This window comes from Musa acuminata, chromosome BXJ2-6, assembly GCF_036884655.1.
Source record: "Musa acuminata AAA Group cultivar baxijiao chromosome BXJ2-6, Cavendish_Baxijiao_AAA, whole genome shotgun sequence".
Classification (NCBI taxonomy): Eukaryota; Viridiplantae; Streptophyta; class Magnoliopsida; order Zingiberales; family Musaceae; genus Musa; species Musa acuminata.
The window spans coordinates 1,514,625-1,566,468 of NC_088343.1; the positions used below are offsets into that span (position 1 = coordinate 1,514,625).

At 39.7% G+C, this 51,844-nt stretch overlaps 6 protein-coding genes across 9 annotated transcripts; 4 read left to right on the plus strand and 2 right to left on the minus strand.

Moving 5' to 3' along the window:
• The first annotated feature begins 3,850 nt into the window (after positions 1-3,850).
• On the plus strand, positions 3,851-6,796 carry LOC135614154 (cytochrome P450 734A6-like). Its single transcript, XM_065111194.1, has 5 exons — positions 3,851-4,179; positions 4,588-4,811; positions 4,900-5,135; positions 5,213-5,633; positions 5,726-6,796. Exons 1-5 carry the CDS (start codon positions 3,894-3,896, stop codon positions 6,170-6,172), a joined length of 1,614 nt encoding a protein of 537 aa, XP_064967266.1. The 5' UTR covers positions 3,851-3,893; the 3' UTR covers positions 6,173-6,796.
• A 3,970-nt stretch (positions 6,797-10,766) lies between these two features.
• Positions 10,767-14,699, plus strand: LOC135582102 (ras-related protein RABA5a-like). Of its 3 annotated transcripts, none has more exons than XM_065111195.1 (4): positions 10,767-11,894; positions 11,997-12,074; positions 13,509-13,903; positions 14,133-14,699. In XM_065111195.1, the coding sequence occupies exons 3-4, from the start codon at positions 13,564-13,566 to the stop codon at positions 14,450-14,452; spliced, it is 660 nt and encodes a 219-aa protein (XP_064967267.1). In that variant the 5' UTR covers positions 10,767-11,894; positions 11,997-12,074; positions 13,509-13,563; the 3' UTR covers positions 14,453-14,699. The 3 variants fall into 3 exon arrangements, with proteins under 3 accessions (XP_064967267.1, XP_064967268.1, XP_064967269.1); XM_065111196.1 differs by having other exon boundaries at positions 10,767-11,289; XM_065111197.1 differs by lacking the exon at positions 11,997-12,074 and having other exon boundaries at positions 10,767-11,289.
• Positions 14,700-15,162: 463 nt separating this feature from the next.
• On the plus strand, positions 15,163-18,907 carry LOC103986594 (protein PGR). The gene is made up of 5 exons (XM_009404625.3): positions 15,163-15,464; positions 15,548-15,661; positions 17,012-17,234; positions 18,032-18,280; positions 18,428-18,907. The coding sequence occupies exons 1-5, from the start codon at positions 15,316-15,318 to the stop codon at positions 18,557-18,559; spliced, it is 867 nt and encodes a 288-aa protein (XP_009402900.2). The 5' UTR covers positions 15,163-15,315; the 3' UTR covers positions 18,560-18,907.
• A 754-nt stretch (positions 18,908-19,661) lies between these two features.
• Positions 19,662-24,442, minus strand: LOC135614156 (palmitoyl-acyl carrier protein thioesterase, chloroplastic-like). 2 transcript variants are annotated; one of them, XM_065111198.1, is made up of 7 exons: positions 24,220-24,442; positions 22,426-22,967; positions 22,216-22,349; positions 21,114-21,227; positions 20,793-20,964; positions 20,619-20,687; positions 19,662-20,255 (listed from the first exon to the last, which is right to left on the minus strand). In XM_065111198.1, the coding sequence occupies exons 2-7, from the start codon at positions 22,933-22,935 to the stop codon at positions 20,022-20,024; spliced, it is 1,233 nt and encodes a 410-aa protein (XP_064967270.1). In that variant the 5' UTR covers positions 22,936-22,967; positions 24,220-24,442; the 3' UTR covers positions 19,662-20,021. The 2 variants fall into 2 exon arrangements, with proteins under 2 accessions (XP_064967270.1, XP_064967271.1); XM_065111199.1 differs by lacking the exon at positions 20,619-20,687.
• Positions 24,443-26,902: 2,460 nt separating this feature from the next.
• LOC135614157 (E3 ubiquitin-protein ligase At1g63170-like) lies at positions 26,903-34,946 on the plus strand. Its single transcript, XM_065111200.1, has 5 exons — positions 26,903-27,209; positions 28,013-28,934; positions 33,497-33,622; positions 33,700-33,994; positions 34,193-34,946. The coding sequence occupies exons 2-5, from the start codon at positions 28,273-28,275 to the stop codon at positions 34,349-34,351; spliced, it is 1,242 nt and encodes a 413-aa protein (XP_064967272.1). The 5' UTR covers positions 26,903-27,209; positions 28,013-28,272; the 3' UTR covers positions 34,352-34,946.
• Positions 34,947-37,303: 2,357 nt separating this feature from the next.
• Positions 37,304-47,119, minus strand: LOC135614158 (3-hydroxyisobutyryl-CoA hydrolase-like protein 3, mitochondrial). Its single transcript, XM_065111201.1, has 10 exons — positions 46,856-47,119; positions 46,118-46,219; positions 45,908-45,972; positions 44,140-44,274; positions 43,931-44,027; positions 42,297-42,426; positions 39,317-39,492; positions 38,612-38,739; positions 38,427-38,528; positions 37,304-37,649 (listed from the first exon to the last, which is right to left on the minus strand). Exons 1-10 carry the CDS (start codon positions 46,956-46,958, stop codon positions 37,551-37,553), a joined length of 1,137 nt encoding a protein of 378 aa, XP_064967273.1. The 5' UTR covers positions 46,959-47,119; the 3' UTR covers positions 37,304-37,550.
• Between the last annotated feature and the right edge of the window lie 4,725 nt (positions 47,120-51,844).

Consider the following 51,844-nt stretch of genomic DNA (forward strand, 5'->3'; position numbering starts at 1 on the left):
GCGGTCCTGCGTCGTCTTAAAGTAGTAAAGGTCCCCGCGAAACTTTCGGGACGAGGGAAGGATGAAAGAGGTCAAGACCTAAGACCCGATATAGCAGGAGTATGAGAAAAACCACCGATTTGAATGGTTTGCCTTCTGGCAGACCAACAAAGCTATTTTACGTAGTCACAATGCATCCAAAGCATTACCACCGCAAACAAGCAAACACAACCCGTAGCTAGCAAGACAGGAATCAGTAACTTACGTTAAATCTACTACCCAGAAAGAGCAAGGTTCCTCGGATGGAGATTTTGCTTTGTCTTGATCATCTGCTGAGCTCAAGGTGGGGTTGGATGGCTCCCGACACCGAACCCGATCACTGTGGTTGTGCCCGATCCGACACAGCAGGAGGACAAGGCCCCATCCCCTCTCCTGGTTTCATTAGGACACCAGGTTGAAGGAAGAAGATCAGGAGTGCGCAGTGTGACCATCTCCCGTCTCCCCAGGGTGGGTCACGCAAAGCGATGGGAAGGAGCGACATATCGGAGACGGACATCAGCTGTTTGTTGAAATGCCCCAGTTTAAATGGTGCCTTCCATCATCAACCTCTTGTTTCCCCTCCACACATTTGCCGGTACTTTTGGAGGGTGTTATCGGGTCGGATCCATCTACTCTGCGCATCCGAATCTAACAAGCTTGTTGATCCGTACCTAAAATTCCCGGCTAATAAAACCATATATATATATATATAAAGCTCATCATAGTGGTAAAAATATTAGATTTTTTTTTATTTTTATATGCTTTATTTTATTCAAATAAAATTACTGTTAATCATGGTGTTGTTAAAGTAGGTTTCTTGGATGGAAATTAATGATAATGTCATGCATTTGATAAAAAATGCTTAATGTTAAGAAGGATATATATTAAAATTTATTTCTAAAAACATATATATAATTAAAGATGCATCCTAAATCAGATAAGTTTATTGCAACGTTACCTAAATTGTCCTTTATCTCTATTTTATTTATACTGTAGCTATCAAACACAAACCATATACTCCTATATTAATTGTTAGAAAAAATTATCGACATCTTAATCAATGGAATTCAAACCCGAATGCGTAGGATTGTTTGAAATATTTCTGATGTGACTTCGAGATGGCTCTAAGGTGATAATATTATGCTCCCAAGATGTTAGATTGTTTGAAATATTTCTGATGTGATTTCGAGATAGCTCTAAGGTGATAGTATTATGCTCCCAACATGCCACATGCACGAAGACGAAGTCGACCGAGATTTCCCAATTTGATCTCTTTGACGTTTAAATTAGTAATTTGAAGTCTCCGGCTGAGTTCGAGAAAGGAGAGACCTTCCACTTAGTATATGTTTTTGTACCTTAATGAAAAGAAAGTTTGTGATGTCCTTCCATATTATAAAAGAAGAGAAGAGAGTTTATGATTGTCTTCTCGAGAGAAAGAAATTTAGGATTGTCTTTCTTATTATATAGAGAGAGAAGGAAGTTTGTGATTATCTTCCTTGCCATAATGAATGAGAAGAAAATTTATGTTTCTCTACTTTGAATCTTTGTATTACTGAGGATGACGTATGATAACTACATGTTAATTATTAATAAATTTTTTATCATTTATCTCCCTTGAAAGCGTACTTCGGGACTCTTACAAAAGGGATTTGAAGCACGTCGTTTGATTTTTTCTATCATGTGAATATTCGAGGATCTCGTTTTATGAGTTAGTTTTTTCGATTCAGGTGTCTCAGGGTCATTAGGCTCATGCTTCTGTTATAATAGTTTTTCCTTAGTGACAATTGGGTTTCTTGACTTACACACCTCGGATACATTTGACTTGTACCTCTATCGTGGTAGATCGATTGGGTTTCTTGGTTCACACATCTTGGGAGCATTCAACTTTCCACCTCTATCGTAATAGATTTATTTCAGTGTTGATTGGATTTTTTCGATTTATGCGTCTCAGGCATATTTAGCCTTGTGCATCCATCATAACATATTTATTTTAACATGGGTTGGGTCTCTTAACTTATGCATCTTAGGCACATTTGGCTTCACGCCTATATCATAGCAGATCTCAAGTTATTTCGTTGTGATGAGTTTCAAATCTTCTTTCCACCATGGTAGATTTTATGTCCCTTCTCCATTGTAGCAAATTTCGGATCTTCCTATTGTGGTGGGCTTCAAATATTCTTTTTGTCATAGCGGATTTTATGTCTTTTCTCCATTGTAACAGACCTTAAGTCTTCCCACCATGACAAACTTTAAATATTCTTTCTACCATAGCAGATTTCATGTCCCTTTTTCACTGTAACGAATCTCGGGTCTTCCCGCCATAGAGAGCTTCAAAACTTCTTTCGTTATGGTAGATTTCATGTCCCTTCTTCACTATAGAGAATTTTAGGTGTTCCCACTATGATAGGCTTCAAATCTTCTTTCTACCATGGTGGATTTCATGTCTCTTCTCCGTCATAGCGAATCTTGGGTCTTCTTGTTGTGGCATGCATCAAATCTTCTTTCTTCCATGGTGAATTTCATATTCTTTTTCCGTCTTAGCGGATCTCGGGTCTTTCCACCATGGTGGGCTTCAAAGCTTCTTTCCACCGTGATAGATTTCATGTCCCTTCTCCATCATAATGAATCTCGAGTGATTCTGAAATATTAGCATCATGTCTCTTAGGGGTTTTTTGACCAGTGATGGTGTCAATGACGATTGAGGCATTGTCCATGATTGAGATAGTGGCACCGTCTGTTGGGCAAGGTTCAAAAACACATCGACAAGAACGAGCAAGTGAATCAAGTTCATCCATAGGGGTGAGGGGCTTGAGTCGTTGAACAAACGCTAGTGTCTCATCGGCGTTTGTGCTAAGGTGGACGTATCCACATGTGGGAAGGATGACAATTGTCTCCATGAGTAAAAGTATTATGGGTTGGATGTGGGTCTTTTCATTAGAGTGTTTGTTGAGAGGGTTGGTATGTGAGTATTTCTGTAATATCATGCCCTCCTTCTAGTACCAAACTATTAAAGAAAAATGTTATTGATGTCTTGGTGACCCCAATGTGATCTGAACCTATATGCATAGGATTGTCTAAAGTGTCTCCGAAATAGCTCCAAGGTGAATTTGAGGCAATTTGAGGTAATTAAAAGGAAATCACAGTGAACGATAATAAAACTTATATTTGACTGATTTAGATCATGATTATTACGTGTCAAATATGTAAATTCCCCATCATTTGCTAGCTTATTTATTCTCTCTAACTGCCTTCTTTACCATTAATTTTCTATATTATCTCTATTCTTTTTCAAAATAACATTATCTGATTTACTGTTTGCCTATGATTTCCTTTTAATCTTTTAATCTGTCAAACCCTCTAGTGGGCACCAATTTCTTAACATGGACAAAACAAGTGCATTCTCTCTCCCTCACCTCTGGCTGCTCCCCGAGAACCACTGCTGCTGAGTAAGTGGCAGCTAATGCATGTGGACTTCGTGCCGAACTCCAATTTCTAACGCCACCTTTCTGGGACTCACTGCAGGCAATCATAATAAGCTCTGTGGTCTTCTGCTGCTGCTGCTGTTGCAGCATAAATGCCTTGTCTCCTCTTCTCCGTCTCCTCCATATTTGTACGAAGAGCAATAAGGTGGGCAAGCCGAGACAGCACAGCTCTGTGGACATTTTCGTCATTACACCAATGATTCCCCTCGTTGACCTTTATAACCCAACGGCGTTGACATTCTAACTTGACGGCGTACCCAACGCCGCCGGTACCCCTTCTCTCTCTTTCTCTACGTGTGTGTATATAAACGCAGCTTTGTCTCTGTTGTTGTTGTTGTTGTGATGGTTGGTGGTGTCTGGGGAAGAGGAGGAGGAGGAGGAGGACAAGAGGGCATGGAGTGGTGGTCATGGAAGTGGTGTTTGTCCCTGGGCGTCACAGGGGCATGCATGCTCGCGGCGCTGAAGGTGTTGCACTTGCTGTGGTGGTGGCCGAGGAAGCTGGAGGAGCACTTCGCAAGACAAGGGATACGAGGACCCCGGTACCGCTTCTTCACCGGCTGCGTCAAGGAGATGGTCGGCCTGATGCTGGAGGCCTCCTCCAAGCCGATGATGCCGCAGAACTCCCATAACATCCTCCCAAGAGTCCTCCCCTTCTACCACCATTGGAAGAAGATCTATGGTGCTCGCTTCATCCTCCTCCTCCTCCCTCCTCTATTCCTTTTGCTTTGGTTTCTCGGGGTTAGTTGTGGTTAGGAACTCTGATTTGAATTCTTGCACGTCTCCTCCTCGTTGGTCTTCTTCTCGGGGTTGCTTTTTGGTTTGATTGTTTCATGGATTACGACTTCAATGTCTTTTGTTATATCGGATACTGTGTCATGGTTTTTGGAGGTATTTGCTGTGGGAGACCCTTTCAGCTATTGCACAGGAAATGCATAGTAGTTATTGTGGTCGTCTTCTCTGTCCCACTACTGTTGCCTTCGTTCTTATCTGTTTCCCCAACAAGCGTTAACCTCAATGACTGTTCTTCTTGGTTTGATCCTTTTCTTCATGAGACAGAGCACTGGCTGAATCGGAGTCGTTTTTGCAGGCTCCACATTCCTGCTATGGTTCGGGCCGACGCCACGCCTCACCGTGGCCGATCCCGACCTCATCAGGGATGTCTTCTTGTCGCGATCGGACGCCTTCGAGCGGTATGAGGCCCACCCGCTGGTCCGGCGGCTTGAGGGCGAGGGGCTGGTTAGTCTCCGAGGGGAGAAGTGGGCTCGTCACAGGAAGGTCCTCACCCCAACCTTCCACATGGAGAATCTAAAGGTCAGCAGATCGTCTCTTTCGTGTTCGACTGCAGGTGCCACCCTTTCCTGTCCACATGCATTGATGGTGTTTTCATGGGCTGGATCAGCTTCTGATACCGTTTGTCGGGAAGACGGTGCTGGGCATGGTGGAGAAGCTGCCGTCCTCCGGCGAGGAGGTGGAGATCGATGTGTCGGAGTGGTTTCAGACGGTGACCGAGGACGCCATCACGCGGACCACATTCGGCAGGAGCTACGACGACGGCATGGCCGTCTTCCAGTTGCAGACGCAACAGATGGCCTTCGCGGCCGAGGCCTTCAGCAAGGTCTTCATCCCCGGCTACAGGTATCGGTCACCGCTCGTTTGTCACCCCGTCGCCCATGGAGGTCTGATTCCTATCACTAGCATTACACTTGCGGCAGGTTCATACCAACGAAGAAGAATAGCAACTCGTGGAAATTGGAGAAGGAGATCAAGAGGAGTCTGATCAGGCTAATAGGCCGGCGGAAGGAGCTCCTCGAGCAGGAGGAGGAGAAGGGGAAGCCCGATGGCGACGTGAAGGACCTGCTGGGCCTGATGATCGAGGCGAGCGGCTCGAAGCAGGGCACGGTCCCGGCGCCGGAGCGGCCTCCTCCGTCATCGATGTTCGCCGTGCGGGACATCGTAGAGGAGTGCAAGACCTTCTTCTTCGCAGGGAAGCAGACGACCACCAACCTGTTGACGTGGACGACGGTGCTCCTGGCCATGCACCCGGAGTGGCAGGAGCGCGCCCGGGCGGAGGTCCTCCGCGTGTGCGGCCCAATCGACCTCCCCTCTCGTCACCACCTCCCCAAGCTCAAGACGGTACTCCTCTCTCTCTCTCTCTCTCTCTCTCTCTCTCTCTCTCTCTCTTCGTCGATCCATATGGTTACGCGTTCTATGTAAACTTTGGGCAGTTGGGGATGATACTGAACGAGACGCTGCGGTTGTACCCGCCGGTGGTGGCTACGATCCGGCGGGCGGAGGCTGATGTGGAACTGGGCGGGTACCACATCCCGCAGGGGACGGAGCTGCTGATCCCCATCATGGGCGTCCACCACGACGCGGGGCTGTGGGGCACGGACGTGGCCGAGTTCAACCCGACCCGGTTTGCGGACGGCGCCAGCCGCGCCGCGCGCCACCCCACCGCCTTCATCCCCTTCGGCCTCGGCGCCCGGATGTGCATCGGCCAGAACCTGGCCGTCCTCGAGGCCAAGCTTACCGTCGCCATCCTCCTCCAGCGCCTCGCCTTCCGCCTCTCCCCTTCCTACGTCCACGCCCCCACCGTCCTCATGCTCCTCCACCCCCAATACGGTGCCCCCATCCTCTTCCGATCGCTTCCTCGGCCATCCCATCCCTCCTAACCTTCTCCTGACACAAATCTCTCCTCCTCCTTCCTTGTCCCTCGTATGTGTCCACCAAACACTCATCGTGGCCCTCCTCCTCTGGCATTGGCGTATGCACTGCTATCGTGTTGTATCCCTGTCATCAGCTTCTTCATCTCTCTGCTCTCCACAGCCAACATTTCTCTTTCAGCCTTATAGCTGTGGCCCGGATAGAATAGAACAGGATGCCCTCATATCAAATCGTGCATTTGACTCGACGATCATCGAAATGCAAGTATCTATTTTCTTGAGGTTGCATTCGGTCAGTTTCCCTTATACTCTGCCTGTCGATGATCTATGGGCAGATGGAACATCCATGAACATTCAGTATCAGATACCACCGACACCTTCAACAGCAGGGCACTTCACTCTCATAGCAGAGCTGCTACTCTGCAGCTTAGCATACTGCTGCATGGGTTGTTTTTACACACCTCTGCTTAACATACTGCTGCATCTGTTGTTTTTACACACCACTCTCTCTCTCTCTCTCTCTCTCTCTCTCTCTCTCTTATTCTTGTGGATGCTGTGTTGGAATTGTGAACAAGGGAAACTCAATATTCTTGCACAGGGATGATGACAAAACTAGTTCCCCACCTGCATGTATGAAGGCAGCAACTCCAATCGATGAGAAAACACCTAAACCTTTCAGGGTACTCAGAATTCAAAGTAACCTTGTGACCATGGAAGACTTGTTTTCCTGCCTGGACTAGATCTCACCTCACTCTCCTACTTCAAACAAAGAACAAAAAGAATTCATACGACTCTCTCATCATCCCTGTGCATGTGACACAAGTTATACTGAATGATTTAACTAAATTCCTTGTGCAAGAATAATATTCAAAGAACAAAAAGAATTCATATCACTATCTCATCATTCCTGTGCATGTGAAACATATTATACAAGTCGAAACATGTACATCATTTCCCCTCGTACTTGTCTTGTCACAAAACGCCACCTAATCTTTCATGCGAAGACCGAGATGACTTCATTTTTCTTTTTTTATCGACTAAATTAAGCATCTATTGTCACTTAATACCGAGACATACAGTATTAAACAAGCCTTGCAGCATCAGATACTACAAATATTGAGGTGGCATACCATCAGTTGGAAGCTACATTCAGAGTCCAGTGTGTCAACTTGGAAATGTCAACAGGAGTGGGAGATGACTCCAGCGAGTTTATGTGACTTTTAGAGAGCCTGAAATGGCACCTTGTGTTTCTCCACCCTTTGCCTCCGGGAACCGGTAGCTTGACTGACCCAATTCATTCACTTCATACAAGTTGTACCAAAAACCTGGAATGAACTAATTAGCCTGACTAATTTCACATGACCCGTTTATCTAAGTTTATACTATAGCTAAGATTATCTAAACACCTTTAAGTAAATGTTTCATATTATTTATTTTAAAGGATATCTACATCAATTTTGAGTTAGGATTAACTTAACCAGCTTGTTTAGGAACCCCACATTTGAGATACAATACAATACAATACAATACAAACAAACTTCAGATTTACCTTTGCACATTGGAGTTCCAAAATATGGTTGTGGCATGCATCCATTAGATACCTAAAGCATTTGCAATTTCTTACATTAATCAAATAGCAAAATTTTCTTTAAAAGATCAGCTGGTCTGCACTTGTTTGATGATAAACTAGCAGAAAATCATATGCTCGAGTAACACAAGGTTTGGTGATCCTTCGATCTATATAATACTTAAGAAACTCAAACAAAATTATTCCCTGATCTATATAATATTTCGATAACTAACTTTGCTACTTATAACAAGAACAGACAAGTCAAACGGATTAAATAGCTAGAAACATTTTCTTTGAGATTGTATTGATATCTTGCCAATGCAACGAAAATTTATAATTTTGATAGAAAAACTCAGCATAAATATTAGTCAATGCTTTACCACTTGTGATCAAGAAAAAGGGTAACGAAGCATCAACCTAGCGATTATAATGATGATAGTATAGTGCAAAGAATGGTGATGAAATATATTATTCACCAATCATGAAGAAAGCATGATGAAATAATACTTTGACAGGGATAGGTGTGAGTTCACTTCCATTGTGATCAATTTTTCCATTGAGTTCCCAGCATATTGATCTCTCACTAACTTTTGTTCCTTGGATTTCATATGTTCTATTTCAACTATGTCAGGTCATCCTGCAAAAGGAGGTATATTTATTGATAATCAGAGAGTAAGGTCGTACATGACAATGTCAAAATGATCTGTCGAGAAAAGTTTATGCAGTAAATGTTTGATCAAGCTAATTTCTGCCTGCACTAGCTTGTGTTGCAACAAATGAAGTTGCAGCTTTCCAGCAAATTTATATGCTTCACTATCATCCAGCGTACAAGTCTTCTCCACAGACCAATGCCCAAATTTTACCAGATCATTAGGATTTATGATGTTGCCTAAACTCCCCATCAAATCTATACTTAGATTTTTTCCTTGCATCTTCACGATATAGGTTAGAATTCTCATCATGATATAACGTTGTAAATGCCAAGCTGGTGTAATATTAGGACTACGAGAAAGAATAATTTTTAACAATAGTAAAAGAATATGATGTGATAAAAAAATTATGATGTAAAGTAGTATTTGTGAGTAAATTAAGTTATAGTAATACACTCATATAGAATTATCTTAATTTCATGCAAAAAAAAATCTAAAGAAAACACAAATTGCATATATAAGATAAGGGCAGTGCATTTACGAAAAAAGAAACAATTACATATCTTCCGATCTAGGTTTCAGATACCATTTGGTACTATTATTTTATTGTTTTTTCTCTGAGATTATTATGGGTGGTACGAGTAGACCGAGATCTAAGACATGGCTTCCAAGAATTTATCTTACATCATTGTGATACTTGTAGAATGTGTTCCATCTTGTCAGGACTTCAACATACAACCAGTAATGAAATCCATCCTACAAATCATCTAGCTTTTCTGGTTACAATCCTGACTGAGTCCTGTTTTAGCCCAAATTTATTATTTTAATGGTTGATAGAATGAGGAGATGTAGCTTGAGAAGGAGAGGATGTAACTAGTAAAGCATAATTGATATTGATGTGCTCCAAGTGGCCAATGAGTCATTCAATCGATCCAATTGAGTCAGCTCAGTTGAGTTTTAATTAAGTTAGTATAAAATTTTTAAAAACTAACTCAAATTAAAGTTCTAATTATAAGTAATCTAAGTTATTTGACACGTCATTTATTGAATCGAACTATCGGTGAATTTTCGATGAACTCCCGATAATTTTCTAATAAGCTTTCAATGAACTTTCGATGAACTCCCGATAAGCTTTTACTGTATCGTTCGATCCTTTGGTGTATCACCTGATTCATCCTACTCGATGCTCGATCATTGACTCTGATCCAACTTTGATTCTTTTTTAATCGTTTTACATTTCTCATAATCGTAATTAGTACTGTATTACTTATCTCAATACATGAATTAGATCATTAATTCAGATGTCATTATAAAAAATTCGAGATTTAACAACTATATCTCAAATTGTTACTCTCGAGTTACACTCAAATTATGCTCAGATTACACTGAAATTATACTTATTTACTGAACGTATTAAAAAATATATTTATTTTTTATAAAATTATCTTAGATTCGTCATGAAACTAAGAAATTCTAATTATCCTCAAAAATAATTATTTTTATATAAAAATTATCCTAAATTATCTAAAAAATAATTACACTCGAGTTAAAGGGCTACATTTGAGTTATACTAACATATTAAGAAATATATTATTTTTATATAAAATTATTTTAAATTTATCATAAACTAATTATAAAATTTTATATTTTATATTTTATTTTTTTTATATTGACTTAGTTACACTCAAAATTAAACTATGTTAAACTTGATCACCTAACCTATTTTAATTTTTTAAAAATAAGTTTAGGATAATTAATTATTAATACTTTGAGAAAATTTTATTAGAAATACGATTCTAACAAAAATTATACAAAGTTTTTATTTTATCATAAAATTAAAATAAATTTATATAAAATAATAATAATTTTTTAATAAGTTTTGTAAATGAGTCTAACTCAATTGTAATCCAAGTGCAACACAAATATAATAAGATTTTTCTAGATTAAACTGTGAGGAGGAGGAGGAGGAGTGGGAGGAGGCAGAGGTGATAGAGGGGTAGGGAGATAAAGAGGAGGCAAAGGTAGAGGAGGAAAAGGCCAAGAGAGAGGGGAAAAAAGTCAATGGAGGTTGAGTGGGAGAAGGAAAATGAAGTTACTGAGAAGGGTAAGAGGGTGAAGAGGAGGAAGTCTTTGAAGAGGGGGAGTAGGCAAAAGAGTGGGAAGAGGAGGAGGTGGTGGAGGTAAAGTGGGAGAAAAAGGGGAAAGAGGAAGCCAAGAGGGAGAGGAAGGATGCCGGGAGTGAGAGGAGGAGGAGGTGGTCGTAATAGAGGTGAAGTCGGAGGAGGAAGCTAAGGGGAAGAGAGAGGAGGAGGAAGTTGATAGGGAGGGAAAGGAGGCGGAGGCGGAAGCGGAGATGGAGAAAGAGACGGGGGAGAGAGATGATTCATGTGTTGGTGGAAAGGAATTGACTTGAGTCGATTTGACCCAAGTCAAGGCAATTTGAATGGATTGAAACGACTAGTGGATTAATTGGATTTGAAATAATTCGATTCATTATCAAAATTTTAAATAAAAAGAATGCCTCATAATAAAAACTAAAGGGCTCTATTACTAAAGTGTATAGAGGAGAGAAGGTGAATCGTGAAACCGCCATTGTTATACATACAACAGGTACAGAGGAGAGAAGGTGAAACGAGGGGTAGAGATGCAGACTCCACCTTCCCAGCTTTGAACAGCCACTGGTATGGTTCCCCTCACCGCCGTCTGTGTTCGGTTTCGTCACCGCCCTCGACTAAAAAGATGCAACCCCCTTCGACTTCTCAAGAAGAGCTCCTCTCCGATCCCTCTCCATTTCCTCCTCTTCCTGGAGATTTCTTCGTCGAGCGAACCGAGGGCTTCGAAAAGGGGAAAGAATAGACGACGGATCTTGGACCCAATACGTCGCCATTTCTCGCTATCCGGACTTGGTAAAATCGATTTCAGTTCTTAGGGTTGTATCTGTTACAGACTGACGGATCGCACTTTTAACTTAAGAGTAGTAGTTCTGTGTGTTTTAGGGTTTTTCTTAATTATCTGAAAAGCGATTTGTTTTGACGAATTTGGTCAAAAGCGTTAGGTCTTTTAGTTAGTTCCTTCTTGGAAATTCGATTTTTCGCTGTAGATTCTCTACCAGATTAGATCAGTGCGGTGCCCTTTTGACTTTTTATTGCTTCTCTTGTACTTTTTCGCTGTTCTGTAATGCAAAGTCGTGCCTTTTTGTGATGATTGGTATCATTACTTCCCTCAATTTATTCTCGTCGGTGTCTACTTTTTCCTGTGGTTTAGAATAAGTCAAACAACTTTTTTGATAACTTTACCAATTCTGATTAGTGTCTACTGTGCAAACAATTTTTGGCCTGAACTCATTGTATGTAATGAAGATTGTTCGCCTCGAGGCTACTTAACAAGTAGTTGCAAGTTTGAGCTCTTTAAGAATCCGCCTTCCTCGAAATTCCAGAATTCTTCTCATCTCGTCAGACATATTTTGCAGTAGATTTTTTTTGAATCGATGAAAGCTAGGTTGACTGCAAAGGCAATCCAAGATCTAGTTTCTCAACTACCTTCAGTTTGACAGACCAAGTTACACTTTCTTTTGTCATTTCTTCTTATTTTGTTTAATGTTTTTGGATTTCAGCTAGGCATGCAACTATAGATAAGAAATAACTGACACAAGACTGGAACGAAACTTCTCCTGGAACATCTTTAAGATGGTGTGAGTGCTTAGCTTAATGCTAATATAGATTAAGTACAGTAATTCTGTCTTTTCTTTTTGCATCGATTCAGGATATTTACATCAAGAGTTGTGTTTATCCATTATAGTGGAATTTGCTGTAATTAATTTCTTAGATGCTATTGCGGTTTGAATTTGTTGTGGTCGTTATAGCAGGCCATCAATCATTGCAGTGGCTGCTATGCTTTTAGCCTTAGCGACGCTTTAAGCCCCAACCCTTGTGATTGATAGGGAGGTTCATATAAATTGATAATCAGGATGAGGGCATAAATTGGAGGTTTATGTTCCATACATGTGTTCTTATGCTCAATGGGGAGGAAAATCTTCTAATTAGTGAATATGATGAATAAGAGCATTTTTATTTGACATATTTTTTTCTTTTATGTTTGTGTCATGGATAGGCTTTGTATCATATTTGTTTATTATAAATAGGACTATAATGAAAGTGAATCTTGATACAATTGCTCCTTTATGATCTAGGAGATTAGGGTTGAGTCATAAATTTAGTCTCTTTAAATATTAGAGGTTGGATTGCGTAGTCCTGTGTCAGCAGGAGCCTTGTACACTGAATTGGCCCTTCTATAGATGGTACTATGATATGTTGTGGATGATTTTGAGATTTTGCTATTTGATAATATTTGTGTTGTTGATGATCATGCAACATTTTGATATATTGATGTTGGATGGTATCTGTATTTTAGATTAAATTGTGTCATAAATTGTATTGTTGATGTTTTGGTTTTGATCTTTGCTACATGAAATTACTTGAATTCTTAATAGTATAAAATTGTGGTTTATATTAGTGATCCACTTTGTACTTATGGTGCCTTTTTCACCATGATAACCCTTTACCACTTCATGCCTTACCATAATGTTGCAAAGAGAAAAGGTTGAATTAGTTGCAAAATAGGTTTCCACCCTTGAGAGAAATCCATATAAAGCAGATTGTTGTCATCCCTGTTTTCCTGACTACAATTGTTCTTTAGTGATGATCCAAGCATTAACCTTCATTCCGAGTTGAATTAGTTGCAAAATAGGTTTCCACCCTTCACAGCTGATTTTCTAGTTGAAATAAGAAAAAGAATAGGAATAGAAGAAAAAAGAGGGAGAGGAAGAAAGTCAAGATTTAAATCTCAAAGTCTGTAGGTCTGGCAATGAGCTTAAAAGTGACACCTCACATGCCTCAAATGGACGTGTGCACTGCAGGTTGCCTTTATATGGCATTATTTGAATGGTATTATTTGAATTATGAAAATCATGCTGGAGTTCATGAGGTAATTTTGATTAGCTCTTTGTTGTATTAAACTGCTAAAATTAGAGACTCGTGATGGCTTACTTGATGAGGATTACATTTTCATTTTTTCTTTCTCCTATATTAAGATGGCTCACCCTGCATGTTTTCAACTGCTGTGTTAGCTATGGTTCTTCCATGAGCACTGCACTGGGAGTAGCAATTTAGGAGAGTTTAAAGATGGACAACAACGGGGATGAACAGCAGAACCAGGACTATCTTTTTAAAATTGTTATGATTGGTGACTCTGCAGTTGGAAAATCAAATTTGCTTGCGAGGTTTGCGCGGAAAGAATTTTATCCAAATTCCAAGTCAACTATAGGGGTTGAATTCCAAACTCAAAAGATGCAAATTGATGGGAAGGAAATTAAAGCTCAGATTTGGGATACTGCTGGTCAGGAACGTTTCAGGGCCGTGACATCTGCATATTACCGTGGTGCCGTAGGAGCTCTTGTGGTGTATGATATCTGCAGACGTCAGACTTTTGACAGCATCGGTCGTTGGCTGAATGAGCTACATAGTAAGCACCAAAAAATTGTTGAATGGTAACAGTGTTGGCATTCGATTATTTTAGTCTAATTGTTGGAATTGCCAGAAATCATGTCAATCATGGGTCCATAACTACTTGGTATGCTGTTGATTAGATATAGTTGCAAGTATCCTAGAACCAACATCTTGATCTATATGTTATCTATTGAAAGACTCTGAGCTAACGATGCTTCATTTGATGTATTTGATCGCTAAAACAGCACACTCTGATATGAACGTCGTGATCATTTTGGTCGGCAACAAGACGGATCTCAAGGATGCAAGGGAAGTTGGTACAGCAGAGGGCAAGGCTCTGGCTGAAGCTCAAGGTCTCTTCTTCATCGAAACATCTGCACTGGACGACTCCAATGTTGCAGCAGCCTTTCAGACCCTAGTGAAAGAGATCTACCACATCCTAAGCCGGAAAGTATTCCAATCTCAAGAACAGAAAAAAGAGCTGTCATCGCTAGGTAGTGGGAACCCTGTGGTCTTACAGGGGGATACAAATGGAGCCAGTACATTTAGTTGCTGCTCTTCTTGAAACCAGTTGTATTGCATTATACAGACTTCTCAATCCAAATTCACTTGATTTCATTTTTTTCCTTCATTGTATAGGGGTTATAGGGGCAAATTTCCTAGTAATTGGTATACTTGTGGAATGGCTATTGCCCATTCGCTATGTTGATTTGTTGTCGACATCCTTCTTAATTATGTAAATTGAGTTAAAGGTAATGTGGATTGGGCATTTGCTGCTGCTCCAGTCCATGATCTGGACCTCGACAGCTGTATCTCTACAAGTTTTCTTACACATGTTTCTCTTCACTTATTTTAATCTTTCATATATCATTTTCCTTAACATTCGTCTAATAAATTCAAATCAACTATCAATTATTAAATTGTAAATAAACCATACCTTTTGAAACTCAATTAAAATTTATCAAAATTTAATTTTTTAATGGTTGAATTGACAAAAAAAAAGAAGATATATTTATATTATATATATAAGTATTGAAATGCAATATGAATTTCATATTTGAATCAAAATCCAATTATGTAGATACCCAAATTTGAATGTAGTTTAGGTATTTATTTTCTTACACGAATCTATCGCGAGCTTAAATTTAATTGTGATTAAATTTCATTTTAACAATAGGAATGGAAAGAAAATAATCAATTTAAAATGTATATACAAATAAAATAATTGGCAAGAACATAACTATAAATAATAAAAAAAGTCTCATGCCGTTTACGTCGTCGCCCGCGCCAGGGAATCTGCTTAGCTGATCTCCCGACGCGTACTAACACTACGGCCTGCGGATTCCCCTCTTTGGTCCAAACCCTAATTTCCTCCCCCACGAAAACCTAATTGTCGATCTCGAATCCTACGGAGAGGCAACGAAGAGGATGATGGACGGCTTCCTGATCCGCCTTGGGTTCTCGTTGTTGCTCTCGTTCTCGGTCGCCGCCAGAGCGCTGAAACGCAAGTCTGTCGACTCCTCTGCTGTCCTCGTCGGGATCCCTATCATGGTGATCCACATGCTGGCCGGCTATAGGTGTGGATCCTCGTTCGGTTTTTTGTATGTGGAACTCTGGTGATCCGCCGTTTACTTCATCGTCTTTTTTGGGATCTTCGAAGGTTCGCGGCTCTGCTTCTGGTGTTCTTCTCGACGTCCTCGAAGGTCACGAGGCTTGGAGAGGCGAAGAAGAGGGCAACTGATGCGGAATTCAAAGAGGGAGGGCAGCGAAACTGGTGAGTTTTCTGAGCTCTTAAGCCGGTGATGCGAGAAAGAATCTCCGGAAGCTACCCTAAGCCCAGATAATTTCCTTTTCTTTTAGCGTTATGACGGAAAAAGAAGTGATTGTTGAAGATTACATCTATGGACCTTCGTTCCAAAGATTACATCTTCATCTTCGGAAATCTTTGAATCTTGTCTCAAGTTATCTCAAGATACAAGTATTATTAGTAGATGATTATGGAAATCAGGGTAATTTCAACTTTCGGGTATCATCGTTTGTTATATATGTGAAGCATATATAATGTGAGTTAAAAATCTAGCTGGATCCGTTTTACAATGATTTAACGAGATCCTGACATCTCTTATCAGTTAACACAGAAACCATCTGATCTATATTCGCTGGCTGATATGAGGAGAAGAATTCCAGTATAAGCTAATGAGCTATTAGATAATCACAAGCACAAATCTACCTAGGAAATCTCGTCATTGGAATCATGGACTTATTCCTGATGTCCTTTTTTCCTACATTTTAACATTCGCAGCATGTCCTACACTAGAAACTTAGCACAATGACCTCTAGCTTGGTGCTAGCTATCCGAAATTTGTATTTCCGTATTTTATTTCAGGTAGTGGCTATATGAGAACATTATGCTGTAATTGATTGAATAACTTTTGTCTTGTGAATTTCATCAAATTCATCAACTATTTCATATGCTATTTGAGTTGTTATCTGTTTCATCTCTGAATGAAGTTGGGTGGTTAATAAAAATGGAATGACTAATTAATATAAAGTTTCAGTGCATTAGATATGAGGACATCCTAAAAAAGGTTCTTTCGTGCATTAGATCGATGGTGAATTAAGGGACAGGAAGACTTAGTCAGAATCAATACGAAAGCCATGATGCTCTAATGAGATTTCCCTTTAACACAGTATATTAAGAACAGAATAATTGTCACCAATCCCCAAATTCCAGCACTAGTTTGAAAAACATGACACACTTAGATACCTTAATCATTTAGTAGCTTTTCATGAGAGACCATAATGCACATACTTATTCTGCATGATAATCGTCTATGTACCCTTTGTTTTTCAAGTTTACTGACCTCAAGAAGTGGATAAATTAGATTTTTTTCTCTTGTAAAACTTTAGAATTCAAATTTGAACTGACTCTTGCACTTAGGATTTTAGTTAATTAAGTGATATTAAGTCTGCAGAAGTCAGCAATTTCTATTTCGATATCACTGTTGGGCATATCTTGAATTATGGCACCAGACTGCAATTGTGTGATATTTGCATCAATGATCCATTCAGCAAATTTCTCGCCATGCTTTTTAATGCAGGTTTGGCTAATTCTACTTTACAGGATACAAGTTCTGTCAAATAGTATAATAGCAACTATTTTGGTGGTGATATTTGCTAGAATAACTCAAGGCCATGATAGGTGCTTGGATTCTAAAGATTCAACTGTAATAACTGCACTTTTGGGAGGTATTGTTGGGCATTATGCCTGTTGTAATGGGGATACTTGGTCTTCTGAACTTGGAATGCTTAGCAGTGCACAACCTCGACTAATCACAACCTTCAAGGTATCAATATATATTTTTTTATCATATTTTAATCACATCTTATGCAGTTATTTCCTAAAATGTATTTTATAATAAATGTGAATGACTGACTGAAATAAAGAAGAGATTTTTCTAGCTTTTGCGGTTTTCACCTTAATGCAGCTTCTACTATGGCATGGTTAATCTGTTGCTTTTCATTGTAAGATGTATGACTGGTCATGTCATGCTTGTTTTGTGTAAATGATTGAAGGTTTGTGAGTGCCTATTGATCATACTTGAAATGTTTTGATCGTCTTTTAAATTTTCCTGAGCTAATCTTGATATCTGATGACTTTTAATCTTCATGTCAGGCATGTGGATATCTTTCTGGGACTTTTGAAACAGTTCTTGAGACCTAAAATATCTCCTAATGCACTATGCATCCATGTCACCTATGTTTGGAACCATCAAATTAGTTCTGGTTTATAACCAAGTTAAACTATTCATGGTTATCCTTGAATCCAATTTGATGTTATTTGTCTTACAATTAAAACTTGGAGCATGACTTATGGGGATTTTTCTGTGTGCTAGAAAATTATATGCACCTAGAAGAGATGATCTTGGGATGTTTATGACATAATTGTGAAAATTTTTATAGTATAAGCTACCGTTTTTCACAATAGAACAATATGAAGTTCTTCTCTTTCCAGCTAAAGATTCTTTGTTCCACTGGCCATCTGATGTGTACATTTGTGCACCTTATAAAAGCTGATGCTCTCTTCTAATTTTTAGTGTCTGATGGTTGATAGTCATTATTTATCACGTCTTTCTCTTTTTAGAAAGTCCGAAAAGGTACGAATGGTGGTGTCACTGTACATGGACTTCTAGCAGCTGTGGCAGCTGGCTTTGTTATCGGGCTGGCTTTTGCCCTAGTTGGATTGGTTACAACTGAATGTTCTGCAGATATAGCCAAGAGGCAGCTGTTTGTTGTGCCCATTGCTACAGCTGCTGGGCTGTTCGGAAGCCTGATTGATTCATTTTTGGGTGCCACGCTTCAATTCAGCGGGTATTGCACAGTCCGCAAGAAGGTAACATGAATGTTTTTTTAATCTGGATTCCTCGTCTCACTCAGATTCTATGTCAAAAACTCTCTCTCAATTTTTGTTTGTATCGAAGCTCTTGGAAATAATGTGTTAAAATCTATATTCACTGTGAACTCTGGTTTCCTTTTGAAGGTGGTGGGAAATGAGGGTCCGACTGTTGTTAAGATCTCTGGAGCAAGTATACTAGACAACAATGCTGTGAATGCAGTGTCAATACTGTTAACAACACTGATTACCTCTGTTACATGCATGTATATCTTCTAACCATATGTTCAATAATTCTTTCCTTCACTATTATATGTATTTTGCAGTCCGGTCCGTCTTCCATGATAGAAACTTGTATCCTTATCCAGAAGCAAACTGAATTAGCTAGTTCTGTATGTTTTTTTTGCCCTAGCTCTTGTACTCAGTCTGGATTTTCCATAGTGAAAGATAATGTAATTCCCAACACAGCTTGTTGGTAGTGCTGTATAAGTTCAGCTGAATTATCTTTTGTGAAAGAGGAGGAACCACCATGGAGCCTACTCAACTACTCCAGGAGTATTTTGTAACTTTCTTTATGTTTTGTGGGTTATAAATTTTATCATATTTTCAGAAAACGTAACATGCTAACTTAGCACCTTTTGCAGTGTCTTCTAAATCCACCTGTTTATGGAGGATTGGCTGTTCTTCTGTGCTGGCATCCTTTTTGTGCTCTGAGGAGAGCATGGATCAGCCTGTATTAGATCTTTGCAGTAATCTATTCTTCTTTTTGGAAAAAAAATTCAGCTGAATTATTATACAATTGTAATCTGTGAGAGCTTCTTGTATGAAACCTGAAACACATACAAACAATCTCGAAAAGTATATTGTTCCTCATCCATATTCTTTTCTCCTTTTATATACACAAAAATCTTGGTTATGCTGCCCTTTTAACTCGATTACTTCATGAGATTGACTGGGATAAAACATGGTTAGGTTTGGGAATGTTTATGCGCCAAACGAGTGAAAAATGGATGAACGAGACGATTCTTAACATCGTTGGGTTTTCATAAGATCACGTGTAACTCTGAATATGCAAGAATAATGAGCGACCAAAGGATTATTCGACATCTGCATTAGCGTTGACGCAGATGTAATGCAACAAAAGAGTTGCTTGATAATAATATCAACATCGATGTAGATGCAGAATGATTTTCTTCATCTACAATAATCATTTGTGATATCGCTATTCGTCACTATAATTGAAACGTTAAAATTATATCTTTCTCTTTTGTTGGAATGCCATTACCAAAAGTAAGCAACAAATTCAAATCACAGGTTTTTTCACAGTGACAGGCTTCTAACCTCTTTGTTAGACCCACATGCCAGAATGAGGAGCTCAAACTGCAGAAAGCCACCAGACCACTTGAATAGTATGTCTTTTGTCCAGATTTCAGAAGAAACAAATTACGAACAATGACAATTAATTACACAGCAGACACCGACATGACTCCAAAGTGAAAATCTTATTGGCAAGGGACAAATATTAGGGTGAATAAAATGGAACAAACAAATAACACGAGCAATTCTATACGATCTCCATCTCTTTTCTACAGAGATTGGTATTTGGCAGTAGGGCAAGAGATATAGAAAGAGGGCTTCAATTAGCTGACTCCGTCCTGCCCCAGTGGATGATGGAAATCAGTAGTTAACCCATCCATTGATTGATCCATCATGCACTCCCGGCTCCAAGTGGCTTCGTTTTCTAAAGCCCCTGTGCACGCTTCGGCCGCCAATCTGTTCGACACCTCATGATCTCGGCCCCGCATTCCATACGCAGAAGATGCTGGCACTCGATGCTGGCATCCAGTGAACCATCAGGACTCTTGTCTGAGACAGCACTGAGTGATTGCAGCATACTGTCTCTCCCACATTCCCGCCTGTATTCCAATGTCATGCCTGCAAGTTCATGGCTCTCTAGGATTGAGGTTGGTACACTCTGCGTAATAAAGAGAAAAGATGGGTTATCATTTAGAAGTACACAAATACTTGATCATGCTTCCAATGTACTTGTAGCAGGTCCACCAATCTAATACTGTTAGGTGCAAATGGATAATATTCAACATGATCTGACATAATTCAACTGTTTCAATTTTAAAAGCCATAGCAATGCTGGTCAGGAATTTTTCAACATAATTAAACATTTTTAAGAGAATCACTTCAAAGAATCAACCTAGTTCTTCTTAGTTTCTCAACTAAGAATCAACCTAGTTCGCCATAGCAATGAGCTATTTCTTACAATAGTCAGATAAGACACCCACCCAAATGTGCCCACTATATGCTCATAAGTCAACTAAATTACCTCAAGGATCCAGCCAATATACTTGACATTGTTCACATGTTGATTGATATCCAAATCACCCCATCGAGGCTGCAATTAGTAGCAAAGCAAGATACTTGGAGACCACTCGTACGACACAAACAGAAACAAGCTGATAAAGAAAATAAGAACCAAAGATACAGAATGCAGACTTACAGTCAGCCCCCTGCGAACATAATCTGCAGTATTATCTTCAAGCTTCGGAAGCTTTCTGCTATCCTCATTTATAACAGGATCATGGTCCACAAAATAGGATCCTATCTCTTCCCTAACTTCCTCTGGAAGTTTAGACAATCTCCTAGTCTGTTTGTTCATCATTACCCACACACTGCAGGCGAAGACCAAAACCAGGAAACGTCAAATAAGCTGAACAATATTTGCATATGGACACTACAAGATGCATACTTGTGAACTTTTGAACCACCGAACAACATCTTCAAAACAAATTCAACGAACGTTAAATACATATATATACACCTGGTCGCTCTGAGAACAGTTTGACCTGTTTGATAGTCATGAACATGCCAATCACGGCGCATCCCATGTTTTCCAGATGGAGCCACCCATGTATCTACTTCAATGACATCCTCCCTGAAATACAAAAAAGTTAAAAACAATGCACCAACTACAGTTCTCATACTATATAGTTTCTGTAGAAGAAATAAAAATAATTCAATTTGCTCAATCAAGCAATGGTGATCCACCCTGGGAGGAACAAGAAATGAGAATCAAAACCTAAACAACAGAAAAAATATGTTTAAAGAAAGCAATAAAATATGGTACTAAAAGTTCAACTCAATCATCTTGGTCAGAAATATTAAGAAGCTATAAGTCCAACATATATGGCAAATGATCAAGGTTGTCTACTTGACCTGATCAAGTCAAACTTCTGTAGAGTTGTTCCTTGAAGGAAAATCTGTTACAGACACATCATAATCGACCGATGACACCAGAGTTTGATCAACATAACAAAACCTCAACAGAGGAGTTCAAAGATAGAAGGTTTTTCTAATAAGAAGTTAACATATATTTTTCCTCATTTATAAATTATAAACATGAAAAGAAAAATGAGTGAGCTAATCTAGCAGCTGATGCTGAAAATCCAGAGCAGTCATGACCAACAACATAGTGCAGGATTCGAAGGGAAAGGAAGTAAAGGTTGGCACATAGCACATATAAGGTTATAAATGACTCATTATCAAGACCTTAACTTGTCCAATAACTCAGTCAATTTATAGCTTTTAACACAAAATAATTTTCTAGTTTGCTACTGCAATTGCTTTCACACTATGAATCAGTGATCCAAGAAGAATGATGACAGCATATACCAGAACAAACTAGAGTTTGAAAACTGAAAAGATCATTCAGACCAAATTCTGCTTCTGGTTTAGTGAAGAAAATCTACAGTAGCCAGAATCAGACAAGCAGCAAGCATACATGTTCAGATCTAAAGAAAATTTCTTGCATTCATGAACTTGCTTATAGTTCAAGCTAAAGACAAAAAAGGCACTCAAGACCAATTATTTTTGTCACAAATCAAGGAGAAAAGCAAACGTACTGGCTTAGACAAAGAACATACCAGGAAGGATATTGTTCTACAAGGACCTGCATCTTGGTCACAACCCAAATCAAATTTCTCTTACTCATTTGAGGTGTCGAACCAAAACCATCACCCAGGAGCCCAGCACTTCTTACATGGTTAAGGGCTGTTTCCTGCATAATATATTTTTATATATAATAAGAGCAAGCGTTAATATATGTGAAACCAAGCAGTAATCTACCACCAAACCTGTAGATGGTTCATCAAAGTCTCTATAGAAGCTGTTCCATCTGCCCCTATCTCATATGATCTGACGGAGAAGTTCTGCCTGAAAACTAATCCATCCTGCATTATTTTCCCAAGGTCGAATGCGTCACCAAGCATGTCGGGCCTCCTGGGCTTCCAGTCAATAAGGGTAAACTGTTTCTCTGCGGCCAAGAAAATGGTTGTTATGGCAGCAAAAAGAAAGCTCCAGTCCGGCAATTGATTGTAGAATGTCCTCGATGCTGAGGGAGCATCTTCCTCAATCTTTTGGGCATCGATTTTCAGGCCGATCTTAGTTCCGTTAACCTTTGGAAGAGCTTGGGCCTGTGCCTTGACCTCCATGGTGCCTGATGATGAAATAGGCTTGGCTACATTGCCACGGGTGTCCAAGTTTTCAGGGCTGTCGGTGACGGCCTTCAATGATGCTTTTGCTGAGACCACAGAGGAGGAAGATGGGACAGGGAAGAAGGCCGAAACTGTCGTGGAAGCAAGCATGACGGATAACAAAAGATTCCGATACTTTTTGTCTGAATTGAGGATCACAAGAAGTCAAAAAAGACAATTCTGTGAGCACAGGAAGATCAAAGTTTGTTGGTAAAAGATTAGATATGAAGTACTGAATCTGCAGAAGTCATAAACACCAAGATCTCTTTTTTTTTTCTCTTTATGTGAATCAAACAAGATATAATTTAACACCAAATATATTATAAATAATCCAACAGTGCAAGCTAATCAGATTAATGATAAAATACTAAGCAAATCACGAGACAAAATTTATGTGAAAAAATCCTTCAATATGAAGGGGAAAAACCACCAACAAACCAGATAAAACTTTCACTATAAAATAATGGGATTATAAAGTTCACGCTCCCAGGACTAATTAGAGAATATCAAATATTATATGAAATCCAGGCACTCAGATGAATTTCAAAAATTTAGAGAGAAAAACTGAATAGCAGAAGAAATCTTTAAGATCTACATCGATCAATTCAGAAAGCATGATGTCCAGATCAATATACCAAAAATCATACCAATCAAAATCAATTTCACTCACCAATCATTGAATCTTTCTTCTTCCCAGATGAAAGCCTCTTTACTTCCTGCTACGGCTACCTTTTAGATTTTTCTCATCTAACTGATTAGGTTTAGAGTTTTTAATTAACTCTCATGTGTCCCACCAAAGTCATGGGCGGGAGACCACCCAACAAAGTTTACAGATCTCATGCATCAACTCATGAACAACATCTTACCACCACTTCACCAAAGGCGACAAATGTTCCCGTAGAAATCAAGAGAAAAAAAAAGAGGAAACTGGACAATCTAACAGTACCGAGTGTCAAAAACATTTGACCAGCTTCCAAACTAAACCATTAATGTCCAGAAAAATCAAACCACGGACGAACTGAATAATTCCGACAATTTTTACCGAAAGGAATTCAGAAAAGACTAAATATTTCCACTAATCGATCCAAACATTTCAATAAAAAAAACGAAAAAAACCAAACGCAATCCGGCTGTCAAAAATCCATCTGTTAGTCACTCAGCAAGAACATTAGCTCACATCGCATCATACCTAAATCGTAGTTCGCGAAATCCCCCTACAAATCAACAAAAAAGAAAAGAAACTTCATAAAGTAATGATGAAGTCGAAGCCAAAAACCCCAAGACACCGCTGCAAAATCCGACTACAATCGAACATACTGCAGAACCATTCCTCAAGAAAGCACATATGCAGGAAGAAAGCAACAGAATTGGAAAGACAGATCCGGTATCGATGACCTCAGATGTTCGCGAGGCAGAGGACGCAAGCGGCAAAGAGACTCCACCAGGTTCCTGCACCCGGCAACGAATCAGCACGCAAGATTCTCCTAGATTCCCTTCTCCTCCTCCTCCTCCACAGTCTGAACTGCCTCCACCTTCCGTGACAGAAGAATCGAGATGGACGGAAACAGAAAAGACAAGCCTTTCCTTTCTTGTCGTCCTCCCAAATTCCAAAGCCAGAGGTTCTGTGGAGGGAGCCAAACCCACCACCGTATTTATACACGTACGCGGCCATACCCACCCGCATAATTACGTGTACAGAGTTTTCGCGACACTAAATTCTTCTATGCGACTTCATGTCTGCCGTCGATGTTATCCTTCAAACGATCCACGCCCCTCATTTGCGCCGTCGCCAGCCATCTTCACTGCTTTTAGCCAACAGTAGAAATCTATCAAACCGACACAGATCTCTCACAAGATATAGTTGAGATCGAAGACACAAGCAATCGGACAAGGTGTGAATTATCGTCCTGAGTATTCTGTGTTTGTTCTTTAGGATACTGATGAAGCCTAACGAGAGCATTCAATCCTCAAGAAAGTTTTGTTGTTTCATGAACTTGCAGGGACACAAACTTCAGCTGGGGGATGACTGTCTCAAAGAAGATTTGGGGCAGGTTTTCTGTCTCTATACTTTACAAGGTAATGAAGTATACAGTGGTCTTCTAGATCCTTGAAAGATTCGGTGAGAATCCAGCTCATGATTTATCAAAGATTCTCTCATATAATTCATAGTTTATTAAGAATATGAATTATCTCCTCAACACCATTCCATCAGCTATTGGATAAAAAGTAATAATATCATTTTTTTAGTTGAGCATTTCATTAAATGTTTAATAAATTTGATCTTAGAAATAATGTACTTTTATTTATGAAAATTTAGATAAACCTTCCATATATATATATATATATATATATATATATATATATATATAATGACATATAAGGTTAAGAAATATTCTTGTAATGACATATATAACTTGTATGACCATTTTTCTACTCGTGATTGAATTGAAGGCATTCTGAACTGCCAACCATAATCTTCACTTCATACGAAACCTCAATCGATGCAAATCATGTCCTCCATAAGCTAAAAGCGAGATCTATCTACCCCATAATGTCTCCCTCTCCTCTTCCAGAGGCTAAGAGATTGACATATAACTACATCATGATGTCTGTGGAAAAGGGAGAAGCTTCGCTAGATGTTGTGAGTGTTGAATGAGGACGAAGTTTGCTGCATTCTCAGACTAAAAATAGGTTTGACTTTGACTTTGTTTCGGATTGTGATGACTCCTTCTAATGTTTGAGTTTAAATGAAATCAACAACAACATCATAACAATAGCAGCATTTCTTTTAGTTTTCTTTCAGAATAATAGATTAAGCATATGAGTTATATATTTTATTTCTAAAATACTCTATTATGAAAATTGGATGTATAAAGCTATGATAAAATGTTTTCTTGGATCTAATAAAAATTAAAAGATCAAGCTGTAAAAAGTGCTCTATGAAGATTAAAAAAAGGATTTTTAAACAAAAAATATATATATAATTCATCCATCAAGCAATAGCAAATGAAAGTACCTTCTGAATTCTCCCCAAATGATATTTGACTATTCCATCACTTGAACATGAAAAACAATATCTACAATTCAAATTTTATCTGATGAAACCAAAACCAAGCTATAAAATTAAAGCCTGGTAGCATTAATGTAAAGAAATGGCATTTTTCTGACTTGAACTGAGATTAGTCTCACTAATTACATAGGGAAGATGATCTACAGCATGCACAGAGAGAGAGAGAGAGAGAGAGAGAGAGAGAGAGAGAGAGAGAGAGAGAGGCGTAACAAAGGATTATGTCATACCTTATTAATTAAATGACATGTAGTTTGCAACCATTAATGAAAACTTATGGAAAACTTGTGGGCAACAGCAACATAAGATCACCACATGCCATTTAATTCATAAGATACAAATCATGTCAGTTTCGTTGGCTTCTACTCAAAGAGACTGTTCTTTACTTGCCCTTTTCTGTCGTTTTAATCATTGAACAAGACTAATTGAGCTCCTCGTATCATATCAATAATGACCAGTCGAGTTAGGAGAGAGTTGACCTACAACGACAAGAACACTTCAAAAGATATTGTGATACGAGTGGACTTGTATCCGATACACACAAATTCTGATTAATGCGTGATATAACAAGACATACAACCAACATGGATTAAACCAAACTTGGAAGCTAAACCTTTCTTAATTATCATAGAAAAATAATCAAAATTAGAGGGCTCAGATAGTCCACTTCAAATAGTCCGTCCTAAATCCAATCAAAAGGGTACTATAAAGCAATTTAAATCGATCGAATAGACACGATAACTCGAAAATAAATTATTTCCTAGTCATTACCTTTTAATAATAGAATAATAACATGATCTTATATGATACTGAACCGACTCCGGTTCCTACCTTGCTACCCGGGTTGATCCCCAACCGGTTTAAGTGGGGCGGTTCGGTTTAGGAAGTATCGGTACACCGGCCCATTACAGGCCGAAGTTTCGCGGCCCAGTTTGGGTAGTCACGTGCGTTGGCCAAGCTCAGCACGGGCCGGCGCGCGGCGCGCCTTCGTGTCCTTTAGCCCCTTCCATCGTCCGATGGACCCACCCGCGTGAGGGCGGTCGCTGACGCCCCTATTGCCCTGCCTCCGATCCGCTCCTCTCCCTTCTCCTCCTCCTCCTCCTCACGTCGACCTCCCTCTGTTCCTCCTTAGCTGCCGACGGAGGATGAGCTTCGACGGCTGAGAACGGAACGGCTTCTGAGTTCCGACCTCAAAGGCACCGTCTTTGATATTTACCATTATTCGATCGAAAATATATAAAAAAGGGCCGGCAGCTTTAGGCCGTGATCGAGTTACGGGCCGCAGTCAATTGATGGCGAAGGAATAGCGATTTGCCGGGTGAGTTCGGTCTCCGATCCCTCCCTACCTCGCTCTCTCTGGTTCTGTTGTCTTTAATTGTAGAGGCGCCCCTTGATTTCGAGGTGTGTGGTCGAATCTTGGTGGATTGTTGTTGAGCTCGCTTCCTCATGGTTTTGTTGATGATTCCTTCCTTGTTGCCGTTGGATGCTTGGGTTAGGGTTTTTGTGTGGATGTTGGAAAAAGTCGATGACCTGGAAATTTCCCGTTGATTAGACCTGTGTTTCTGACGATGTACTGTAGCTACAGGTTATTTCTTGTTCTTCTTCTTAATTTTCCTTTGTTTTATCTTTTTATCGTGTCATTTTGGTGCCTTGATGGAGTCGACGTTCTTAAATTTGTGGGAAAGACTACGGATTTTGGTGTCATATAGCACAATGAAACGGTTCAATCGAGATATTTTGGTTGGAAATGACATAAAGGGAATGATATTGAGGAAGGCCCGATCCGCCTACCTTAGTATGATCAAGTTGGTATTAATCCTCGAAGTGCATGCCATAGTTTCCAGTATTAGGTATTTAAAAGATTGATGAGCATTCGTGGATTACAATTGGGTTACCTGTATTCCTGAAGAAGGACGTGATGTATATTATCTGACTGTATTATATATTGGCCTTGCTCTTATGATCCCAAATTTCAGAGTTTTAAAGAAAATATTTTCTCCATGCATAGGAATTAATTATTTTAAGCCTTAGATTTCACTGTCTTTTGAGGTTGATTCAGCTACATTTCCATGATCTATGAACTACTTTATTTGTATGAACAACATGTGTCCCATTTTGCAGTTCTCATTTCAAACTTCAAAGGCTATTTACGATAGTTGAAAAGAAAATAGTTCCAAGATAAAGAAATATAATTCATCAAAGTATCAGATTCTCACTGATCTGAAGTCAAAGCTGGGAATTATCTGTTGCTGCCACAGATCTGTGCCTAGGACTCTGTGAAATATACTCCACCTGTCTTTCAAGAAGACGCATAGGAAAGTGGCTAAATGTTTTTTATTGCTACTTTCCTATGCTAGTTTCTTTTTCACTCGCTGTGGTGAATGTTGATGGCTGTTCCCTCTCTGGAACTACATAGTGAGGGTGAGACTGACAGGCATCCTTTGCTGATGGATCGGGCAGCTACTTCTAATGGACATGAACACATAATTGATGTACCACGAGGCATTAATGGAGATGTGGATAATTTGTTTTCTGAATCACATAATCTGGATGGAAATTCAACCAACACAACTCCTCATGTCTTGCAAGCATCTCCAGTATCACCAGATGCTGCTAATTCCAGAAATGCTTCCCTAATTAGGAGAGGTGATAATTATGGTCGACGTGGTAGAAGCCCATTAAATTCTGGTTTGTGGATCTCAGTTGAACTTGTTGTTAATGTGAGCCAAATTATAGCCGCTATCATCGTGCTCTCCTTGTCGAGATATGAACATCCACAAGCTCCATTATTTGAATGGATCATAGGTTATACAATAGGCTGTTTTGCTAATCTTCCCCATCTATATTGGCGCTACACTCATCGCAATGGCCAGGGATCTACGCAAGAGTCCGATCGTTCAAATCAGAGAACCACTCACAACAACCCTCCTGAATCCAGTGCTTATACAACTAGTTTTGTTACTCAAGCCTCAGGGCAAGAAAGTGACAATGCCGTTGCTCCCATAGCACAAGTCGGACAAGACATGGTAATTGCTAATACAAGGTACTGTTGCATGAAATACCGATAAGGGCATTGTAAATGCTTGTTTACTTCTTTCAAATTCTTTGTTTTTTGTGCTCTGAGCTTACTTGTTTGACAAAATAATGTGCTATAGTTGCTTCATATCAAAGATAAGTTTGAGTATTGTCATACATGCATATTGCTGCCTCAATTTGTATTATGTGGTGTTAAAATTTTGGTGAAATTTAATATTAGCTCTTGAGATCTTTCTTTTTTCAAGTTTTGCTGCTATTGTTTAGATCTCAATGTCTGGAAATTTGATTGCTTCTCTTTGTATTGGATATGTGCATCAGAATTTTTACAAAAGATAATTGTTGGGTTTGCTCATTGTTTGTACCACAGATTGTCACTTGATAGAAGATTGAACTAATCTGTGTGTACCATTGTTAGTGATTTCTTTCCTGGATGATTTCTTTTTAGATGGAATTGATTAGTGAGGGAGGTTGACAGGTCTAATCATGGAAAGTGCAAATGGAATGGTGACATATATTTATCTTAAAGAAAGAGAATTTTTTACAAACTTCATAATTATCAGCTAAAACTTATAAGGTAGGAGCTATAATAAAAAAAGAGTTATATGCAAGTCAAAGTTATCATGCTTTGCAAATGACATTGACCAGAAATGGGAATAGAATACATTGAAGATCATTTGTTTCTCCAGAAAAAAAATTGAGAATTGTTGAACGTGATTTCCCAGAAAAAAAGGTTCATAAATTAATTCATGTGAACTCCATGTTACATATCTTATTATCCAATCCTTGCAGACCACTTTATTTGTCTTCTCACAGTTCCACCTCTTTTTATTGATTTGTATCTATGCTTTGCTGGTTTTATCTTTATGATGATGGATGGGATACAAACGAAAAAGTAGGGGAGGGGGGAGGGTGGTTGGGGAGTGGTAAGCATTGAGAAATAATCTTATGTTGTAAAGATGGAGGAAATTCTTAGATATATGCTTTCTTTAATTTTGTGGTACCCTATAATGATTTTTGAAGATCTTTACCAGGAAATTAGTCTTTAGTAGGATTTAGTAGGTGTATCTATCATTCATTCCTTTTCCAACTCACTTTTCTAATTTCGAGGTTAAAGTGGACTTCTGCATTAGCATTTAGGACTCCTCCATTTGAATCTTCCCTGAGTCACTAGTTTACAAACTGAACTGCACTTTTAGCAATAGTGAGATAAGAAGGGTTTAGGCCTCATTCATCAGCAGGTTGCTTGACACAGGCCTGGCTTATTGAATAATTGTTTGGACTTACATTAGCTGGATTTAGTTATCTTGCCAATCGCCAACCTAGACTGTAGATGATGATGAATGTGTATGATTATGATCAAACCAGAAATTTTAGAGATAGCAATGTGTTATAAGCATGGTACTCGTGCAGATTGTATCGAATGGATATAGGTTCAATGTTCAAGTTCTCGTGCATGTTCACTTAGACCTGTTCAGTTTTTATGGTGCTGATGATGGTATGGACAGTTGTAGTTTAATATTATTCTCAGCCTCCTAAATTAGAGCGCAAACAGGAGCATTTGCAGTAACTAGCAACACAAAAGTGCCAAGAATGCCAATGCAGATTCCCTAGGTAGTCTAAAGACAAGATAGTATAATTTGTATTCTTCTTTGTTTTTTCTATCTACAAAAGTCAACATTATTGAAGTAAATGAAATGAACAAGCTTCTATAAGAAATTAAGTGGCTATATCTACTGCAGCAGCAACAACAATAAGCCGTAATGTCCGAGTTATTAGGGGTTGGCTACATGGAGCTTTTCCTACTATTAAGCTCATACAAGGTAATATCTCTAGTTAAATCAAGAACATGGATAAGAAATTAAGTTGCTAAGTGTAACACCCTATTCTTAGTCTCACCTCTACATGCATGATTAAAATAGGAAGTTATTTTTCTGATCTTTTATTGCTATTAATAGGAAGGTAGTGGAAAAGTAGGTAATCTTAAAAGTAAAACATACTAGTTTACTAAATCAAGGGACACGATTTCCCTTATATACAATGATTTTGACACATCAACATAATTATAATCTCTAACTAAATGAAAAACACACACATAACATGTCCAAAATTTATACACATAAAAATGCCGACAAATCATCGTCCATATTTGCACTGGCATGGGTTCGCACGTGTCATAAAAAACACGTGCACCCCCTCATACTGTACGTCATTATGTATGTATGCACACAATATATTTTCATCGCAATTCATATATTTTTATGCTTATGTAATATGTACATTAATATTGAGCTCATCTCTAACTTATGATAATTATATCATTCAAGATATATTTTTTAAAATACATTATAAATACAATAATTTATATGACTAGTATTTTGCAGTGAATTAAACTTATACTTATCTTATTTAACTTAAAAATAAAGATGCCAATGAAAGATCACATTCCTTAATAATTAAGTGTGTTAGGTAGTAGTTCACTTATCAAATTGGGAGCATAGGGTCATGAGATGTCTTGATTAAGAACCTTATCTCTTGAATTATTAATTTATAATAATTAATAATAATTATTCATAGAAAATTTTGATAAAATCCCTTATTAAATAAACTATACTCAACCAAAAAATTCATTTAAATTCTATTATCAATTTTTCAACAATTCACTCTATAATCAAATAACTAGTTAGTATCAATCAAACCATCGTGTAATTCTGTGTAGAAATTTTACTTCATTATTCTAGCTAATCAAACGATCTTGAATTATCATGAAATTTTATAGATAACTAGAAGATATATAAAACTAAATACATACCAAATATTAGCTTAGAACAAAATCATTTAGTGGTTAAACTATTCTTCCAAATCAACTGCCAACACCTGTTCTGTTATATTGAAACTGGGTTGGGACTATCCAAACTTATAAATCTTATATCTTGGTGCACAGAGGTGGTATTCACTCAATTTCAAATCTCACATAACCTTAGGGGAACTTTTTAAAACATATCAAAAGAATAGAGCCTAATCATATTCCTAAGGAGGTTAATTCAACTCGAATAGAATCGTTTCTTAGAAAACAAAGGATTTTGAGTACTTCAGATTAGGACACTCATAATGCTATGCATCAATCTCAGATTAAAGTCATACTTGATGCCTTAGAAACATAAGAGATTCATACAAAATATATCCAAAAATTAAAGATTAATTTGTATCTTATGTATAGCAAGGGAAGAATTGAGTTTTTCTTACCTCAATCTTCCTTAGAGCTTGGGTTTCTTGGTCTCCATTAAGATAATGAAAAGTTGAGAGAATGACTGAAGAATGAGAGAGGATCATGGGTTATCAGGTGGGTAAGGAAGATAAGGCCAAGATATGGTAGAGGTGCTTAAGAGGTTACCTTGAGGTCTAGGGTTCAATACTCTAAGACCTTATTTCAAGTTTTTTTTTTTTACTAATATAATTTTAATGTTTTAACAAAGTCTAATTTGGTTTGATAAAGATGACATTTTTGGTCTAATCTCATCTTTCAAGCTCACTTATATATCTCAAAATTTTTAGTATAACACTCCTTTTTTATTTATATCTCCATTTAATTTTTCATTACTCCATCCATGCCTAGGTAGCATATTATCCTCAATATACATGATGTTTGAAACTCAAACTTCTTTACTTTAATCATGGTCAAACTCATTTAAGCTTTGAGATTCACTTAAGGTCAATTAAAATTGAACTATCATTTTTAGTCGCTATATGCATGCTTATTACTATAATTTAACCTTATACTTAAGTTCGCTAGCACACTTTAGCTTGTTGCCCTGAAGGATCATGTCTTTTGCCGACAAAATATGCTTAAGATAGACATTGATGCTTATGCATGCTCAACTAATATTTTGTAGAACATTATAAATAACATTTTTGTAAAGCATGTATTTCAACTTTAAAGGTCGAAAACATGAGCATATCTTTTATCATATTTATGAAGCATAGACATCACAAATTATATCACTTAGTGAGGGTAACATATATATATATTATTTGTACTTCTATTGACATGCTAGTTGGAATTCAATGTGTGCGAGACTTTGGCATTACATGAAGTGTGTAAAAGTATATCATGTGTTATGCTTATAAGATATGATCTTTGTAGGTTTAAAACCTTACCGAGAAACATATAATAAGAAATTTCGAACTGGAAGATTCAGGTGAAGAAACAGGCAGAAGGAACTTGGGAGGGAGATCAACAAACTTAGATGGAAGCAGTGAATCAGTTTAGTAACTGTTTTTTGGGCTACAGACATTGAAATAACCAATTGCAAAATGAGATCCTTAAAGCACATGAACTGTCCGTACTATTATGCAGTTTCACTTGTATTAAGTACTGATTCCATGGTGACCTAATTAATTGAGACCGATGCATATTCAAGCTATTAGTGATGTCATGTTTTGTGAGTATATATTGTGTGCTTACTTTCTATATTGTAATCAACTGCAGCTTCATATCTTTTTTCATTTTGTTGAGTTACTCTTCAGAATTTACTCTTTTTAATTCTGGTATTTCATTTGCTGTTTTTGCAGGATTAATGCACTTGTGGATCATTTCAAGATGGCTTTGGATTGCTTCTTTGCTGTCTGGTTTGTTGTTGGAAATGTGTGGATGTTTGGTGGGCATGCCTCTTCCGAGGATGCACCTAATATGTACAGGTTTGCATATGTTAATACTCACATCTCAATCATATACAGTTATCAATATTTGATTATGTATATTTTCTCAATTACAGGTTATGTATAGTGTTCCTTACTTTCAGCTGTATTGGATATGCCATGCCTTTCATTCTGTGTGCAATTATCTGCTGCTGCTTGCCATGCATAATTTCTGTCATGGGCTTTAGAGAGGATATGGGCCATGACAGAGGTGCTACATCTGAGTCAATAAATGCATTGCCAACGTACAAGTTCAAATCTAAGCGGCGGCGGGCTAGGGATGAGTCCGGAAGTAACTCAGAAGGTCAGGGTGATGGCGGGATATTGGCTCCTGGCACTGACAGAGAGCGATTTGTTTCTAACGAAGACGCCGTAAGTGTTTCTTGACATGTGTCCATATTCATCATTCAGTTGTATCTGCAAAAAATTATGGATCTGTTGTGAGCATGATCATTCGCCTAAATTTGTGGTAGCAATGATGATGATCATAGATGCCCATATTGTTGCTGAAACAATTTAGCATCAATGTTAATTGTCTGGTTTATTCAGTCTGCTCTGCCTTTTTTGTAGGTTTGCTGCATATGCCTGGCTAAATATGTTGACAATGATGAACTTCGTGAACTTCCATGCACCCACTTCTTCCACAAGGATTGTGTGGATAAATGGCTGAAGATAAACGCTCTCTGCCCTCTCTGCAAATCTGAGGCCGGGAGCACCACCACATCTTGAGGGTCAAAGAGTGAACATCATGTTGGAGGACAATAAGGGTGAGAAGTGGTAAAGAAACATGGTAAAAAATGCAGTAATGCCATACTTATTGGCAGAGATTACCCATCGACAATCTGGATCAACAATCTAGACCTGGAAACTCTCCTGAGAAAGCCTGCATTTGTAAATGTACATATTGAAGAGTCTGTAGCCTGTAGCTGATCGATCCTGATTACACTAGAGTTGTTTTTTATTGGGTGCTTTGGGCGGTTCTCGCAGCTTCCAGATAAATGTCTATATTCTGTTTGCCTATACTACCAGATAAATTATGCTTCAACATCACATCTGGCAAAATTATAGTTGAATATTCTCAATGCTGGATTAATTGTGGATGAAACCATGTTCTATTGATATAAAGCTATGCATCACCAAGATGGAGAACGGGAAGATCTCAGAGATATTTTGTTCACTATGTCATGTATGGATAGGTTAAAGAGCACTGCAATTTTATTATCTGCTTTGTAAGTGTAGGAGGAATGTGCTGTTCCACCTGTTGATGGATGTATCCACCGTGGACAAACATGTTTGATCATAAGCATTCTATTTTGACAATGAATTCTTGTGTTTGGCGTATCTAAGCTTTTATTCATTGACATTCTCTATTCAGTTGGTCTAAATGTATATGAATGTTGAGGACAATTCTAGTGTACCCGACAATAAATATATTCCTTCTTGGACAAATCGGAAGAGTTATAATTATCAAGCACGATTGTGTAGTATGGTAGTGTAGATGCTATATGTTTGAATTGTGGAGAATAATTGTTAAGCCAGTCTTCAACTTTTTGATGCCAATCTGTTGCTTAATACTTTATAAGCAATTTATCCGTTGGGAGTATTTGGTTGTCTTCAATTGGAAACGTCAAATCCAATTCACTTGCAACCTAACATACAAGTGCGTTAATTACGTATTATCTATTAACCTAACGTATAAGTAGATTAATTATATATTATCTATTATCTCTCGTAATTAGACATTTTAATTTTTAGTATCGCGATCTTTATATTTCAAAAATTTACATTAGAGTTTATCCTAAAGCCATTGGTTTTATTGATAGAAGCACAAAAATGATAGGCAAAAAGATAATTTTAATATTTCAATTATGTTTTCGATGATGACAGATGGTAGCACCACTAGGGGCTACAAGTAGTTATTGTGGATGAGGAGAAAGAGCGATAGCGAGAGATGAGACAAAGGGAGAAGAAGAAGATGATGACATAGAGCGGTGTTGCTCTACATCTGCGTTGGCATCGATGCAGATGTTGAGTGGCCCTTTTGTTGCTTTACATTTGTGTCGGTGCCGACATAATTGTCGAGTCAAACACGACCTTCCTTTGTTGGGCCTACAACGTGTCCATCCACAACGCCAACTTCCTTGTGGCTTATCACGTCTGTTAGGTCACTTATGCCACTTGCTACTCTCTCGACGTTAGCTGTTGCGTCTCCGGTGTAGGTCCACGATGGGTTTGCCCCCTCTACGCTTTCTGTGATCCTGATCCTGTTGCCTCCCCTTCGTACTTCGTGGCCTCCTCGACCTCTAGCTCTTGCCTCTCCATCTCTGAGTCCACGATGACACCTCGGGCGTAGAAGCCTGCAGATCCTCAACGGACGACCATGAAGCGACTACGTGGGGTGGTTGAGGAGAGGGTGGAGGCTATCCTACTAGGCTAGAGCCAAAGGATGAGGTTGTGGAGTAGACGCAAAGCGGCCCTACCACTATGTGTGGCCCTCGCAGTCGTGTTGTGGTTCACCATCAAGCTCTAGGAGCAAGATGTGGTAGTGGAAAGGGGCATTTGGGTAGTGCATTGACGATTAGAGGTGTGCTCCGGAGTGCTTGCAAAGATAATCACCATCGACATGTCGCGGATCGCTCGAGTCACCAAGTGCGAAGCCTAAGTCGCCAACATAGTTATTGAGCGATGCCGACGTAGATGTAGAGCATCAGCATTTGAGTCGCTCTCTTTGTCTTCTCACTTCGCCTCAATTCTCATCGTCGCTCTCCCTCATCCACAACAACCACCCATAGCCTCTGGTAGTGTCATCATTCGCCACAATCAAAAACATAATTGGAATGTTGACATTATCTTTTTGTCTATCGTTTTCATGCTTCCGTTAGTAAAACTAATGGTGTTAGGGTAAATGAAATTAGATATTTCACTTTCATAACTATGGATTCCAATATAAATTTTTTGAGTCTACGATCAGAATACTAAAGAGGCCTAACTAAGCGAGTAATATGTAATTAACCCATGCAAGTGTGACATGTCTATTGAGCATGTTGGAGTTTAGGAACTGTACATGGGTTGCAACCATGGTTTATATTACCGAATTAAACAAAACATACTAACACATGATATATAAAAAAGGGTATATCGATATACTGTTTGTATCGATCCGATCAATAGGTATCACCTATATCAAACGGTATATTGTGATACAAAAGAGCCTTCATTGCAAGTACGTTCTGCAGGTAGAAGAGGTGACAACAGGTGTTTGGATACGACAGAAAGAGTCAAAAGGCAAATCCTATTTTAACTTGCAAGCTAACGGCAAGTGTGACATGTCATATCTCAAATCGCAAATCCATTTGCAACATGAAATAGCTATCATTTGCTATAAGTAAAACCACAAGACGCATCGATCAACCGCTCAATTCATGAGAGCGAGGAAGTTGTTATCTTTTAATAGTACAACTAAGAAAAAAAAAAGTACTGATGTTCCAAATATCTGAAATAAAAATAATAATTTTTGAAGAGACTCAATTTATGTTTTTATTCTAACTTGATTCATCACCTTAGTTCTTTTATAATTAGAAGAGCTTTGGACAACCTACATCATCATTTAGATTCTACAGTAAGGTAAAGAGTCAAGAAGTATTTAGAAGTTGCTTGAATAATGAACAGTACACAATGGGAGGACATGAAAGTTAGTTTATGGTCGGCCATCTTTCTCATAGGCAAAAGATTCCAAATTCAACATTTGTAAACGATAACAGACCACCTTAAATGTCTGCAAAACAGTTCTTAGTAGCCTGCTGCAATCATAGCGATGAATAAGATGACAAAAGAGGCATATACCTAGGCAGTATTCAGTTCATGTGTTCTTTATTAATGATGTTTTGTTGGATGATTGCCTTATGATGACTTCATATCTTGTAGGTCGCTATACATCTAATTCATTTTCAGCAGGTAAAGGATCGAAAACTGACTCCACTTCAGCCACGTCGACATCCTCCAATCTCGATGGGTTCCACTTTGGATTCTGCAGACAAAAATCATAGAACATTAAAGAGACGATAGGGTCGATAACCCCACAGTAAGAAAATTAGCAGTAAGCACTTCAGTAACAAACATGAGATGCCAGGATAAACAAATCGAGCTGTATATGGAGGGGGATAATAACCCTCTGATTTTTTAATTTTTTGTTCACTCATATGAGATCAGTGATGACTGTATCTGATCCCGGTTTTTTAAGTTTACTTCTCTTTGCTTATCCCCCAAAGAAAAGCATGCATGAGACATAGGAAAGAAGGATTTTACATGTATATCATCTTAGCGTCTACATATCAGTATATTTCTCCATCCCTATGATAATTTATTGAAGTCAATAAATCCTATTTCTGAAGAGATGCAAAGCTTATATATGATATAGAAAGCCATCTCACCAATATAGTCTCATAATACTCATTCAACTTTTAGAAACCCACTATGAGAGATCATTATTTTTCTAGTTTTCATAGATTGATAACAGCAACCTAGTTCGTTCAATGTGTGTTATATTTTAGATTGCTGAGCCGTCATTATATCTTGAAAGTTTGCACTAGTTCTGGAAACAATTTTGTTATGGAAGCATGATTCAGACTAGACAAGTTTTTCCTAAGACATCAAGCTTAGAAATATTAGGTTACAAAATCCACATTTTTCAGCCAGAAAGAGCTTACTACTTCCTAAATGCCAAAATCACTTTCCTAGTCATATAATCATGCTCCTAGTATTCTCTTAAACAAGCGGAAAAACATTTCTCAGATATCTAAATTACCTGGTCCTTGTCCACTAACACTGCTCGGACACCTTCAGCAAAATCATCTCGAACTGAGGATCTCAAGGCGATCCGAAATTCAGCCTTCATAACTCCACTTAGCTGAAGTTGCAATATCAGTAGTGACTATATGACTTAATCATACGTTGATAAACCATCCAATAGAGCATGCTTGAAGGACTTACTTTTGATAAATGATGTTCATTGTTTTCATGTGCCAATGCAACTTTGGAGAAATGCTTCTGGGTAATGCAAAGAGAAAAAGGAGCACCTTTACCAAGTCCGGAAAGAGCATCACTAGCCCATTCTGCCACTGCAGCCAAATTGATCATTTAGATGAGTTCATCAACAAAGTAGTTAAAGTTCATTCCAGTTACATGATAATCTAACAGTCTGTATACTCAGAACAAAAACCTAACAGCAAATAGGATGTACCTATTTTCAAAAAATTCGTAGAAAGCATAAGACAAATGGTTTTAGCAATGATGCTCAAAACGTCAGTAACCAGTGAGCTTGATTTATGAGGCAAGTCAGCATGGGTTGCAATGACACAAATCTTCATCTCACCAGACATTTAGAACTTGATATCTCCTTTAAGAGGCAGTCTATTTTTATGCATTATATAAAATTTTATGATTCACTTAAACCCCCTAAATGCAATCTACCATGCTCAAACAGTCAGAAAAACTTGAACATGAAACTAGGTAATGAAAGCAAATCTGGCAGATAAATTTGACCTTGCACAACATTCTGTCATGGTAATAGACATAGGGACAAATTAGAATGCAGATAAAAGAAATCCAAAAAATGACATTTGACCCAAGATTCATGGAAATCGAGTTACCACCAGCTTTAATTATTATCTTTATCTTCGTTCAATGAGAACATACCTGTAGAGTCAGTACTCATTTGATGCCTTTTCAGCTCTTCTATTGTCTCAGCGACTGATCTATGTGCACCAAAAGATGAAACAATCTGAGATAAGAATGTTTTCATTTGAGCCTCTAAAACAGGTTTCTCGTATTCAGCTAACAGTGCCTGGATGTCTTTGTCAGGCTCACTGGAGCTGTGAATAGAAAATATTGCAGGTCAAAAGAGTCCATTGTTTTTACTGAGAACATGTAACACCAAAATTTGACATGTCCATAGTTTTACAGGAAGGAACCTATAAAATGGATCCCCAATAAAAAATATTGACAACAGAACATGCAGATAATACACAATATCAGAAAATGCAAGAGCAACATGATGTCTGTGAGGATAGCTTTACAGCACAGAGAACATAATGCATAACCGATTTATTGATGAAAGAGAATACAGGTAGAACACCAATTTTAGAAACCACAATAGCAAACCAACGGCTGCAAGCACAATTTTCTAGGATGGACAAAATGAAATGCATCCCCAGTTAAAATATTGACATAAGAAGATGCATGTAGAACTAGGAAGGCAGCAAATTGGATTTTTTTTGGAAATTTGGATTTATTCAACCCGTTTAAACCAAGCTTGGATATTCATAATCAGGTACATGATGGGTTTGAGTAGAAAAATAGATACCTGAGTTGGGTCCTTGGCCATATTTAGTTACTAGGTACCAGGAGGGTTCAGGTAGGATAAAATTCACTGGTATCTTACTCATTGTTTCATGACAATGGCAGAGGATTGGGTTTTCCTGGATACCCTTGTCAATCCAAATTGCTTAAACTAGATCCAAGTACCCTTTAATCGTAGCAAAGTAGGCATCTGAGTTGGGTTTGGTACCTAATTAGTAGGGTCCAGGTTCAGATATGGTGAAATTTCCATATATCCTACCTATTCTTACTCCTAGATAAAACACCATAATTAGAAAAATAGAAAAGCAATCATAAAGAAACAATGAAGTGCTGTCGTTACACACAGTTTTGTTTAAATGGATAACGTTCTCAGAATCCACAAGATACTTCTATAACAAGCCAAGTCCAAAAATTATAAACTTAATGGGTACACTGTTTACCAGTGATTTAAAAAACGCTAGGCGCCAAGGTCCAAAAACGCCCGAGGCGCTTGCCGGAGCGAAGTGAGACGCTAAAATATAAAAATATATAATATAATTAATAAATATAATTATTTAAATTTTTAAATAAAAATATGCTATTAAATTAATCTAATAAATGCAAATACTATTACTAGTATACAGTTAACAGTATACTGTATACAGTTAACAGTATACTGTATACTGTTAATTGTATACTGTATACTGTTAACAGTATGCTATCGAAAGAGGAGAAGAGTATAAGGGAAGAGTCGGAAGACCGAGAGTGTTGATTGAGAAGAGCAGGAGCGGCAGTTGCGAGCGATGACAGTGGCAGCAGCAGCAGCGACAGCGGGAGCGGCAAGCGACGACAGTGGCACCGGCAGCAGCGAGCAACGGGAGCGGGAGCGGAAACGACGAGTGGAGACAGTGGCAACGGTAGCAACGAGCAACGGGAGTGGGAGCGGAAGCGACGAGCGGAGACAGTGGCAACGGTAGCAGCGGGAGTGGGAGCGGCGATAGTGGGAGCAGCAGTGGTAGCAGCGAGCAGTGGCAGCGAGAGCGGCGACAGCAGTAGCGGCAGCGAGCAGCGGCGGCAGTAGCGTGAACGGCGAGCAGGGTTAGGGTTGGGGAAGTCACGTTGATATCGGTGTTTTAGTTGGTTCGATTGAACCAACTAATGCACCGAAGACCGAACCAGACCTCAAACGCTGGTTCTGTCGCCTGGTTTAACCTAGGCGCTCGCCCGAAGCGCCCGGCGCTTGGGCTCGAGCGAGCGCCCAGGTGGCGCCTCTTTGAAGCGCGTCGCTTGGAAATGAAGCGAGGCGCTCGGGCGCTCACGCTCAGGCGAGCGCCCAGGTGGCGCCTCTTTGAAGCGCGTCGCCTGGAAATGAAGCGAGGCGTTCGGGCGCCTAGGCGAGCGCCCGAGCGCCTTTTTAAATCACTGTTGTTTACATGTTAGAAGGTTGGGAATATGCAAGAATCATGTTATTGTAGTCTCATGTTTCATTCTTGAGAATTCAAGGAACTCCACAGTTGTTCAATTTTGAGTATTTCTCCCATGTAGATAGTGTACTGCATTCCTCTCTTCTAGTTAAAGATGCATAAAGATTAGGTCTAATGAGTTCAAATTTCCCAATTCAAACAACCCATACAATCATTGGCACACTACTATTTTTATCCCATCTTAGCATGTGAATAAATGTGAGTTCACATTTTTTACTAAAATCATAAAACTAACAGACCAGATGGTCAAAATTCTCAAGCAGAGTGCCTAGTGACTAGAAACAAAGTTCTTAGTTGTTTCTATGGAGAAGGTATAAAATATGATGTTAAGAAACAAAATGGCCTTTTTAAAAAGTTTTTGTCTAATGGAACTGGATTAGAAACACAGAAACTCAGGTTGAAGAATTTTAAAGAAACATCCTATGAAGAGAGTATATCCAAATAAAAGAAACAGCTCTCTAGATTTCTTTTGCTCCAAAAAACAATTTCAGTGAAGCATGACTCATGCTTATAACAGATAACAAGAGCCAAGCAGCCAACAAATATTTGCTTTAGACCAAAAATAATCTACAAATAGGTGTTTGAGCTAATCTAACACTATTTTATGCGCTAGTTCATAGTGAAAAATCCCTGATCAAGTAAAAGAAAAATTGAAAATATCAAGCAATTAAGTTAATTCTCTACATTCTTAGTTTCTGCAACTTCCATGAAATGATTAACAAATTAAACAAAGAGCCTAAACTCATTCAAGTTATTCAATGGTTGTTTTGGCAGTGTGCCATTGGTCCACACCCAAAAAGCAAAAAATCAATAAAATAAAATGAATATGATCAATTTGAACAATCATCACATACAAGTTGGCATTTAGCAGAGCTTCCTTGAGTGCAGCCAAGCTTCCAGATGGGACATGATGTGTTCCAAGACCGATATACAGCGCATCAGCAGGAGACGATATTCTTTTCCCAGTCAGTCCAAGATAAGCACCTATAACCAAGGTAATGCATCTAATTTAGCAAGAGAAATCCACACCAGAAACATCCTAAGAATAGAAGAACACATGAGACAATTGCTTCTAAGGATCCTTCGTCAAGGTCTCATAATGCCTGAGGCACTAGGCACTCGCCTATACACCCGTCTGATTGAAGTGAGGAGCTCTAGAATATTAAAAAATAAAAATATATAATACAATTAATAAATATGATTATATAAATAAAAATATGATATTAAATTAATTTTTTTGACGAATCTTCTGCATTGCTTTATACACTTGTCCATTAATCCTGAAACCATAATAACAGTTCTAGATAAATAGAGACTAATAATATTTCTAAATAGTGATTAACAGTGCTAAATAATGATTATTAACTCTAAATAGGATTTAGTTCTAAATAGGTCAACGATTCTAAGGATTAATATCAGTTTTAGTTTACTATATGATAACAGTAGTTTTAATATCTTAAAGGATTAACAATCCACTATTAATAGTATTTAATCCACTGTTAATAGTAGTTATAAAAATAGAGGGGGAAAAAATGAGTCACTTGCAGTTGAACATTTGGAAGGCGAGGGCTGCAGTGATGAAAGAACCTTTGGATGGCGACAGCAGCAGCGAAGGAAGCTATGGACGACGACAACAGTGACGGAGAAAGCTATGGACGATGGTAGTGGTGACGGAGAAGCTGCGGATGGCAATTTTAGGGATGGAGGAAGCTTCATATGTGTCTGCCAATGGGAGGAAGTTGTAGTCCTGTCCCTTGGCGGTAGGAGCTGCACACAGAAGCAACAATGACGAAGACAACAGCAGGACTAGGGCGACGAACTACCTAGTGTTTATGGGTCGAGGGTCGCACGTGGGGGTGGGGTGTTTACTATTATTATTTACTATTCAATTGAACCAAAGTTGACCATCTGGTTCGATTGCTCGCCTTCAACCGGGCGCTCACCCAAGGTGCCCGGTGCTTAGGCTCAAGTGAGCACCCAAGTGATACTTCACTAAAGCGCGTCGCCCAACAACTCTGTGAGGCGCTCGGGGCTCGCCATGCCTGAGTGCCTAGGAGAGCACTCGGGTGCCTTTTTGAAACACTGGCCCCTTCAACTTCTATTGTGTCTTCCACTTCTAGATTAATGGTGACCACCACCACTATACTCAGAGTTTAAGACAGGCTCTCTCTACACGTATGCCACCAACAAATCCACCCTTGCTAGTGCTTCCACCAGATCTAAAATTGATGGACTAATGGTCTGGGTTAGTGTAAATGTAAACTATCACAAGATTTTAAAACAAAATAAAGTCCAAATTTGAGAAATCTTGCATGCACTGGAAACAAATTAACAACATGGAAATATTCAAATCTTGATTTAAGCACAAAGAAAAAATGATGCCTTTGGAAGTTCAGTTATATATATAGGGGCCTGAACCTCTTGGAAAGCTGCCATATTAAAGCAAAAAATTAGAAGTTAATTGCAAATGTTAATATAAACTATGTACCAATTGCACCTCCTCCTGGGGTTCTAGCAGCGATATAAGCAAATCCAACATCTGGAAACAAACCAATTCCATTTTCTGGCATGGCAAGGAGAGTTTTCTGGCATGCTCACAAATCAAGAGACAGAAAAAATAATAAATAACTTGCCATAGACAATGCCAGAAAGCACTATCATAGTGTGATAAAATTTAGCATTGGAAAATTTTAGTACCTCAGTGATTATGCGATATCGACCGTGGCCAGATAACCCAATACCAAACCCCATAGTCACACCATCCATTAAGGATATATAAGGCTTTCTATAGTCAGAAATTTTACATATAAGAGAATATTCTGCAGCAAAGACCTGCAAGGCAAATAAATCTTTTGACCGATCAAGTCAAACGAAATCAAATTTCAGACTCTACATGACAAAAAGTGTCTCTGATAAGATTGTCGAGTATATGAATTATAACGAATAATGAAATGTAAGTAAAACAACAGCCTTTAAAAGATCATGAAGATACTATAACACATGAAGATTATCCAGTAGAAAACAGGATGTACAATAAATAGGACCTATGACCTCAAAGAAGCAACCTATTTGACTGAATAAGAAAAAGGAGAGTGCAAGAGAAAGAACTTCAAATATGTTAGAATATTAAGATCAAAGAATTAACTCATAAGTGAAAAATAAGCATTTAGAAAATTTTGTCAGTATTCGTTAAAGTGATAGAGTTATTCTGCTTCTTGCTACCACTAGTAAACAATTCTCATACACCTAAAAATAGACAAGACATAATTTTTTGCCATGTCAGCATGGATTCTTCTACAAAATTATATGCATAGAGAGTGCTAAATTGTGCAGATATCTCTAACAAAAGGAGATATTCATGTATGTGTCATTCCAAAAATGTACTGCTACATAATGTAGTTGTAAAGTACCCCAATTCAACTATACTTGCTGAACAACACAAATAAAGTGGCATACCCCCCCCCCCCAGGCCCAAAAAGGTTGTAATATTTACACTAGCTTTCAGCTGCCTAATATAGGTATCCTCTCTCCAGCTTTACACTTGCTGCAGTACATGAAAAAGGTTCCTTTTTCAACCTAGAAGATGCATTTATAACTACCTTCCTTCTGCCACTTATAAATGCAAACAAAAGAAATGAAAAACAATTCACAATATCATGCACCAAAAACCATGAAAAATGTGCAATCTATGTCTATCTGAGAGACTTTTAGCTCAAGTGATGTATTTCTGCTAAAATAGGAAACACAATAGAAAGTGAAACAGAAAGTTTGGACAAGCGGAGGATCTTAACTATTTGTTGAAGTGATAAACCTTATGCTTCTTGCTACCTCTAATACAAAATTCTATACCTTGGTGGAAATTAACATATTTTGGCCATGTCACCATTTACTCTAGTAAAAGAACGATTGTGTAGAAGTTGTTAACTTGTACAAAAAACGTCATCATGCAGCAAGGATTGAAATATCGTACCGTACTAGAGTTTTGAGATTCGCTCGGTACGATACGATACTATATACCGAGCAGTATATTGTTCGATATACCTCTCGGTATATATATATATATATATATACCGCCCGCTACCGATTTGCTGATGGACCAGTACAGGTGGTATTATTCGAAATTGAAGACTTTGCTATGAAGAAAGATCCATGTATCTGTAATTTCAAAATGTAATGTAATTTAATTTTCAAAATGCAACTTCATAGCACCAAAACACCAATAGAATAGCATGCCTTGTGCTCCCGATTGCTCAATCTGTTGTTATATTAACCAAAAATCTTGAGACATCTACACAAATTTGCCATCTCCTTCAAATGAGATAAATTTGTTTAACAATCTGGAAGAGGCATTTAAGTCTACTTTCCTGATGCAAATGATAATTGCAAACAAAAGCAGTGATAAACAACAAAATATCATGCGGCAAAAAAAAATGCAAAATATGCAATCTATTTCTGTTTGAGAGACCTTTGTTACAAGTGATGTAGTTTTGTCCTTCTGAATTTCTGCTACAAGACCCTTGATATCCATTCCTGCGGTGGTCACGAAGTCAATGTCTAAGTTAAATCCAATTCTCTCGAGTGTAAAAATAAAAAAATGAGGGAGTGAATAATGAAGGTTTGGAGAAGTTGAGGTTCATAATTTACATTTAAAAATAAGCTGGTACAGATAAATTACCTGCTGAAAAGGCACGAGGTGAGCTGCTTTCTACTAAGATGCATTTTACACTGGGATCTGATTCCCACTCATCTAGAAAACCCTTAAATCTCAAGTCCATCTCTGCATCATTTTATATTAGTCAATCACCAAAACCATGCAAAACGTAAAGATCAGCAAGTGGAATAACCTAACTCATACAAATGTCTGCTGGAATATTCCATACACCCATCATAAGCAATAAGGAGCTAAGATTCAGATCATAGCAATCACTGTCCTATGACATGTCCTCTTACAAAGAGCTCTAGCAACCACAACACAGATATCTTGCAGCAATCCAGCTGTGAGCTCACTTGTTTAACAGCTCCACCAGCCACGAAAAAGATCATTGCCCATTTTTGAATCATGTAAATAATGTTTAGGAAGTTCCATTGGTTAGTGAAATTTTCCTCCTTATCAACTCAAGAATTTATGTACATAGAATCAATATAATGATGCATACGCTCATCGGAAAACGTGGTGGTTTTTTATTACCATCGATAAATTTTCAGCAGCTATAATCCGCAACGGCTTGCAAAAATTACCCTATCTAGCAAGCATCCAACTGTTGACTTTTCTTCTGAAGTTAAAGTAGATGGTGTTACCTACTAATCGATCTAATAGTTCTTTTTTTGGTTTAAGGAAATTCGACATGCAATAAAACTGCGATCGTCATCAACTGGAGTGCTGAACCCAGAAGAAAAAGAAGGGTGTACGAACCTAGATTCATGGCGTTGAGGGCTTTGGGGCGGTCGAGGGTGATGACGGCGACACCGTTAGGGAAGACCCGGCCCTTCACGAAATCCTCCGCGGTGCCGGCCATGGCAACGAGAAACCGAACGATTGAAGCGATCGGAGAGGAAGGGATCAGGGCTTGGGGCAACGGACTTGAGGACGGAGCAGGTAACGGGGAGAGATGGAGTCCTGCGGATGGAAGTGGAAGCGAGTGGCTCGCACTTGCTCCCACTTGGAAAGCAGCCGACGGGGCCAAATTACACGTAATCCCTCATACTTAACCATATTAGGTTAATATCCGATTCTTTTATTTTAAAAAATTATATTAATTTTTTTTTATAATTTTAAAAATAAAATAAATAATCCTATTTATACTTATTTATATCGACGAAAGATATAATACACAATATCATGATTTGGATTGACACAAGAGTGATGATCTTCTGTTTCTAATGATTTTATCGATAAAAAAATTTTAATATTCCACGAAATAAAAAAATATTACGATTATATTTTTACCAATCACTTTCGGGTGTCACGTTGTGTTTTTCGTTAATGTAGTTGACGATGTTAAGATAAATAAGATTATTTATTTCACTTTTAAAAGTTTAAGAATCTCAATATAAATTTTTTAAGTATAGGTACCACGATACTAATAGGGTCTAAGTGTAGGGAATAATATATAATTAGTCCACTTACAAGATATATCTTATCAAAGAGGTATAACTCTATCATTCTATTTGGGGTCATTTTGGTATATTAAGATTTGGATGAAGTTTATGGCCCTTATTTACTATTCATAATTTTCTACTATTAATAATTTAAAATAATATTTTTATTTAAGAAAATATTAAATAAATAACTTAAAACAATTTTCTACTATTAATAACTTAATTTATGCAATGAATTATATTTATTAGAAAACTAGGTTTATAAGCACATTGACAAAGCTTTTAAAATGAAAGAAATTTCTCAGGGAGTGACTAATGTAAATATCTACATATATTGTAAGCCTTATATTATCCAAAACTAGATTTCATAATGAGTGTGAGTCTAACCTCAATCTAATTAACAAAATCGTATATTGCATTAAAGAGAAAATTTCCTCAGAAATAAAGATCTACATATAGACCATTATACCAAGACATATTCTTACCTTCGTTCATGCATGATTGCAGAGGATGAAGATGATATTCGCAACATTAACAAAAAAAAAAAATAAACAAAATAAAAATAATTTTAAAATTATTAGAAAATTATTTTAAATTATTAAATGTGCTTATAAACCCGGCCCTTATAAATTCGGCTGACGTCAGATGACGCCTCACGCCTCGGACGACGGGACGGCACCCGGTCAAACGGACCGGAACACAGGCCGAGGCGCATTAACACCTACTCAGGCTCAGTTCTTCACGCCACGCCAAACCAATGTCAGACGCAACCAGCCTGCCCCCTGCAAGCGGGCATATCAGGAAATAGTAAGCCTCTTTATAAATATTCTCGCACTCTGAACGAGCGGGAGGGGGGATGGACATACAAAAAATACTTTTTCTCCTGAAACCCCCTCCACATCTTCTAACTTGATCGTTGGAGGGGTTGGGCCGAGCACCCCAGCCCGACCTTTGTGCAGGTGCGAAGCTGAAGGTCCCCGTCGGTCCCGTAGGCGATGAGTTCCTGCCCGGAGGAGACGACCACACCATCCCGATCGGACGCCGCACCCGATCGCCTCAGCGGGCTCGAGGGCCGCCCCAGGGAGATCCCCGTCGTCCGGACTCGAACCGAGCCGCGTCGGCCCCGAGGCCACGGCTTCAGGCTGTTTCCCACAACAAATTGGTGCTAGAAGGAGGGCCCGGAATGTCGGGTGATCACCCGAGCAGCTCAGATGAGCCCACGGCTGAGAGGTCACACCCGACTGAAGCCTCGGGGGAACATCCCCCACATGGAGACCGTCGTGACGAACACCCCGCCACGACCGCAGAGTGTTATTGGCGGATATTCAACGACCCGGGCCTATCGCCGCCCGACGGTGCCCCAGCCGACTCGACGCCCGTGTCATCCGAGGCCTTTCAGGACCTCGCCCGTCAATTCTGAGCTCTGATGGAAATGGTGCAAACCATTATCCCGCTCGTTTCTCATCCGGTACATCCGCCCGTGATCGAACCACTGCGACAACGCGAGGCGCCCGTTCGAGCCCACGTGACACTACCAGAGCCCCCCACTTCGCCTTGGGTCCGACCGGCCCCACTCGGGGATCCAATGATGGCAAACCCGAGCGGTCGCCCAGAACCCGAGGCACTCTCTTCGAACTCCCTACGGGCCCAGTTGCGCTTCGTCAGCTAGCGACTCGACAAGGTGCAGAAAGAGGTTCGCAGGTCCAAGGGAGAGCTCGGGGAGGACGCACACCAAGGGTCTCCCTTCACGCCCGAGATACGGGATCTGACAGTCCCCCGGACTTCCAGCTCCCCTCTCTAGACGCTTACGATGGCTCCGCCGACCCAACGGACCATGTAGCTACTTTTCGTGCCCAAATGGCGCTATACGGAACCTCTGATGCTCTGATGTGCAGAGCGTTTCCTACCACTTTGAGAGGGTCAGCCCACGCGTGGTATGGCGGCCTGAAGACCGGAACTATCACTTCCTTCGACCAGCTCGCCAATGACTTCGAGCTCCACTTCGTAGCCTATGCACGGCCAAAGCCTTCCGCGGCACTACTCCTCGGACTCAAACAAAGGGAGGATGAGCCCCTCTCACATTTTGTGGATCGCTTTGCCACGCAAATCCGGGGTTTGTCGGACACTCATCCCTCTTTGTTAGTGCAGGCGTTTATAATGGGCCTGCGACCTTCCAGACTCCTTTGGTCCCTCATGGAGCGACCCCCCACCACGGTGCCAGAGATGCTCTAGCGGGCTAACCAGTACATCGTGGCGGAGACCTGGGCGACCGTAGGGAGAAGGGACGACATTCAGCAGCGGGCTCCATAGAAGGGGTCAAGCACCCGCGACGGCTATCCAATGTAGTCCTCGTGAAAAGAAATCTAAGCCCTGCCTCAGTCTCTTCCGAGCGAAGGTTCAGTATCTACCTGACTACCTCTCGGCTCACGGTTAGCCCCGGCCTAAACCCTTCTGAATCTACACGGCTCGACCGTAGACTTCCGAGTCTACCTTAGCGCAGCCTGCCCGCCTGAGTCATGTCCCTCGGACTGCCCGAGTTCTACCTTAGCGCAGCCTGCCCGCTTGAGTCGTGTCCCTCGGCCATGTTGCCCGAGACGCACCTGCGCGGCCCGCCCACCTGCGTCGTGCTACTCGGCCGCATGGCGCTCGAGACCACGCCTGCGCGGTCTGCCCGCCTGCGTCGTGCTACTCGGCCGCATGACGCTCGAGACCACGCCTGCGCGGTCAGCCCGCTTGCGTCCTTCGGCCGCATGATGCCCGAGACCACACCTGCGTGGCTTGCCCGCCTGCGTCGTGCTCCTCGGTCCCATGCTCCCCGAGACACACCTGCGCGGCCAGCCCGCCTGCGTCGTGCTCCTCGGCTCCATGTTCCTGAGACACACCTACACGGCTAGCCCGCCTGCGTCGTGCTCCTCGACACTATGCTCCCCGAGACACACCTGCGCGGCCAGCCCGCTTGCGTCGTGCCACTCGGTCGCATGATGCCCGAGATCACACCTGCGCGGCCTGCCCACCTGCGTTGTGTTCCTCGGCTTCATGCCCCCGAGACACACCTGCGCGACCAGCCTGCCTACGTCGTGTTCCTCGGCTTCATGCCCCCGAGACACACCTGCGCGGCCAGCCCACCTGCGTCGTGTTCCTCGGCTTCATGCCCCCGAGACCACACCTGCGCGACCTGCGTCATGTTCCTCGGCTACTCGGCTCCTCGACTTCATGCCCCCGAGACCACACCTGCGCGGCCTGCCCGCTTGCGTCGTGCTCCTCGGCTCCATGCTCCCCCAGACCGCGCCCTCACGGCCAGCCCGCCTGAAAGCTGAAGCCATGCCTCGGACTCTCATTACAACATCCGACACATAGCTTCTTTCCGGGGGGGAATATGATGAGGATAGTAATTATGATAAGACCCGACTGACGTCAGATGACACCTCACGCCTCGGACGACGCGACGACACCCGGTCAAACGGACCGGAACACAGGCCGAGGCGCATTAACACCTACTCAGGCTTGGTTCTTCACGCCACGCCAAACCAATGTCAGACGCAACCAGCCTGCCCCCTGCAAGCAGGCACATCATGAAACAATAAGCCTCCCTATAAATACCCTCACACTCTGAACGAGCGGGAGGGGGGACGGACATACAAAAAACACATCTTCTCCTGAAACCCCCTACACATCTTCTAACTTGATCGTCGGAGGGGTCGGGCCGAGCACCCCGGCCCGACCTTTGTGCAGGTGCGAAGCCGAAGGTCCCCGTCGGTCTCGCAGGCGAGGAGTTCCTACCCGGAGGAGACGACCACACCATCCCGATCGGATGTCGCACCCAACCGCCTCAGCGGGCTCGAGGGCCACCCCAGGGAGATCCTCGTCGTCCGGACCCGAACTGAGCCGCGTCGGCCCCGAGGCCACGGCTCCATGTTGTTTCCCACAACAAAAACTATTAGAGTTAATTTTGGATTGATTGAGATAAATGTTAACTTGAATCCAACCTAATTTCCTTTTGAGCTAGTCTTTGAGAGAACTTGTCAAACGGAACTCTTGACCTTATAAAACTAAGTCGAAGGGCGATCCCGACAACATCCTTTCGATGCTTAAGCCGATATTAGTTTTGGGTAAGCGAAACTAATTGGATAAGTCAAATTAGTCTAATAGGCCTATTTTTCTTTGGTGTATCTGAGTGTACTAAGTGACCCTTTTTATAGTAGAGCTTGGGGGCTATTATACCATATGCTCAAGTTAGTTGTACTAGTTGATTATAATTATTCATAATAGACATTATATTATTTGTCGATTAGTCATAATGTTT

Coding starts and splice junctions, on each gene's coding strand:
- LOC135614154 (XM_065111194.1), top strand. CDS start 3,894: ATGGAGTGGTGGTCATGGAAGTGGTGTTTGTCCCTGGGCGTCACAGGG. Junction 4,812..4,899: donor TCCACATGGAGAATCTAAAG/GTCAGCAGATCG, acceptor GGGCTGGATCAG/CTTCTGATACCGTTTGTCGG. Junction 5,136..5,212: donor GTCTTCATCCCCGGCTACAG/GTATCGGTCACC, acceptor CACTTGCGGCAG/GTTCATACCAACGAAGAAGA.
- LOC135582102 (XM_065111195.1), top strand. CDS start 13,564: ATGGACAACAACGGGGATGAACAGCAGAACCAGGACTATCTTTTTAAA. Junction 13,904..14,132: donor TTGGCTGAATGAGCTACATA/GTAAGCACCAAA, acceptor TCGCTAAAACAG/CACACTCTGATATGAACGTC.
- LOC103986594 (XM_009404625.3), top strand. CDS start 15,316: ATGATGGACGGCTTCCTGATCCGCCTTGGGTTCTCGTTGTTGCTCTCG. Junction 17,235..18,031: donor GACTAATCACAACCTTCAAG/GTATCAATATAT, acceptor TTCTCTTTTTAG/AAAGTCCGAAAAGGTACGAA. Junction 18,281..18,427: donor ATTGCACAGTCCGCAAGAAG/GTAACATGAATG, acceptor TTCCTTTTGAAG/GTGGTGGGAAATGAGGGTCC.
- LOC135614156 (XM_065111198.1), bottom strand. CDS start 22,935: ATGCTTGCTTCCACGACAGTTTCGGCCTTCTTCCCTGTCCCATCTTCC. Junction 22,350..22,425: donor CTTTGATGAACCATCTACAG/GTTTGGTGGTAG, acceptor TATATTATGCAG/GAAACAGCCCTTAACCATGT. Junction 20,256..20,618: donor ATATTGGCTGGATCCTTGAG/GTAATTTAGTTG, acceptor TTTATTACGCAG/AGTGTACCAACCTCAATCCT.
- LOC135614157 (XM_065111200.1), top strand. CDS start 28,273: ATGTTGATGGCTGTTCCCTCTCTGGAACTACATAGTGAGGGTGAGACT. Junction 33,623..33,699: donor GATGCACCTAATATGTACAG/GTTTGCATATGT, acceptor TCTCAATTACAG/GTTATGTATAGTGTTCCTTA. Junction 33,995..34,192: donor TTGTTTCTAACGAAGACGCC/GTAAGTGTTTCT, acceptor CCTTTTTTGTAG/GTTTGCTGCATATGCCTGGC.
- LOC135614158 (XM_065111201.1), bottom strand. CDS start 46,958: ATGGCCGGCACCGCGGAGGATTTCGTGAAGGGCCGGGTCTTCCCTAAC. Junction 44,275..45,907: donor CTACATCACTTGTAACAAAG/GTCTCTCAAACA, acceptor TTTGCCTTGCAG/GTCTTTGCTGCAGAATATTC. Junction 38,740..39,316: donor AATGAGTACTGACTCTACAG/GTATGTTCTCAT, acceptor ATTTGGCTGCAG/TGGCAGAATGGGCTAGTGAT.